The sequence below is a fragment of the Priapulus caudatus genome, unplaced genomic scaffold, assembly GCF_000485595.1.
Source record: "Priapulus caudatus unplaced genomic scaffold, Priapulus_caudatus-5.0.1 Scaffold16, whole genome shotgun sequence".
Taxonomy (NCBI): Eukaryota; Metazoa; Priapulida; class Priapulimorpha; order Priapulimorphida; family Priapulidae; genus Priapulus; species Priapulus caudatus.
The window spans coordinates 753,801-825,889 of NW_014577077.1; the positions used below are offsets into that span (position 1 = coordinate 753,801).

Genomic DNA, 72,089 nt, shown 5'->3' on the forward strand with positions numbered 1-72,089 from the left:
TCGCTCGAACACAATGCTGTCGACCCAGTCATTTCATACGATTTTACAATTTTCTGTTATTGAGGCGTTGCGGAAATTTTGCTAAGAATTCGTAAAATTTTCCTTGCTGTAGTACGCTGAAAAATTGATTTATGCGTGGGAATAAATGATAGCGTATGACGTCAAGCTAACATTTCTCGTCAATACTTTTTAGAAAGAGCCGCTGCTGCTAGAGATATGTACTTCGCTAGTAAACGTACACAAGCATCAAAGAACTACTAAAACATGTGTTCCATAGATTTTCAACGACGTTTGTTGTGGGGGTTTACATACTATAAAATATAAATTATGTCTAAAATATCCCCCCTGCCCAGCCGATGCACACGAACGCGGGAAATCGACACAGTGTCACGTGGTAATGTGGCGCTAAAGAAAGGGAACCACGTGGGCCGGGTTGAAATATGAGAAGCATTTCGGTCACTCGCGGGTTCGCAAGACGGTTGCGGTTCTAAATTTCTCTAGTCCGGACAGTATAGATTATATCCAACTCATTGCCCTCCCCGGCTCATTTCATATCCAAGCTCTACCTCGTCTGCGAACACGGGCTACGCATTCTTGACGGCATGCAGAAGCTTTACATTGGAAATTTAGGTCAGGATATTGACGAGCAGACACTTCGCGACCTGTTCGAAGAGCACGGCATCGAAGGTGAAAGTTTTCTCGTCAAGAAAGGAGGATACGCGTTCATAGATTGCCCAGACCAGGTGAACGCTGACAAAGCCATTGACAAACTGAACGGTAAGTGAACCGGTGTGTCTAATTATTTTTACGGGGTAGGTAATACACGAGGGCGAACCCACCGTGGGATCCGACTTTGTTATATTTGCAAAGCTCAAAAAAACATGGCGGCGGCCAGCAAACATCACATGGCCTGCACGCACTGCATAGTTCGCGCCTTGGGCGAATGGGTATCGTTGAAACTCGCATATATATTCTTCGGCACAAAGCACTTGTATTGATTCCTATTATTTTTTGTCATTTAAACACAAGTTGTCGTTGTCATGTAGCTTCACTTTGTCGCAAAACTTGTGCTGCTATTCTAAGAATGGATTTTCTATAACTGAACATTCACTTGAAGTTGAAGATGTGTGTCATGCTACTACTAGTAGTAGTAGTAGTAGTAATAAACTGTAATATAACGTAGCTATAGTTATGTATTAAAAGAATTATGTATCCAAGTGCTACTGCAAAAAGTATCGTAAGATAGCTGTAAAATGTATAAGTTATTCACAGTGGCTATATGCCCGGCAGCCGGCGTATATCTGACGGCTGCCGGGCACGGTCTTCGATTTCCTAAATGCCCGGCAGTTTTTAATTTTTAGCGTTATCTCAAGTAAACAAGGGTTAGGGTTAGAGTTAGGATTAGGGTTAGGTTTAGGGCTAGAGTTAGGGTTTTTGTTAGGTTTAGGGTTAGAGTTAGGGTTAAGAACTGCCAGGCATTTAGGAATACGAAGACCGTGCCCGGCTGCCGGGCATATAGCCACAGCGTAATTTATTAATGTGTCATGGGCGGCAGGAGCAACTTGCCTAGAATTTATGAAGACCAAAAGACTGGGTAGGAACTGGACACATTGTTATAAGTAAAGTAACGCTCAGAAGTATCATAGGCCTACATTATACAGCTTATACTATTACATAAATTAATATATTTGTAAAAGCTTTCTTGTGTGTGAAGTTTAGGCAAGCAACCTATATAGTAATAGTATAATATGGTGTGGAATATGAAAAAACATAAAATTAGTGTCGGTTTCATCAGTTTAGTTTTACAAAGACAGTTACGATGTATGTTGAAATATTTAAATACTTGATGTAATTGACATTATACAGGTTATGATAATGCTCTGCGGTGACGAAAGTCTGTTCTTGTAAGAGTCGGGTGCTGCTCCTAGAGTAACTCCTGCCAAAGAAGCCAGCACGTAGTTTGTCCAAACTATAGGTACTAGACTCGCAACAAGCGGAATGAAGCATTCTGTTTCCATATTTTCGAAAGGTGGTAGTATTTGTGTTCTGAGGCCAAGGTACGAGACCTGCCCATGACCCCAGGAAATTTTTTTCTATCTAAATCCATTTTTGACTTAACTAAATATGATAAATCTTATTCTTAAGTAGGATTTTTGTAAAAAAAAAAAATTAAAGGGTGTAAGATGTGTAGAGAGTAGTAGTCTGCCCCACCATTAGCAAAACTCTGAAGCTGTTGTAGTAGTGTAACTTGTAGTATTCTTTGTGCGCATGTCTTGCTTGGAAATGACATCTCAAGTTGTAGAGTGAGGTACTTATACTTGTTCCAGAGTATCTTTCCTCTATATGTGAAAATAGGGCAATTATAATTTGTTTATGGCCAACCTTGTAGAAAACACAGCCGAGTCTGCAATTTTTCTGGCATCTCAAAGAGTGCAAAGTTCAGGCTCCAGGAGGGTTGTTAATATTTTTTGCTCTACCCTGTCTTAATTGTCTGAGATTATTACACAAATCCTCTTAATTTAATGATATAAGGGTTGGGTGATTATTGATGAATCCATGCTGAACCAACACTTGGCACTTTGCTAACGAAAAATATGCATGTAAAGCCTCTGTGTTGCCTATAATCCTAGCCTCCACAGCGTTTATTACCTTTAGTATTTGTCTCACAAAGAATTAGGCGCTCTGAGTAGTTTCCTTAGGGCGCGCTGATAACATGCCATTTTTATTGATTTGCCCTACATTTCTCCTAGCCGCTCATAGCGTGCCCTATATTCTCGAAGGGATGCATATATTCACAGTCCTGATATGATGCATAAATGCAAATTAAATATTTTCAAATTGTTTGATAATTTAACTCGTTCCTAATTTTGTGGTTATTAGTGACTTCGTGCAAATTATGGTTACTCATCAATCTGATGATACATTAGATGATGTTTACTGTAGTTTTCACATACTGTTTCGGTTTTTAAAATATTTTGTGTACATAGGTACGTCTGCAAATTATATGTACATGTATGTAATATGGTGTATTTAAAATAGCTGTTCAAAGTGATGAGTACAGTTTTAAATGTGGTGTTGCATGAGTTACCTGGGAATATTATTTGTAAAAACTCATTGAGGTACTAACGTGTAAGTACCCTCATTTAAGGAAGTAATCAGTATCTGTTCCCAAAAAAATACATGCGTAAAGAATTATGCAATTAAACATTGTCAGAGACCTATATTGATTATTCAAGGAGGTAACGCAGCAACATAATAATACTGGGAGGGAAGGGGGCTCAGCATAAGAAATAATTTCCTGTATTGGGAGTACATTGGGCACAGCACACGAATTGCAGGAACATGCACATTCCGAATCTGTACACACTGCTTTTGGGTGATTGCATGTCAGTGATTTCTCCGAGGGCAGTAAACTGCATAACAAGCTAGCAACACATTTTTAAAATTTTTGATTTATTGGAAGCTGGCTGCTCATTATTGCATTAATTATGTTATCATATTTATATATAACGAAAAATATATTTGTTTATATATATATATATATATATATATATATATATATAAATATATCAAAGATTTAAATCGGTTCTACTTTTCATGTTGGTCAATGCTCAATTATAAATAGGAACTGAGCTCATTGAGAGGTATCAATTCCTTCCATTAATAAATATCAATGAGACTATCGAGAGACTATCAGTGACTGTTTCCATAACTATTGAAGGGATTTTGAAATATCATTTCACTGAAGTGGAACTTTTAAGAATTAAAGTCAAGCCGGTAATAAGCAGTGAATGAATGTGTTTGGTGGGAAAGACTTCATCATTCACCTGAAATTTATATTGTTTCATTTTATAGCCAGTTTCTGTAGCAGAAGCTTTAGCACAGTCGGTGGTAGCAGGTGGCGGTGGGTATGACCGCAGCAGAATAGAGTTGTGCCCTGATGATGAGCAACTGATGTCTTTTCTCAATACACTCTCACTAGTTTCAGTGAATCACTTGGATGTGTTGAGTGTAATGACAATAGGCAGACTTCTAACGAAACTTGATACAAAGTAAACCGGAGACTAGACCGGTAAAGATCATTAATCGAGTTTATAATAACAGTGCGCAAAATTAGCGCTATTTTCCCGGGCCGGCGGCCGCCGGTTCAACCCGCCATATAATCAGTCCATTTGGCCTATTATTAAAAAAATTTCTATCTTGCTTTTATAAGTTTGTATCAACAATATTTACCAATTTCCTGACTAGTTTTTACTTCAGTCGCTAAGACTCTACTCTACTTCTTTTATACAAACTGTGCAAATAAGTAAGTACTGTGAGTATGCCTAATAAATACAAAGCTAATACTTCTATTAATAATGGAATAAATTTAACAAAATTAAGAGCCTGTTCAAACTTGTAAGGGCCTGTCCAATTTGTACACTCTTTCACTAGTTTCAGTGAATCACTTGGATGTGTCGAGTGTAATGACAATAAGCAGACTTCTAATGAAACTTGATACAAAGTAAACCGGAGACTAGACAGGTAAAGATAATTAATCGAGTTTATAATTTAGCAGTGCGCGAAATTAGCGCTATTTTGCCGGTGGCCGCCGGTTCAACCCGCCATATAATCAGTCCATTTGGCCTATTCAAAACGTTTCCTGTCTTGCTTTTATAACTTTATATCAACATTACAATATTTACCAATTTCCTGACTAGTTTTTACTTCACTAAGTCTTTTATACAAACTGTGCAAATAAATAAGTACTATGAGTATGCCTAATAAATACAAAGCTAATACTTTGATTAATAATGGAATAAATTTAACAAAATTAAGAGCCTGTTCAAACATGTAAGGGCCTGTCCAATTTGTCTAAGGGTCTGTTAAAAATTTTGGGTGGGCCTGTTCACATTTTGGCTAATTTCATGCCTTGTAATAGTCCTTAGTCTAATAGTGCATTTAAATAATGTGAAACGAGCATTTCAATTTGTGTTGTAGTGTTAGGTAAATTAATATAAACTGGGCAGTGATAAATTATAGTACATCTCTTTTTAAATAAAATGAAGATTGGCATAGTCAGGGTTCTCCAAGCTTTATCATTATAGCATGGCAGGTGCTGCCTTTACGGTCCTAGTTGCAAATCGCCTAAGGCGGTTTGCGTGCTAGGGGGGTCCGGGGGCTATGATATTTAGCATGTCGGCTATGATATTTAGAGTGGCGGGTGCATTTTAGGATGGCGGGGCTCGACAATAGCCTGACGGGCCGCCAGCCTATAACTAGTATAACAGTATAAGTGCTCTTGGAGAACCCTGATAGTATAATAATAAGATAAATAATATCATCACTTTATGTATCTTTTCATCTGTTCAGTTTTCGTTCAACCTGAATAATTGTCAAATGCAGCTGATCATATGCATGTTGGCATGTCTCTATAGAAACGTTTGAATATTGGCTTTGTCTTAAAAGCTCAAGTAATCTATATAAAGTTGTTCAGCCGAATTTGTGTGTTCGCGCATAACTAGAGAACTCTGCAGCCTAGAGGAAAACTAAATATATTTTCAGAATCAGCACGTCTGGGAGGGTCTCAGCACATATATTGCGAAATTTCAAAAAAGTTAAAAATTTATAAAAATTCTATTCATCAATAGATGGCGTACAGATTAACATCATCACGTATGTGTGAATCCATGGTGTATTTAACCATAACGGCCCAGTAGCCGAATGCATAAACAGTGCTCGAAATAAGAAAAAAAATGTGGTTGTCCTGCGGACAACCCCGGCATCAAATCGGGTTGTCCGCAACAATTTCTGGTTGTCCCAAAAAATATCCCCAAATCTCCTATTTTCAATCACATAATAATATGATCAGAAAACACCCAAAAACAGTGGCGTAGCCAGGATTTTTTAACAAGGGGGACGAAAAACAGCGAACTGCCCAAAATAGTGGATGACTTAATATTTTACTGGCTCCTCCGCCTCCCTCTCCACACCCTACGGCTCCTCTACCTCTCAGCTCTGCAATCCATGCGAAAAGGCAACATTTTTGTTCATTGTTCTCTGCTCCCAAGATATGTAATTGTTCAGTGGCGGGTTTAGGATTCCAAGGAGGGAGGGGTGAAAAACAGGCATAGGGAGGGGGGTATGGGGGTCCTCCCCCAGAAAATTTTAGAAACTTACTGGTTTGCTGGTTCCAAATCGAGTTCATCTCTCATAAATCAGAAAACCTGACATATACCAGTGTTGGAAATAGCAGCTGGTCCCATATTTTTATATTATTCACGATTTAATTCACGACTTTAAGATTTCTTGATGAGCTAGAAAACACTCGGATTTGAAGTATGAAACTGAACATTATTGTGCCAGCTAGCCTACACCAGTTGGTTGGGATTGATTGTCAGTTCAGATGCAAAATATTGAAAGCAAAAGGTTATACACCATAGATTAATTGGGTACTATACTACTATAACACGCGTATATATAAGATAGCCGAGACGGTTTAGAGTCAGTGTTAGGGTTAGGGATAGTGTTTCTTGGTTGTCCACCGGACAATGTCTCAGACTGGTTAGGTTGTCCGGCGCAAATTCTGGTTGTCTCGGACAACCGGACAACGCTTATTTCGAGCACTGCATAAAGCATCGGACTCCTAAACCATTGATTCTGGGTTCGAATCCCACCTCGGGAAATGCTTTGTTTCTTTACTTTTGCACTGTTTAGTATGTACTTCTGCCATATTCACCGTTAATTTCAAAATTCAAATTTTTTTACCACATTTAAACGTTTAGTAAAAATCCAGAATAAACTATGGTAGATGGTTATTGATAATGATAGCGCAAACTGACGGGAACACTTCACGGAAGCATGTAGGTTACATATCAAATATTATTATATTTTCTATATAATTTCATTTTATTATTTATAATTTTTGACTTTTTTATTTTAATGACTTATCTTTTGATTTCTTATTATTGTTTACTGTTGTGATGGGATGGGATGGCATGCGATGAGATGGGATGGCATGGGATGGGATGCGGTGCGATGGGATGGCATGGGATGGCATGGCATGGCATGGCCTGGGATACGATGAGATGGCATGCGATGGGATAGGATTAGGATGGGGAAATGGGTTGGATGGATGGATGCATGGATAGATAGATATTTCGATTTTTTTGCGTATTTTTCTTTCAACCAAGCGGTCACCAACTGAGTAACGCCACTGATTTCTCTGGGCAACGCCGGGTATTCCGCTAGTATATATAAACCAAAATCCACTATAATATAACTTTCAATGAATTGCCAATGTCTTGAGAACGATTCATGGAGTACTATCTGTACAGTGGTAAATTTTCTACATATATATATATATATGTTTTGTCTTCCAAACGAATTATAAAGGTGATATTTTATGACATAATTGTTATCCTTGATTTGCATAATTGCGACTTGGGGTGACTGCACATTGGGAAACATGACTATTATTTATATTATATTACTGTTGCTAAAAGTAATATTGCGATAGTATTGAAATAATGTTTGCACATCATCAAACCGAGTTGGTAACTTGATATAATATGTACAGGGTTTCATATTACTGCCGTTGTCGAATTTAACATTGCCGTTGTGAAAATGGTTTCAGGGTGCCTCAAATGCAGTCTGACATTCAAATTTTTAAAATTTTGCTGGGGAGACCCCAAAACCCCCCTATCCTTCTCTCCCCTGTGTCCGCCTGCAGTGTTTGCATCCGTGCCTACGGCACGCCTTTGAATCCATCATGCACGTTTTTTTCCAAACTGGCCATTACCTCTTTTGTTTAACTTTCCCTCAGAAGAAACCCTCATGTATACAACTTCAAAAATAAATTATTGCGTATAAATGGATGTAGCAAAGTTAACACAGAAATACAATTTAACATGGAAAAAGGAAAAAGACTACGGTTTTGCATTTTTAATGGCAAACAATCTTAATAGCTATCAAAACTCGGTAGTTGCTGGCGCTATCAGCAATTGCTGTCCTTATTCTAAATTTACCATCTATTCAATATATTGATATCTAACGTTGCAATATAATAATAGTTTGATGTATTGGTACTTTCCAATTTGTTACTTAGCTTATTCTAAAAATTGCATCTTGGGAGACTGTGTTAGTGTTTGTAAATATCATGGATTTGGTACTTATTGTAATGGATATAAACTTGCTACCATCCATGGAGCTACGAAAACGTATGCTTGTGCACGTTGTGCATTTCCGATGGGTACAAGTGGGGGTTCCTATATTGCTAACGTTTTATTTATAGTAACCTGCAGATGTGAAATTTCAACTATTGAAAAGTGCGAACGTGAATTTTTAGTGCCACCGTGTATGTACGACCGTACTTTTCACAGCTGCAATTGCAGAGGTATTGTGTTGTAGTACATAATAATTTCAGAATGCATTGAGGACCTGTGGCCGGCTCACTCGGCTGCGCATGCGCTTAGCCGGATAGAAAGAGTGGTTTTTTATATGCGGGGGCTTACGTCGAGGCACAGATCTCGATAGGGAGGAATGCTTACCCGTCGCGGGCATTGTTTGTTCTGTGGTTGCACAGGGGTTCTGCTGCACGAGTAGTTACTAGTTAGCCTTGGAGGCATAGACTTACACTAACCTACAGTCTCAGATAGATCTAGGCAAAGTTCATGCGAACGGACGGGAAGCTGCTACCGTTTTTACTTGCCTTTTTGTTTGATATTTTTGGCAGCAGCTGTGCCTGTGTCACTGTGGCAGTATCCCTAGGGAGTGGGATTGCATAAATGCACACTGTACTTTCCCGATTACAGTTGCCTCTTATATCATGTTCCTGGGACACGTACATGTGGCCTCCTTGGAATATTCGACAAAGCGTTTTTTTACGAATGAAAAAATAAGTAAATTGAGGTCGTGGTACAGTAGCTGTATAGGGTTATACTTATAGCTAATTTTCAATCATTTTTCGGTGAATGGCAAAACAGAGGCATACAGGGCATTATGAGACTAATGTGGTGCAATTAATTTATTATCGGTAAATGCCTAGAAGTGCAATGGCCAAGTAAGTTCTATGTTGACAGCTGTTACTCTCTACTCATAAAACATATTTGTAGGTAATACCAATAGTGAAAACCTATGAAAAATGACTCCACAATGAGCATGCGGCGCCGTGCATCCCGTAAATGATGAAAATATTCCCACACATTTTATTAAAATTATTACTAATATATAGGAGAACTTGTGATTTATTTCCACGCATGGTGGTCTGAGTAGAACACTGAGCACGTTGTGCAACATTGACTGTGTGACTGACAAGGTCTTGATTTCACAGGTTCCATTTTCTATCCGTTGCATCTCATGAAATCCAACAACGGTTTCAGAGCAAGCTGTGTCGTAGCGATGCAGGCACATCTGATGTGTTAAAATAACTACGTGCATCTTCGGTCCCACTTATTTATATACGTATACATACAGGTCTTATAACATATATATATATGATTGATGTACAGGGTGCGAAATTAACGGAACTCCAAAGTCAAATACTCCCTGATTTACTGTCGGACTCCCTGATTTGACATATGCAGGAGTCCGTGTGACTCCCTGAAAATTCTGCCATACTAACTAGTTCGTTCCGGAGCACGGCCTCGCGGAATTACTGTATTTGTTCAGCTAATGTCCAAAGAAAATTTGGCAGATGTGCAACTGCATGAATCTTAAAAATAAGCACATGCGTTATTGTTCATATCTTTGATTTTGAACCTCAGACTGCGGACTCCCTCATTTTGCTGCGGACGCCCTCTTTTTGAGGGTAGGGAGTCCGTTGGACTCCCTTGTTCAAAAGTTCATTTCTACCCCTGATGGAGGTAATTGAGTTGTATAATTTCTGCAGAAGTATAACCCGGTGGAGTACTTTGGGGCGCCGTCATTCTGACATGTCCTCTGTAGCTACTGCTATTTGTAGTACCCGTGTAATTTTAATGAATTTTTTAGACCGATTGTGATAGAAGTAGAAAAAGTGACGAGTTTCTCCCTTCTACAAACGATGGGTTTTTCAGAAGTGTGTATGTCTACAGTCTAGCTTCTCAGCTAGGTGCTGCCAGCTGCCTTTCAGGTAGGCTGCAGACGTGATAGAAGATGGAGAAAGCGTGCACGACGTGTGTAGTAATAATAAGAATAGTTCCTAACTATTGCCTGTTGTTACCACATTATTAAACGCGCGTGCATATGTTTGCTTTTTCCAGGTTACAACCTCCAGGGATCCGTGCTGGTTGTGGAGCCCTCCGTGTCCCGAAGGGGGAGGTGAGTGTGTCACATTGCGAGTGGATTTTTTGCTAGGGCATCTTGATTTTGATTACCAAATTTATAGAAAACTTGGGTAGAAGATATTGCTGTACGCATCTTTCATTTGATAACAAATGTGCTGTAAAATAATGATTTATTGGAATGTGTAATATTTCATTTTTATTCATATAGACGGCTTTATGTACGCTTTAAATCTGCTCACCGCACTAGTAGCCAGCAAATTTGTCAAGCTATCTTAAATTTAAAAAAAAAGAAGCAATTGTTTGATTTCACGTAACCTGTGACGTAAGTGTGTATAGCAAAATTAAATGGCATTTGTAAATTTTGATCTTGAGCTCGTATGTAAATGTATATCAATTAATTTAGTGTAATTAATTACATTTTATTATCTTGATTCATTCAACCAGCTTGCAGCCCTGTACGAGTATTTAAATCCGGGCCGGCTGTTCAGGTAGTAACGACACCAGCGTTACGTTATATGTAGTGTGCATACTATCGATGAGACGTTTAGCTCCGTTTGCTTTGTGTCCACACGTGTAACTGTTGAAAGTAGAAACGGGAAAGTTGGGCAGAAATCCATTGACGTGGGAAGAGCAGTTGTTTGTGCATGTGAGTATCTATGCGTGAATTCACCGTAGTTTGGTATTTGAAGACTTATTCGGGATTCAAGTTTTATTCACTGATAAGTAAATTGCAGCAACAACAAGTTTTTTGAAGTAGTGTCATGTCATATTTAAGAAACACCTTACCTATTCAACTGCAATTTTAGCTGTTAGAATATGCTGATTTAAAGGTTAGGGTCTGAATTGATATGAATGCTAGCATCGAGTGAAAATTGTTAATATGGTTTGGTGCAAAATGTGCCAAATTGAATTTCTATCCCAAATGTTTAAACGGTCAAAATTTCTCACGAACTAGCAGATAACAAAATCCAGCAGTACCTGTATATATGTAAGTACCATGTAAATGTAATGAAGACCTGTGAATTTCGTGCCTAGGGATGTGCATTACATAAAAAAGCTGTTGGCTGCTATTTTGGTTCTGGTTATTTCAAAAATCACAGGTTATCCCGAATTTATTTATTATTAGTTGATTTTAGCGTCTGTAGCAGCACTCATTGTAAATAATTCTCGTAAATGAGCTTAGTGAATTGCATGTAGATAGTACGTACGTCAGTTGATGCTGATTGAATTATTTCTTTGTGCTTGTTGTCGTGTCTGTGCAAGCATGTGTAGGGTGTGCACATGGAGTGTCGGTGTGTATGTGCGCGTAAGAGTTGACAGTGCATGAAAAATGTGTAGATGCATCTATCAGTTGCCCATCTTGTAATTCCTCAGCATCAATTGGCATATCTTGTATTTGTGCTACCCCATTCCATAAAAATTATCTAGGGGGTTCCCTTGTAGTATGGTGATGCCCTCCAGTGGATTTTAGCAGAATTATTACTAATATTTCTAACAAATCATGTACCTTGGTTAGCGGGGGTTAGTATGTTTGCAAATGATACGTGGCAGCTATCTTGATTGATCTGAAAGCGACCTTTTTTTGTCGGACAGTCCAAACGATGGCTTTCTCCGGCACACTCGAACACAGTAGTCGATCATGTAGTTGAAACGTACTTACATTCAGGAGTTGCTTGCATCCGCCAGCCTCTAACTAAAAGAGATAATATTAAAATGCTTGTGAGAGAAGTCGGTGAAATTATCGGCTCGTGGATTCCTGATACCGTTTCTTCATTCCGTGTGGGAGAACCGAGCACCGTGCACCGTTGCTTCCTCGTCAATTATCTCCGCCAGTCTCACGTTAAAAATATAACTAGCAATGACCTCAACCAGTCATAGAAATTCGAAAATGAGAACAAATGATCGGTATTTGTCTGGCACTTGTATGAGAAGATGGACAGTTTCTGCTACGTTTGACTCTCTGCCAGGTTGTTCTTTTTGTTGTTGAATTGCTGTCCTTAAATTTATCCTTGTTTACTATCATGCAGTAGGTGTCTCCGTAGTTTAATCACTTGCTCTGTTTCTTCGTGGTTTACTTTTGTCCTCGGCGGTTTATTTCCTTGGCCTACATTGACCCACTTCATGTGGAAGAGCAAAGTTTGAAGAAGTATAGTGTCTCTGACCGAGGGTCAAGGGTGTATACGTTTATCTGGCTCTGTACTCGTGTCTGCAGTGTACATAGTATCTTTAGCTACGGCAGTGTGGTGAATGATAAACTGTTTACTTGTTGGGACCTTTGGCTGTGCGCAAAGCCGACGTACATATCTTGTCAGTATGATATGTCATATATATTATATATATATATATATATATAGGGCTTGACACTGCGGCAATATTTACAATGTTACGGCCTTCATGACTGTTTCACGTTAATCCATTAATTTTGTCACAGTTTTGGAAATGAGTAATATCTTATTGTGGCTCGAATATTCGGCCCAACTTGCCTTTGTCTGAAGCCAAAAACGTGAACTTTGTATAATGTGTCATTATTCCTTATTATATGTGTGGCAATTAATGATTTTATTATCATAGTTGGGGGATGTGAAAAGATCTAATAAGCTCATGATTAACTTATTTGTTGGTATTACGAACGTCATCTTATATACTGTATACTGAAAATATTTTCAGTTCTCTATTAATATTTATTTCGTATGGTAGTTTTATCCTTTATAATTATATAGAGGAATGATATTAAAGGCAGAATTAGGAATAAAATTTGGCAAGTGCTGTAAGATCATGAAAATCTGCCTGAACATTTGAATTTTTGCCTGCTCAAATTAATTAAACATCTACATTTCCTCTATCTCTATTAAGCTTGGACTTACCTTAACTTATGTTTACTTTTGCCGCATTATAGTAGGCCTTGTCAAAAAATATGCAGCACAGCAATAAAATGTCTGTGAATGGTAATCCGGTTGTACGAGACCATGCACCTCACATTGGTCGGACAACTCCATTATACTAAGAGCTTGTCCAGTGGACAACTGAATGAACACACGATAGTACTAGTAGTGCCCAAAGCTCTAATGCCAAGTATGTTAAGGCACGCAGTAGCTACATGGGAAAGGAACTTTTGTGTGCTGAAAAGGGTTTAAGTCAGTATAAAAAAAATTCTGAGATGCATTGATAAAGATGACGCTTGTCAGAATTTAACCATTAAGAGTATAGTTACCAAAGCCCTAAATCTTCTTTTTAAAAATAGGTTGTCAAAAATGCTTGTACTTTAAAAGAGCAATGTGTTATCATTTTAGCACTGACTGAGAACGTGATTTTAGTGTATTTATTAATATCATTTGACAATTAGTCCCAATATAATTGTTATTTGCTGCAAGCTTGTTTACATGGTTCGCACAGTCCTTGGAAAGTCCTTGAATTTAAGGGGAGTTCTTGAAAAGTACTTGAATTTAGTAAATGTTGATTTTAAAAGAAATTTTGTACCATCAATAATGTGCAAATCTCAATAAAAATTGCGTTAAATAAGCTTAAAAAGCTATAGACACGATAGACAGTTAAATGATGATCACAAATTACAGTAAGTCAGTAAAATCAGTCAGTAAATTAAGGTATGTTGTAGAAGTGACAGTGTTTAGAAGGGTTTATTAATGTGATCCAGGTAAGTTTTAGAGGTGACAGTAATTAAGAATGGGGTTATTAAATTAATCCAGGTATGTTTTGTTCTGTGTATGAATTCCGATAAAATGTCCTTGAATTTCTGATAAAATGTCCTTGAAAAGTCCATTTTTGATTTGATTTGTCCATGATACATTTACGAAAATAAAAACCCTAAACAAAAGGGCCAATCATTACACTTGAGCATGGATTCTATTCCAGTTTCCAGTGGTAATGAACCGTTTGATTATACTGAAGTATGTGTTTATAACTTTATAATAACTCGGCACTGTATTGTTTTGCCGATGTCTGAGGAAAACTGATTATATTTCATTTGGTGAGTCATGTTTTTACCACGTTTTAAAACAGGATTATTTGTTGTGATTTTATAATGTTAGATATAATACCGTGATTCATTTTCCCATGTGCTACTATTTCATATAATAGGTAAAACAAAATCATATTTACAGCGTTTTCATTTTTGAGGCTTCCTGCGCTTAAAAAGAGGAAGTATGCAGTCTCAAGATCAGTTTGAAGGAACCATTAAGTCTATATCAAATACATTTTCTTATAATATCGGCACAGCTTAAAAGTTGAAGTAACTGGTGGAGTGGCATTAAATTGTCATGTTATCTGCTGTTCATTACCGCAAAATGATTACGAAGCATTAAAAGGAACGTTGTATTCATTATTTTCGGATTTTCTGTATTCGCAGAGAGGCGTATGAAGTTAAACCTAAAAAAAGTAATAGTAGGAAGTTATTGGGGGATGAAGGTCATCAAAATACAACCTCATTCGCACATTCTTTCAGGGGAAACAAGTTCAAAATTGCATTCAATTCGGTCATTGTAATATTGATAATAGCGGTTCATAAACGATGAGCGCTCTAATTAGTGTTCTTTCACCGATTTCTTCACTGGTTGCTTTCAAACAGTTAAGTTTAGCCATAAGTTTTGTGTTTTTAGTGCATCGTCCAGCTGCAGGGGCAATCTTTAGGTAACAAACTAAAAACTGTAAACGACCGTAACGTCGTGTAAAATTAACTAAGCTAACGCATTAATATGATATCTCCTGGCCCCGTTCCTTGGAGTATTGCCTTGGATCTATTCAGTATGCGTAGTAATTTGAGAATTTATACTCGTGCAGAAAATCAAAACCTATTGTTTATTTTACATTCTTTAATTTTTCAACCAGATTTGCATATATATATATATAGTAAGTTAATATAATCCAACCACTTTCGTTTTTGTAATTACATGTTCATTCAATAAAATGCACTTGCATTTACTGCAGTGCTAATTATCCTCTTCATCGTGGATAAATCTACTACTCGGTGTCGACTAACCACTATTAAGCACAGCTATGCCGTGTACACTTTCACGCGTAAAATAATTTACGTGCATTTCGCGTTCATTTCTAATCTGTAATTTAAGGAGTTCCTATGCTTGTTACGGCTGCCACTGGTATTAATTTGCACTGGCCTAGCTGGTATTTGCTGTTATTTTTCTATCGGATCCCAATAAGAAAAGAGCAAGCAGCACATTGCCATCATTCGACTGACATGTTTGTTGCCATGGCAACAACAGCATCCACAGCGGCAGCAGCACATCTGCTGCTGGTGCCTGCTTGGTCACACAATGCTTAGTAATGATTCATTTATAATTTGTAATAGCAGGACCGTGGCCACATTGTAGGATGGGCCTCGCACAGCCTTTGTCTTTCCTCGTAGTCATTTGGTTTTTATGCGAGCTGTGCTTATTGATTCTCAGCCTGGTTGGAATAAATATGTAATGGGAATTTTGCGTAGGTATTGGCAGTTGGCGTTCGTGGAAGAAAGTATGAATACGTCCAGCACTGAACAGTGAATGCAGAAATACAGGGCCCCGGCTGTTCGTATTTGGTGATGTCATAAAATTTGGCAGATATATAATTATACGCTGTGGAGTTTTAGTGGGTTCAAAACCACACGTATTTAAGTACAATTTTAAAGTCCATCCATTTTGAATTTTTGTTGTTCAAATGTTGTAAACTTGTAATGTAAGTCTAATAATTATCCAGGTACTACCAGTCACACCATTCATAAAGGATAGAAATACTCAGTCTTCGTGTAACCTTCGCAGTCGTGTGTACCGATAGCGAAGGTCAGTAATGGACAAATTTCCTTGAAAGTTATAGTCTCGCGGCAAAATGATTAGAACACTCCAGTAGTAAATATCAGTCGGTCTTTAAACTAGTGTTAATAAGAGTTTGAGGAGATGGTGTATGAGATGCGGGAAGCGATGGAGGAGTAAGATGAGGAAGATGAAGAGAATTTCTTGCTGTACACCAACTATCTCGCTGTCATATTCGCTAGCCAAATCTTTACACGAATTACTAAATTTTCACACTATACAACTTTTTCATTTTTAGTTTAATAGTTGCTGGAAAATAAATGTACCTGCATCCTAGAAGCTTGTGTAACAGTCTCCAAAATATTACCTGCTTGCTGAACCCTTTTGCTCTTCTAACAAGTTAATTCCATAGTTTTTTGCACATAAATAATTAGCAACGGTATCTGTGGTATTCCCTTGTGTTAATACAGGAATCTGATATAATTTTATATTCTTATATGCACTGCTGTCAGTTATACAAAGTGTATAATATATAAAATTGGGCCGCCCTTATGCCGTCTATCAAATTTCATCCGTCTCATCCCCAGAATATGCCGTCCAAAAGACGGGTAGGCGGGTCTCTGGCTAACACACTGGTTACAATTGGCTGAGGCTTTTTTGTAGATAGATATATTCTTTGTGCGGCGCGCGGATACCTATCTATCGACAGAATCGAGCTATTTATAGCTCTGTAGTGTCATTTTCATTTTTATATTGAGCTAAATTGCACGTGCGCGTGCGTGCGTGCGTGCGTCGTGTGTATGTATAGATGCAAAATATAATCATTAACTGCATTTCCTAAAAGGAAGAAAACTTACGCTTGACTAGTAGTTCACTATTTTACTATGGCCATGCAGAAGATAATAAACAGACCAATACTCTTAACTCGTTGATAGCACGGACTCTGGACTGGAATTCGAGGCGGTGATTTATTATATATGTTCTTGGAGTACAATTGACAGGATGCGCACTGGTATGAATGTGATTACACGTTTATTATACGATTATCACATAGGATTAGTAAGCTAACATAATTCCAGCTTCTTGAAGCTTTAGGACACGGAAGCTTTTATACCAGTCCATCGAATCGTTCTGCTAACACCACTCGAAAATGCACGTGTATAGTTGTTTTGAATTCGTGTTTGAAAGTCCCGTGGTACGCCAGCGTGGTGTTATCGTGCGGCGAATCTACAAAAGACGCGCATAAAAAAACGGTTACGCAACCACTTCCCTACAATTCGTCACCTGGATTATTCCTGCCAGTTCTTTTCTCTCGATTCTGGGTCAGGGTCGTGGAGAGATGTGAGACTCCTGTCAATCATTCCTTGTGATCGTGTAGTGGGAGAACTAACAGTAGTGAGTGCACACATGCACGCGCGCACACGCGCGCACGCACGCACGCACACACACCATTATGCACTGTACACAGGTCCGTAGAAATGAGCCAATTTACCCCTCTAGTTTTTTTCTACTAACTTTATTTTTAACAGACCCATAATACGAAGCGATGTGTGTATCTTTCTTTGCTAATAATTGTTTTGGAAGCATAGTTTCCATGTAAAAGCAACGAATTTAAAAATAAATAGCATCATAAAACCATTGATTTGTGCGTAAAACATGTGAGTACTGATTCAAGAAAGAAAGAGTGGTAACAAAAGGCAGGCCTGTATGCATCATTTGAAATTTTTAAATTTAAAAGTAATGTGGCGCCGACTGGTGGGGTACTCGGGAGAGTCATATCGACGGCGTGATCTATACCATATTAAGGACGACGTCGGCCCGTGATTGGACAGGGTCCGTTTGCTATATGGTTCTGCCTTAGAACATCGTCGCAGCCCACGCGCGAGCGTGGGTGGGCTCACGATGCGCTGACTTTCACCGTCTGACTAGTCGAGTTCGATGATTGCTGGGAACTGGGCCGGCGATCTGTAGATAGGTTTTATGCTTGCTGGTTCTTGATCCCTCGTCTCCCGCGCTCTCCGCCTCTCTCTCTCTCTCACTCTCGGCTGCAGAGTCAATGTGAACTTTATCTAACCCCGCGGGAAATCGGAAACAGAGAGCTGCATATACCTTACTAGCATTTTCAAGGTAACCTCCCACCACGTACATAAGCATTGACGAGCGCACGCACGCACGCACGCACGCACGCAGGAACACGCACGCACACACGCATACCCCCGCACGCACACACGCATACCCACGCACGCACACACGCATACCCACGCACACACACGCGCGCGCGGCTGGCCAGCCATCTATTCGTTTTAATAACTGGAATAACAGGTTTTCATCCGCTCAGCATCTAAAGTGGCCGTGGGACTGTGGTGTTCTAGGTTGTGGCCTTGCCGGCGTGGTTATTAGAGAATATTTAGATGGGAGCCCGAACCTGTTTAATTTTGGTATGGCCGGCGAGGGAGCAGGCAGGATCGAGCAGTGGTACCATGGGTCACGGGCGGTGTCAAATGGTGTGGGGGTAGTATCCCTCTGTAGCGGCGGGCTGTAATCTATACCAGTGTATACCTTGTGTCTTAATTGTCAGTTCTCACTACAGCGACATCGTGTTTGAAAAATGGCTGCGAATCAGCAGGTTGGTTTCACGCCAATGCTGTATATCTACGCAAAGGCATGATGGAAGCTCAGGTGGCCAACAGAGATAGTGTCATCGGAAAAGAAATAAATAAAATATATACATAATTTATTAGCCAATCCAGTTGAAAACATGAACTCAGTTATGATAATTTTCTCTGAAAATGATGAGCTTTAACGTTAACAGTTAATGTGTGTGTGTGTGTGTGCGTGCGTGCGTGCGTGCGTGCGCGCGCGCGTTTGTGTCTGTCTGGCAGTATGTATCTGATAAAGTAGATCTTCAGTCTTTCTTTCCTGATTAAGGTATCTCTAACGTCCTTAACAATGCGAAATGTGTCACAGGTACATTCACCTCATGGAAAGTGTAGGTCAGTATAGCTCAGGTAGGGATAGACGCCGCACTCCATTCCATGCACGGAGATTTGTGATGAGAATGCTTGTTAGAAGTACGAGATTTGTTTCTGTATAACCTGGTATAAGATTTGCCTCAGGTTGCTCTGCACGCTGCAGTTTTCTACTGACACTCGGCTATAAGCAAAATGTTTACCGAATCGTATTGATCACATTTAGAATTAATAGAATTTGTTTACCTGCATCTTACGTATAAGATTGCTTCAAATGTCTTCATTATTGCTCGTGACTACTTGTCAAATTTGCATCTAAAGCTTTGCCTCGTGATGTCGTGAAGGCCCTGATGTGTCGATTCTGGAAGCAACATCTCAAGTTTTCACTTCACACGTGTTAAGCAATGCTAAATCTACTGGAAATTCTTTAGTCGCCCATCCGCGTGTATTTTCAATTGCGCTTTACGTAACATACCGGCAGTTCCGTTCAGGTGAATTCACAGCGTTTTGGCAATTACGAGTGACGGAAGGCATATTATTGTGTGCGTAAAGCGTTGTGTGCCATTCATGCAAAATACTACAAGAGAAATCGTGTTGAGCCGATTCAGTGGGAAATTGATTTCGTTGAAACGTGGAGTGCTTTGTAAAACTGCGTCGAGTACAAGGGTGTACGCATTTCAGTTTAGTTGGTGAGGGGAAGCATGCCGATGAAGGATGATAGGCTTCCTTTAGGTATGCGGGCTTTCCCGAATAGCAGATATTCTTCACCATTAATTATACAGGCGTGTTGGCTGTATGTGCGCGCGTGCGTGCGTGCGCCCTGGTTGTACTCCCGTACTTGTTACGTAACCTTGATAGTTCAGGTGTAAACATGCGGCCTACTACACGCGTGCGAACATTGCGCGTGCGTGCGTGTGTGTGTGTGTGTGCGTGCGTGCCCGCGCGCTCGTGCATGTGCGTGTGTGTGTGGCTTCTGCGAGTTTATATGCGTGTGAGGGTTAGTGAATGAGTGAGTGAGTGAGAGCGAGTGAGTGCTCTCGCATAGAGCAGAGAGAGAACTAGCATACTTATTAGCAAGTGTATCTGCATCTCGCCTGGCTGCCATAGCAGCTTGGCGGAATTGTGGCTTCCCAACCCCCCAGCCCGGTCTGACGCATACGGCTCGTCGTGGCAGCCCTTCCCGGCCGCCTGCCCGCCCGCTGCCTGTACTGCCTCCCCCTGCCCTGCTCCGGCGTGCTGCCGTCGTATCACATGACCGTAACGCTATCCAACGTTGCACACGCTATCACTGATCATCTGTGTGGAGGCCAGTTCTTGTAGGAGCTCCACCAGTCAACTAGTATATATATATACAGCGCGGAGTTTACTGTGTGTCTTACTGACCACAGTCTGGGTCTTTCCGGTGACCATTGGACCACATGCTTATGTGTGTGTGCGCGAGCCACCAGTGACGTGTGCGCTGTATCGTAGTGAACCTACCAAAACCCGGTATCTACTGTTTGTGATTAGAGGGAGCGAGTGCGCGCGCGTGTGCATCTCTGTGAATACGCTCGGCTGTATATTTGCCGGTGATTTGTACATAAAGATATATATATATATATATACGTACATACACACACACATAGCTGTGATATGGAGGAATACGACGAGACAGCCGGCGCTGCCGGAATCCTGTCAGAGGAGGATAGCTCTGGGTAAGTTGCGTTAGGTGTCGTTGCCTCTGTGCGAACTGTAGAGTCGCGTGTAGCCCTGGCCACACCTACCGATTTTCAACACACTGTTTGTGGCCGCCGCGAGCGAATGGAATTCGCGTTTATATTTTTTTGGGGATGGTCCGATTGATGCGCGTGCATGACAAGCATTGAGCGGTGCCGGTTAGTAGTCATTGAGATGTGTCCGATCCCAGCCTGAGATCAGTAAAATCGGTACAGGCTATACATACAGGAAGGAGATCGGGGGGCAGATCGCGAGTTGTGAGCATTTCGACACGTGTTCTACACGTAACGCGCGTCAAAAGCGTATCGCTACCTCGGAGAATGAAAGCGTGGTTCGTTATCGCGCCGCCCCCACCGGAGTAGTCAATACGACCAAAACCCAGCACTAACGTGTACCGCTCTCGCCACAACCGTTGAGCGTAGCTAGTGGCCACCACGCCGCAGCACACTGTACGTCAGCGCTGACGCTATGGCATGGGCCTGACCACGTTCGGCATGTGGATATGTTGATAGAGCATCTACTGTTCACAGAGACCGAAGGCCGCCGGCGCCGCGTATTCTTTGCCCGGCGCAAAAAAAAACCGTGCGCCGGTGACGTGTAGGATCCGAGGGGGCAAGGCGGGGGTGACCGACGCCTTGCGCACAAAGATACGCGCGCAGCTGCTTGTCTCGCGCTACCATTTTTGGCTCACGCCGGTGAGAGCTCCTCGTGGGATGCGCGGGAACTCGGAGCCGCGATCGGCGCGCTGAGCTGCTGCATCATGCGCTCGACAAAAGCCGGCGTCCACCTGCTGACATCGTTCGGCCGCGCTGGCTGGTTCCCCACGGCACCCGTGCTTCCCCCGCGCGTGCGAGGCTGAGGCTGGGGGAAGAAATAATGGCGCATTATCGGCGTGACCTATCACCCCCCTATCCATCTCTCCCTACGACTGCTTAATATGGTTGTCAACACTTGCAGTTATGCGCGCAATACAGTTGGTTAGAAACAGCAGTATTGCAGTAACTAGTGGGACTGCATTTGCAACTGCCGTAAGGCTAAGCAGTGGCAAATTCTACCACAGAAACTGAGTGTTACTGCTGATTTACCAATGGTGAACTGAGAATCACTGCCTGTTTAATTTAAAACGTTGGAGTCCAGTACCACCCTTAATTCACACAGTACTGTTGCACGTCTATCTCAGCTATCTCTGCACATGCTTGTTGTTGTACAGTACACCACTATTAATCTACTCACACTGTTGGAATCTGTTACACTCAACCATGCTACTCATGATACGTGTATCAAGAGTAGATAATAACACAAGAGTGAGACAACCGATTCCCGCATTTTTAACCGATTTTTCTCATCAAAATTTGCCACCAATAAAGAAGCAAGTGTATACGTTCCTCAGCTTATTATGACCACTAATCACTCACCTTCATGGTACTGATATTCGTTTACATATATTTGCTAGCGTATTGCTGTATATCGTAATCTTGCACGAGCTGAATTCGATAAATTTACCGCTAAAATGGCGACTTGTTGCGAGCTGTTTAGACATTATTAGAAGCTATCGGTGCGCCAATATTTAGCAACGGACGGTTTCCAAATCATGCGTGCCTCGATAGGGGTTTAATGTACTTGATTACCTGCGCGTGCGTAATGTGATACTTACTGCAAACTACTACAGAGAATATTGTTATTATTGTATTATTACTTATGTAAGATAGTATGTCAATTTCTTGTGTTGCGATCACAATAACTGAGCGCATCTCGCAGGTTCTTCACGAGATCAAAATTCGAAATTTAGATTGTCTCTCAACCCTATCGGGGCACGAATGATTTGGAAACCGTCCGTTGCTAAATATTAGCGCCCCGATAGCTTCTAAATAATGGCTAAACAGGTCACAACAACAGCGGTAAATCGTGCGAATTCAGCTCGTGCAAGATTACGATTTACAGCAATACGCTAGCAAACATATGTAAACGAATATCAGTACCATGAAGGTGAGTGATTAGTGGTCATAATAAGCTGAGGAACGTATACACTTGCTTCTTTATTGGTGGCAAATTTTGATGAGAAAAATCGGTTAAAAATGCGGGAATCGGTTGTCTCACTCTTGTGTTATTATCTACTCTTGACGTGTATGTAAATCGGTTTCTTTACTTGCACACGCGATCGCTCTAACATACTTTTGTGGTGCGTGTTTTGATTATTGGTTTCATACTTGAAATCCTGGAAATTTATGGGCTGTGGTATTAAAAAATCCCAGAAAAATTTAACATGTCTGCCTTTTTTGAGAGGTACTAAATTTGGTTTAATGCCAGAGTTTGTTTACTAATCTTTAATTGGATGATACAAAGCATAAGGATTGTATTTGTCTAAAGTCTTTCATTCGTGGAAAATTAAGGTTTTAAGTCCCGGAAATCTCCAGGAAAACTGCTATGGGTATTACCATGCACCCATAGTGCATGCCGAGATTAACTACTGTAGCCCCTGCGTGGCATCGAATCGTCTTGGCTATGTTATGTTCGTCTTCTGTTTTTGTGTGCAGTTACGTTGTGCAGTCTGTCGGCATCGGTATAAGGTTACATCGCCTTTTAGCTGGTCTTCAGTTCGTGAAACAAAGAGAGTGGAATGATAATAGTAACATGAGGTCTGTCATCGGTGCAGAACCCATGATTTGCAATATATCGGACTGGAAATTGCTCGGACTTTATTCTCATTTGGAGTAAATGATCACAGTGAAAAGGTTTACGCCGAGATCGTATTGGCGTTCCTAAGTCCATGGGTACAAGGGCGCGGGTTGGTTATTTTTCGTGTAGTCTGATAGGACCTTTGGAAAACTTGCTCTTGGATCCACATTATCACGTTCCCTGCATGTTAAAATTTAAATCTGCTTTGTCATCTCTTCAAATGGGTTACATGAACATTGTGATAGTGACTGCTGTTCTGTTTGGAGATGTTTCGTTTGTTATTGTCCAAAAAACTAAAAATGAAGCAAAAAATTAGAACTTTATTCTTTTATTGAAATTTATGCCTTTTGATTATAGTAATAAAAATTTGATATTCAAATTGTAATGCATAAATGGCTCCACGAGAAGAATTATCACAAGGCTGAGGTAGGGTTTATGTTAAAGCAGTGTTAACTAACTTAGTATAGTCTTAAAGGGAAACATGACCCTAGGGTTCTTGCACAGGTTTAAATTACGCTACATAAAAAACTGAATTATTCAGTATTATATTTGAAATATTTTTTTTTTATATTTTAAAACTGGCAGCTATTGCTTACACAGGCGCTACTACAAGCGCATCCACTGACAAAAGTTGTGCAACGCAAGTTTTCGGCTGCAGGCTACAGACCCAGTGTGCTTCTTATTTACTAATTTACAAGGAGAAGGCTTGCAATATCTTATAAACTGCTCTTAGTTTCAGTTATAATATGGACGAATTTCTCCTAAAATAAAAATCGTTCAGTTAAATAGTAGTTTGGTATAAATATAATTGCACTTTTGTGATTAGCCCTCAGTCTGTAGTAACGCGCAGAAGTGCACCTTTGTCAGGGTGGCAGCACAATCACGCGATGTAATGTCAGCAGGCAAAAATATAGATTTCAAAACTCGTTGATGTTTTATGATTAATAGACATTTGTAGACCTGTATATATTTACTTATGCACTTACTATCATAGTATACTCTAAAATTCTGGGGTATAGTATCCTTTTCAGGGTTCTCCCCAGAATGAAATTGAAACAGGGGGGAGGGGAGGGGGGAAACTAGGGGGGGAGGGGAGGGGGGAAACTAGGGGGGTCCGGGGGGCGTGTATTTTTACCGTACGACTAATTAATGCGTAAAATCGCCACCACACCATAGACGGTATTTGGGGTTCTTGTATATATATAAGATAGCCGAGTCGGTGTACAGTTAGTGTTGGGTTTGGGACAGGTTAACTGTTTGTACTTGTGTATGGTCTGCAGTGCATGCGTGGTACGGTAAATATACACGCGCCGGGTGTTCTGGTCGAATGGGAATTCTTCACGATCGATTCCCGCGCTGTCAAACTTTTATTGTGGTGGAATTTAATCGGGGCGGAGGTAATTTAAACGGGGCGCAACGATTGAAACAGGGGGGTAGTTTTCCCAAACGGGACACGCGCGCGCCCCGTTTGCGCAACGTAGGGAGAACCCTGCCTTTAACTAGACATGTGTGTAATCTGCGTAACCACATTTCTCCTAACTGCTGAAAATATTCTTGTAAAGTGGGCAGTGTCGTATTCATTTCTGTGCAGTTTTAAAATTTGACTGTGATTTGACTGTAACAGATGTTCTAACATACGTACTCATTTTCGTGAAGCTTAAAAATTCATCGTTGTTTGGATACAGGTTAGGCAGTGTCACAGACATTTGATTTTGTAAGATGCACTTGGTTTCCGTGTATCAAGGAAAAATTATCCCTCCCTCCACGATTTGGCTCTGCGTTTTACCGTAGGATTTTTTTTTGGTATTTAAAATGCAGTGTCAGAGATGCCCAATTATTGTGGATTGTTTGTATTCATGAACAATTAGATTGCCTCTTCGGGAGTTCAGTTGCTGTAGCTGCATACATTTCTACCTTTTGTGATAATTGTATTCATTCCTACTATCCTTAACGTGCATAACAGCTGTATACGATGCTTCCGCATATTATATATTATATGCGATATATTATATATGGCCACTCTTCTTAAATATACTGTTATAGAGCCAAACAGGTATGTTGTTGAGATTCATGGTTTCCTGCACATTGCAAAGTGCTTCAGTCAACAATATATTTCCTTGGTCCCTTGCTAGCGTAGATTGCTCGAGGTTTAAGGTCGAGCCTGGAATGTGAAGCCGTACAGGTAACGCAGAGGTATGACTGATCCGTATCTATTGCTACAGAGCACCCAGCTGGGTTTTCGCAGATATGCAAATACGACTTAATCCTACTTGGCTATTCCATGCACAGCCTGAAGGAAATCGGTTTTCATTGTTATGCGTGTAAATGGTGCACTATAATGCGCTCGTTTTTGTTAGGGGCACGGGATGGGTGGTTGGTTGGGCAGTTTTGTTGTATATTATTATTGTTGTTGTGACAGTTGCTTTTAAACATCACTGTGGTTGTGTTTTCAATACCTGTGGTGTATTTTCGAGCTATAGTTATATGAATCTTTAATATGTATGCAATTTGCGTAGTATTAAGTGAGAACATGAACTGCAGAATAGCATTTTTATCAAATCTATTGTGTGGGTAGGCATGTGTGTAGGTTGCAAAAGTGATGTGGGTTCGAGCGACTACAAGTTTAAAATGTGCTTTGTAAAATAACGAGCTTATGTAATACATGCTTACAGTTCCACACGAGCGTAGTAAGATGCTATAATAATGTGACATGTTTGGACTGGAAAGCCCCTGATTGTTTCACAGAATCTCACTGCCAAGACTGGCTGGTATAGTGGTCAGGTGACCTCGCTCTACGTATGCTCTGTGCATAGCTAGATAGCATATTTAATATGTTTTTGTTTTGTTTTTGTAGTTTAAAACTATATAGGGGGGGGGGGGCTATATGGTGATTTTTCCTGAATTCATGATGGCTTGTTTTACGAGTCGATCGTCACCCGATCGTGATGAACTGAACTATACGCATTTCTGTAGGCTTGCTTTGTTGAAATGTCGAGTATATCCTGCAGGCCCTAGCGGGTGCTCTGGCACTTGTTACTGGTGAACTATAGTGACAGAACAACACGGTTCAGCAAAAGTTCTGAAAGCATTTTCGAGAAGCAATGTACATAGTGTACATGACGAGACTATATACGCTGAACTAGTCTAATCTAGTCTTGAATGAAAAAACAGTGCATCGGCGGTTTTTGCAGCAGCTCTGACATACCATTCTTTGGATCCACCCACCCTAGTGTCTGTCCAGCTTTCTCCTCTTTATGGCCAGTTGGTCATCGCTGCTATGCGTACAATTGTGAACCAATCCATCGTGGTCGTAGACCAGGTCTCATTTCTCAAGTACGTCCTCGAAACGGTTGTATCGCGTCGCCGAGCGAGTAGAATACAGGCTTCTTAATCCAAGCTGTTTCAATCAGACTCATTAACTTAAGTGAGCTAGGAATTCGCCTTGATGGGAATTATGAAGCTCTACCTACGCAGTTCTCTCGTGTGAATTTCATCTCTTGTACCCGCTTTATGTTGTCGAATCTGTAATCGTCTTGCTCGGTATAGAGATGTACATGCGTACAGAACCGTACACGTGTTGCTTGAGGACACACCCGATTCAATTTGCTGTTGCACATCAAAGTATCCTCTATTCAATTACACGTCTGAATCTATCTATTAGCTCTTTCCCACATTCATTGTATATCGAAATAAACTATCAAGGAACAGCTACTTTGTTAAATAAAAACCATTACCTAATTATACCTCACAACGAGATGAATCGAACAACCTTTTTTATTACCATACGTTCGTGATGCTTGCACTGTACATTCATTTTCGTACATAAAAACAGTGCTAGCAACGTGGGCGGCTGGATAATTTCATATCTTTGATTGAGTGAAATTCTCAACATTGTACCTAGAACGTGTTTTAATAAAAACCTAACCAAATAGCAATAGCTAATAATACTATTAGCTCTTGATGTTATCTTGGCCAGGTTTGAATCTAGGCGATGTCTGCCCTGATGGATCCAACTGCTTGTAGCCGCAATGTCCCACGTACGCTTGCAGGGGTCAAAATTAATGCTAGGCTGGAGACAAATACTTTATCATATTGTTGGGACTTTGAAGGATCTACGCAGAATTCTGTGTGACTCTGCTTTCGCACTTCTGCTTCTGCTGTGCGTGTGACACTGCTTTCGTGAAACCACATTCTGTGGAAATTTATGTCTTTCCAGGGATTTAAATTTACCCGGAATTGTGAATGTTATCTTATCTTTAGTTGTGCAGCCGAGCGAGCCTTACTCCGTCGCTGATGTGATGTTTACTAATTTTCGTTGAGGACAGGTATAATTTGTCGATGAAAAATTCATTATTCCCACTGCTGCGAGTATAGCAAGAATAACTCATGCAGTGTGTGAACTGAGTTTTGAAATTCTACCGACAGTCGGTGTTACTCCTATGTTATGTCGATATCTAATTTTAAAATGCATTGGACATAGCCTGTAGTACTCGGATTGTGCTATGTAGTAGCTATCGCGCGGGAAGATAATGCGTGCACACATTCACGCATGACTGTTGACATGGGGATACTTATCGCATGTACCGCACATAGGTATGCGCGTACGCATGTACCCACACTCGCACAACAGGCGCGCACATGCACACACTGCACACACGGTCACACGTAGTCATGCACACTCTCTGTATATAAGGCCGGGAGATTCATAATGTGCCAAATAGAATGAAATAGGGTGATGACTAAAAGTGTGTATACCCTATAGAAGGAGTAGATAATAGGGAAGGAGTGTGACTTCAATAAACAAGGGAAATTCGTCATTTACTAGCCTTAGAATACCTACGATTTACTACGCGTAACTCAACCAACTAGCTCAAATCGTACACAGTACATTCGCCTAGCATCGTGCAAAATCGTTTCCTCGTATACCAGTGAAAAAAATACACGGGGGCTCGGGGCGATTTAGTCCCCGAAATGCCAAAAAGAGCCCCGGAAATGCCAAAAAGAGCCCCCGTAAATTTGCATAGAGTTCAATGCAAGCAAAATTTTAGAGTGCTATTTTCATGCACGCGAGCTTGAAAAGTAGCCCCCGAAAAATAAATTTAGATACAGACTAAAACGTACGACACGATTATCCATTCTTTGGCCATCAATCCGAACGTAATGTCCGCCGAACTTGAAACAAAAGGCAGCTACTAACGCACTCTTGCTCACTCGGCGAGGCGGTGTGGCTCGCTGGGAGATTGGAAATCCACGCAACACTCGGCGAGATAACCTTTGACTCGGCATACAGGTACATACCGGCATACCGGCATACAGCTGGTATGCCCCCCACGCACGCACGCCCACCGCAATCAGCAGCAGCTCCAGCTCCAATCTCCCAGTGAGCCACACCGCCTCGCCGAGTGAGCAAGAGTGCGTTAGTAGCTGCCTTTTGTTTCAATTTAGGCGGACAATACGTTCGGATTGATGGCCAAGGAATGGATAATCGTGTCTTACGTTTTAGTCTGTATCTCCGGATTGCGGGTGTATACGAGGAAAAGATTTCGCACGAAGCGTCGATGCTAGGCGAATGTACTATGTACGATTTGAGCTCAAGTTGGTTGAGTTACGCGTAGTAAATCGTAGGTATTCTAAGGCTAGTAAATGACGAATTTCCCTTGTTTATTGAAGTCACACTCCTTCCCTATTATCTACTCCTGCCTGTAGCTAAGGTGTCAAAAGTATCCGATTTTTTTCGAACCCATGTATTTAATTTTCAATTTTAAAAAGAAATTGAACTATTTAGAAAAGAAACGGGGATCCGAATTGAATTTCCACTATTTGTGATTATTAACCCACAGCGTATGCGCATGCGTGTGCACATTTGTGTTTGGAAGTGAGTGAAGTGGGGTGGGGTGAGGTGCGTGCGTGCGTGTGTGCCTGTGTTATATGCTAGCATCCGCATGCACGCACCGCAGGCTCTAAGCTGTGATTCATGCCGATGAAATTGTGTGCTTCACAATTTAAGAGTGCGTAAAACACACCAGGTAGGTTCATTGACCATTATTGCGTGAGTGAGCCGCGCTGCGAGCGAAGGCGCAAGCCAGCGAGAGAGCGTGCACTGCTGTTACGCGCTGCGTGCTGAGTTTCTCGTGCCGGCCACCAGGTGGTGCCGCGCGTCAGTGTGGAACGATCGCAGAAGCTGCGCGCGTCGGCTCACTGCCTGCCAGCAACAACATGGTGGCCGGCAGCGGGTGAAGAGCAGATTCCCTGCGTGCAGTGCGTCTCAAAATAGCCGCCGTCCGGGTAAGGAGAGAGTGCTGGGTTGCCGTAGAAGACGTCGCCGAGTGTATGAGCCTCGCCTGTCAGGTGATGATAACATGTGCCGCCCATTGTGTCGTCCTGCCGCCGTGTGTAACAAGAGCGCGAGCTGTGTACGTGTGCATGTCCGTATGTGAGTGAGTGAGTGAGTGTGTGTACGTGTGCGTGCGCGTGGTGCGAGCGGGCAGGCTCCGCCGATCCTCTGCATTCTTGCTGCGCGCTGTGCAAGATGGATGAGCGCTGCGTGCTGGACGGATGGAGAGCGCGCGAGTGAGGAGGAAGAGGAGCAGGAGCAGGACGATCGCGTAGCTGCTGTATGTAGCTGGGCGTTCTCCGGCGCGCACCGGGATAGAGTGGGGGGGGGGAGGAGGGTACTCCGGTGAGATTCGAGCAGGAGTTGCTCTTCTTCTCGCCGTGTGCTTGTTTGCGTCGTCTGTGCGGAATCGCAACGTGCCATATGGGTCCGCTGTCTGTCTACGCTCACGCCGGCGAGTCGTGCATGAAACATTTAGTATGTGTGCGAGGGCGGCTGCTGTGTGTGCTCGAATCCGCGTAGTTTCGGTTTCTTGGCGAATATGTGTGCGCGTCACTGTGTAACACGGCGGGTATCTGCAGTCTACGTTTGCATTGACTGTATATATGTGTGTTGAGACTCCACACGATGTGTCGTAGCTGCAACCACCGGGGTGGGGGTAACGTGATGCTGTTGCTGTCAGAATCTCGGCGAAATTTTTATTGATTTATACTTATAGTCAGAAATATCGCGCGATGGTTTTCTGTTAAAGTTACGGGAAATATTAATGCTAGGTGTCGTGGCAACTCTGCTCGGAGGTTCTATTTAGCGACAGTTTATTTCACTGATAATATTCCGCTGATAGCAATGATCACGTAATAGTGGATTGGTCACATCGCGGTTTAATCATTCAGTGTGGCACGAGTTCCCGTTGGCGATGATGTGTAGTGTGTACGTGGCGTATGTGTTGCCTGTAGTGTATGTACTTTATTGTCATTTGTGCTTCTGTTCTATCTATATGGTTCTTATTATTATTTGTGAGGTGTCGTCTTTGCAGGGATTTAGTGCTCGTCTAGATCGGTTCACACATAGCGATGCACGTCGTAAATGCATTTTATCAATTCAACTGCACGTTATGATATTTTAATATGTGATGTGATTTCTATCCCAGTTTAATGTGAACGTCCGACCTGTACATATGGGTGACTCAAGAGGAACCCCAGTGTTCTCTATAGAGTGTTCGTTCCAGGTGGTTTAATTGTATAACTGCCACTTTAAGAGAAAGTGGCCCTTTATAGACAGTTGCCCATTACACGACTCCCTCTGGATGTTTTAAAGTTTTAGCCAAGACTTGAGCCACCAATGAAAAACTATACTAGCCACAGTTCACTTTATCGTATGTGCTAATAATAATAAGCAAGGCATAAACATGTGATGGGTATGGGAAAATAGGTGTATGAAAACATTTTATGACACAATAATGAAATTTGTCCATTTCATTATTCAAACGTAATTTTGTGAGTAGTTAAACTATTCGCCATTTGTATTGGCAACTTAGTGTGGTAAAATCGCGACTGTTATTTATTATCATATTTTGCGAAGGTGGTGAACGCCAGCGGTAGCACTGTGTTAGATAGTGGTACCTGCTAACACAAGTTGGGTTTTTGACTATAACCATTCTTACGCAAGATCCATGTGTGTGGGCGCGTCCGTGTAATGGGAATGTACTAATGTCAGTAATAACGAAAGGAGTAGCTACCACTGGGCAATATGAGTAAATGCAAGAGTGATGTAATTTTTACAGTCCTTACATTTTCTGTACCTGGAGCAACATGATGAAACGTTTAGGAGGGTTATGGTTATGTTTCGGTTTATGTAATACATTGATTTAAGCCTATTTCCCTTCATTACGCTGTTTTCAAGATGCTCTCATATCAGCTTGGCAAAGATGTGTGTAGCTGTGCGTTTGTACAGGTGTGTGCAGTCTATATGGTTTGGTTTACTGTATATATGACCATTCTATAGATTAAATTTCTCTTATATAACTGCTATTCAGGAGAATACCATGTGTCCTATATAAACAGTATCCGTCTATAGAGTTGATTTTACTGAATAACTGCCACTCGTGAGAAACGCCAAAAGTGCGTTTATAGACGGGAATCATTTTATAGAGATGACGGCTGATAAGGTTTAATGCAGGCTTTTTAGTAGCGCAGCCATGCATGTGTGTATACATGTACCGGAAATGCAGACTATCCTGTCCTTGTGAGAGAGCAAGTAATAGAAATTCCCTTCACGAATAGGTAATCACGGGCATTAGCCAAGGATGGGTTTCTCGCGCGTTAGGAGGTGATATGTTTGAGCCCTTGGTCGGAAATGGGCGTGTTTAGCTAAGGCCTGGGTTGACTGCAACTGCAACCCACCCTCTAAGCAAGAGTGCATCGTATTTTGTTGAATTGAAAGTTATAAAGCTTTCCATGACACTGATTTACGCACGATGGGTGGGAGGTTTGTGAGTGGATAGGCGTGTAACACCCGGTTGAGCCGAAATGCAATCGCAATCGAAATGCAAATGCAATTGAAATGCAGTAATTTCTCTTATCCGGTCACCTTGGGCTTATCTACTACTCATACTAGTAGTAGTACTACTATCTCCCCTCTACCGCAACACCACCACCAACACAGTGTTCGAAATAAGGGAAAAATTGTGCTTGTCCTACGGACAAGCTTCACGATATTTTGGCTTGGCCTGATTAATAACATAGAAATATAGTAAATGTGTAATACATTTTTAATCAAATTAAATTTTAGACCAAATATCTTACTTTGTAATTTTAATGCAGTTCATTATAACAGTTCAAATTAGGCACCAAACTTGAAAGAACGTAAAGAAGCACAATTATTTATTTTACGTTATTACTTGTCTTAACAAAGTTGAAGCTTCAAAGTTTTATAATAACAATACATGGTCAGTCCTGAGTCTGACTTTCTGACCAGCGATGGTAGAAAATGATGAAAACTTGCTCTGAAACGTTGCTCTAAAAAGCTGCTTGTCCAGCAGACAAGCTACTGGACAGGTCTACGAGTCCTCTGTGGAAATGGACAAGTGAGGACAAACGGATAGCCCTTATTTCGAACACTGCAACAGCTCCAACACCACGGCCAACATCAAGCACAACAACCCTAGCACTACCACTACCAGCAGAACCACCACCAGCACCAGTACAGCACCAACAACAACAACAACAACAACAACAACAACAACAACAACAACAACAACAACCCTACCACTACCACCATCACAACTTCTACTACTATTGAGTACTACTAATAGTACTATACTAGTGTGGACTGTATGCAACGTAGCACGTGCATGTCCCAGATTTCACAGACTCATTTTTATGCGATGTACTCTGGTTGTCTTGTGAAAATGAATTGAATATACCAACATAAATATTTGCTATTCTGAAATCATCGATAAGGCTGAGTGCCTGTCTATACACGATTATTGCATGTATATATAGCGTATATTTAATTGAAGTCTACAAAGTCATTGCAAGGTCAGAAAAATGTTACGATGTACGTGTACTATTGTTTTCGATACTCAGCCTTACAGTTTTTGTCCTCACTCCAAGCTGTTCTGAAACATACGTGCATAAATGCAATGTGTATCTAACAAAAGTGATAATAATAATACTAATAATACTATTATTATTTTTATTATTATTATTAACAACCGTAATAATATCACTCCGGTGTTAATGTCCTTTACTATCACTCTACATGTAGCTCTCTGTACATCTGTGCGTTATGATTTCGTTCAACGTTGCTCTGCTTTGATTTGCAGGAAAAGCACAAAAGTGCAGGTACGGAACGTGCCCACACACGTCATCTGGGAAGACCTGGAACGGCTTATTGCCAACTACGGAACCGTACAGCGCTGCGAACAGCCCAAAGGTCAGTGCGAAATTTCTTCTAGCTAGATAAATCGTGCCTATTGATTAATTGGTCCCTACTGTAGACGAGAGAGGCCGGATTTAGGCTAGGGACAGGCCAAAGGTTGCAAAGAGAGTGCGGCGTGTATTTATAGAACCAGCAGCTCTGGTGGAGGCTTGCTTAACCCCCCTCTCCATCCCTATGTACGTACTAGTGTACTGCTGGTATATCATTCATATCCTGGGCAAGTGGTGCATGTAGGCAAGAGGTGTGACCAGCAGTTGGTGAAGGTAAGGCATGTTACATACACATTGTAGACCTGATGTCGCATCTGAACATTTGTGAAGTGTGTGTGCTTGCGTGCGTATGCGATTGTTTTTCCTACATGCGTGTGCATGGTGTGCGTCCGTGTGTGATGGAGGTTGAGAGCAAGCAGTATTGAGGGAAGTATATACCACTCAATTACCCCCCCCCCCCACACACACACACAACCACCGTGTAACAGGAGGCTGCCATAACCTAGCGTTTTAACTATGGCTCTCACTTCAATGATAGACTGCTGTTAAACTAACTGGAGTAAAATTGCTCTCCAATGCGGCATCCTAAAGGCGTCGTGGTCACACGTTATCAAACGTTGAGAATGCCATTTCTACGTGCTGTTACAGCACACCATAGTCGTCTAAGCTGTGATTTACCAATTGAATTTAGGATTGCACCGATCCATTTTAACGTTTAAGTGACTGGGCAGAAAGAAAGTGTTGTTTTTTGACTTTTGATTTTGAAAAGTGCCTAATTAGAATATTATTAGTATCCATTAATTAGTCAAATTTTGGAAATATATTCCAGACCTGTCTTGTGGCTAAATGTTGGACTTTATGCAATGAGAGTGCTGTGTATACTCAAACCTATGCATAAGTGTAACTAAAAGCAAACCCAAAAGGTGGCCTTTCTAGATAAATGTCTATTCTACAGATATGGTTTCACTTTAAATAACAATCACTCGAGGGAAACGCGTGGGGTCAGCTTTATAGACAGCCAAGAAGACAGGTGTAAAATCGATAAGAGGTGCCGGCTAACACAGGTTTGACATGTCATCTACACAGTCACGCTGTACACATGCCTGGACGCATCGTCGTCATGGTCTCCCCCACATTTATGGTCTTGTAAGGTCATCCCATATGCGTTTTCTGGGCTTGCCTCACTTCGTCTGCGCTTATCTTAACGTCTCCGCTGGGTATACATCATCCCAGCTTGTCTTACATTGTCTGCGCTTGCTTTGCGTCGTCTACGCTTTCCTAACACCGGCGGTGCTCGTTTTGCCTCGTCTGCGCTTGGAATACATCGTCTGTGCTTGCCTTACGTCGTCCGCGTGGATCTGGCATCTTCTTTGTGTGCCTTACATCTTCTTTGTGGGCCTTCCGCGTCTTCTGTGTGTGCCTTACATCATCTCTGTGGGCCTCACATCTTTTTTGTGGGCCTTGGGTCGTCTGTGCTTTCGTGCCATCGGCTGCGTGTGCCTTACAATGCATCGCAGCTTCGCGTACATCGCCCGTGAGAGAGCCAACACAGCAATGAGCCGCGCAGACAGTGTAGCTAGCGTGCGTGCACACGCTGGTCGATAGGTCCCCCCTTGTATATATAATATAGCTGCTGTCGCTGATGCTGGTCGCAACAACTCGCCCAGCACACACTGCTCTCTCCTGCGCATACGCACTGGTAATTATAGCGCATTGCGTGTGTGCTGAGGCAACCTAAAATATGCCCAGCCATTGAACCCGGACTGCAGCCCGCATTCTGGCTCGTGTTCGAGTTTTTGGATGCGTTCTTCGCGCGGGAAATTGAAGTAAATTAGCTAGCGCTCGTACGCCTCCGTAGTTTTGCCTTACATACGCGCTGCTTGTTAAGGCAAGCGGATGCATATGCATAACGCGGCGAGGTAAGAGGTGGAAGTAAGGAAGGGCTAGAGGGAAATGAGGAAGCAGTGGAGGTCCCATGGCAAGGAGGTGTGATATGAGGTAGGTAAATAGCAGAGAATTTGTGAGATCTATGTAGAACACAGAAAGATAGCAAGGTTGGCTCAATGGGAAAACATTCGTGTCGGTGTTGTCCACAGATGATACCGTCGTGTACAGCTGTCACCATTATTTACAGCTGCCGCCCCTTGGTAGGTGTTCAGCGGCTATATTTCTGCAGGAGACAGTGTCACTGTTGACACACCTACTAGATGAGCCGGCGCTGGCTGTAACTACTCGAGGGTAACAGTTGGTGGTGTGGTGCTATTGAACATGTATGGCAGCCAGGTTGAGCTGCAGTTCATTGAAATGGATCAATACGTGGCCTCGCTGCCGCCGCCACCGCTGCACCTGTATGCAAAAGACATCGGCGTGCAGCGCCATCTGTCGACGCTGAGTAATCAGAATTGAGAACAGTTTCGCGTAACACCATTTTAGCTCGTGTAATTTGTAAACGTTTACTGGTGACAAAACCTGTGCAACCTTAAGGCTTGTACTGTATACTATGTATACCAACGCCTCAACCGGGTCTAGGCAGAATGGGAACCTTTGCATGCGTTGGGATAGCATGTGTGTGTGGGGGGGCTGCATTAAATTGCAAGCTACATCTATAGCGGGGTACCAGATTGTTATGTAAACTCACACCTGGCAAAAATGAGAGCCAATTTATTATGTTGTCCTATGTACTGTTACATCAGTGTGGACAAATCGGGGAGAGCAGGGAGCCAGTAGAATGCTCCTGTGCAGGTAGGCATTTGTAGCCACGCTTGCTCGGCTATACAGACCCGTGGTTCGCACAGCTGTGCTGGTTGTGCTGCGCTCCTGTGCCTGTGTGTGTTTTTTGTGCACGGTGGTGTTTTGTACTACTACTACTACTTTGTTTGTTTGTTATTTTTCAAACTTGTTAAAAATAACGACCACACGAGAGTAACCCCAATACAGGGTTCTCCCTACGTTGCGCAAACGTTGGGAAAACTCCCCCCTGTTTGAATCGTTGCGCCCCGTTTAAATTACCTCCGCCCCGTTTAAATTACCTCCGCCCCGTTTAAATTCCACCACAATAAAAGTTTGCCAGCGCAGGGATCGATCGTCAAGAATTGCCGTTCGACCAGGACATCCGACGCGTGTATTTTTACCGTACCACACATGCACTGCAGACAGTACACAAGTTAACCTGTCACTAACTGTACAGTGTACACCGACTCGGCTATCTTATATATACAAGAACCCCAAATACCGTCTATGGTGTGGTGGCGATTTTACGCATTAATTAGTCGTACGGTAAAAATACACGCCTCCCGGACCCCCCTAGTTTCCCCCCTCCCCCCCTCCCCCTACCCCTCCCTTCCCCCTATTTGAATTTCATCCTGGGGAGAACCCTGCAATAGTGTTCTTATAGACAGGTGATTTGTTTTATTGGTGAGGTGGGTTAACAGTATAACGGACACTCGAGGAAATGCCAGAAGTGTCTACACACTGTGCTTACACATATTTGGCCGTACGTGTCCCAGGCTTACGTTGGTGTTCGCTCTTCTACTTTCAGCTACCGATGATGATACCCCAAGTTCAGTGATAGTGACTTACGAGACACCGGAGCAGGCCCAACGGTAAATTGCTACATTTCTTCTACTTCTGCAGGTGGTGTGGTTTGCCTAGAGTGCTTTTTTCTCTTTTTTTTATCTGATAATAAATCAGTGACGGTGTGGAATAACAATTCGATGTGGTATATTAGTGTTGTAACAAGTGCTCATTCATAGTTGTTTGTGTATTGGCAATGGTTGCTAGGACCTTGCCTCGGCCATATAGCTAGGCAATCTGAATTGAAATGTCTAATTTCAGTGAGTATAGGAGAATTTTACGATTACCATCACCACAGTAACAGCACCAGCAACTGTAGCAAGTTGTCTTGTAGATTGAACAGTGTTGCAGTTTGTTTTTTGTTTTTTTGTTTAGATTTCTTTTTTAATACGGTTGATTGTGAACCGTAGGCTGATAATTTAGTCTTCTTTATATAAAACACCTTACTCATAATTGGATTAAATGATAAATGTGGTGCAAATTCATCAAGTCCAATGTTGGCAGCACCTACTATAGGATTCATTCTGAATTGGCCAATCCTACTATTTTTTTCCCATGATCCTGGTACAAACATTGAAGCACCATTTTTATTACCTTTTCAGACTTACTATATCAGTTTTTGAAAGGAAAGTAGTCTTTGCATAAGATTTTTGTTGTTTGATATTATCTGGACATATTTTTTGTATTTTTCTAAGGAATTGATTTCAGATAGTAAGTGCCTAAAATAAATATAGAATATTAGCACTTAAAACCCCTATCTTTGCAGAATCTAGAATTGTATGGAGAAGGTATCTAAACATGGCAGGTAGCTTACCTCCACAATTAAATAGTAAAAAAACATGTGTGTGAATGTGTTAACAGTGCTGTCAGTGAGCTGAACGACTACCAGTACGAGGGATCGACCCTCAAAGCTGAGCTGCTGGAACGAACAAACAGCAACGGCAACGGCGGGGGCGGTGTCAACGGTGGCAGCAAGGCCGGCAACAATCGTAGAGCTTTCCGTTCAAACCAGTTCTCAGGGATGGCAAACAACCAGCGAAACATGGAGTATCCACTTAGGTACATTTGTAATTTCTCACGGGTTACATGGTACCTGCGTAGGTGTGCCTGTTAAACCACCTGTTGTACCTAACAGGGGTAACTCATGTCTGGTCACCTGTTACATGTGCCAAGGGGTGCCGACTTCTAGATGGCGCAAACCTCACTGGGTTCTATCAAGACTTCCCCGTTGGCATGTTCGTGGCACGAACTGTCAGCCTCGTGGGAGAAAACCTTGGACAAGCTATCAGATGACCAGCTCCACGTTATAATATATCATCAGTTCTTCAATTTGAATGTCTTTCAGGATTTTGGTTCCCAGTGACATGGTAGGGGCCATCATCGGGAAGGGAGGTGCCACTATACGTAATATCACCCAACAGACAAGAGCACGGTAGGTGAAGATAAGAAATGCAGGCATATTTTCTCTTCTGTAGCTTTGAGAATCTTTTCATGTCGTGTTTGTGTGTGTCATATTACTAGGTTTTACTAGCTAGAGTGGTTTTGAGTTGTTGGTGAGTTTGTCAGCATATCGAACGAATTAAAGAATCTATAAAAGACCACTGATGAGGTGTAACTATCCTGAGTTTAAATAGGGATGAGTTTCTGATTATTATTTTTTAATTCGTTCCAGGGTTGATGTTCACAGAAAAGAGAATTCCGGAACGTTAGAAAAGGTGCGTATAGTTTGTGTGACTCGTCATTAACGTTTTGTGTGTTGGTGGTGTTGCCAGCAGCTGCTGGGTTTGCTTATTCCTTGTAGCAAAAAAAAAACATTTTCTTTGTTGTATAGAAGAGTATACCCTTTAACATAGTTAGGTTATTCGTGACATGTAGATGTCCTAGTTCATTTCTGTTGGCATGTACTGAAAAGTACTGGTGACGATGTGCTCAAGTTTCCCTAATAAGCACACGGCAAGCTGTGTCCATGTTTGCTTGTCTGCAAATGTCACAGGGATAGAGTAAAGCGCATGCTTAAAACTCACTGCAGAAGTCATTGTTTCTCGCATTGAATCCTGTCGCATGCAACACGCTAATTTTATGAAAACGAATGCTTACTCAATAATTTTTCCAATTTAAAACTATCATTACATTTTAATACTGTCAAATATTTGTGATCGTACCATCAAGTAACCGATAGCATCGATCGGTTTGCACACTCTTAATGAGTAAATGTAAGTACATGGTCATTTTGTCACCAGTTTTAACTTACAAACTTGTTCTAACCAAGTGTTCAATTTGGTGATGATGTGCCATGTTATTTCAGATGAATTATGATTAATTGGAATTGGAATTAAGAGAAACACCAAACCCACTTTAGCGAGATCCTTAATTCATTTTTGCAACTAATGATTGTTGATATTGTTATCTAATTGTATATAGATGGCTAACACTAGTATGTGTAGAACTGTTCTACTTGTAAAATGTAGCAGTGCATGTCTGTGCCATTTAATTGTGTCTTATCAGTATCTTCTTATTCCTCATGCTCTCGCTCTACTACTGTAGGTATGTAGCTTTAGGCTGTCTTCTTTCATCTTCAAACATACTAAAATTACGCATTAATGCTTAGGCAATGTTTCAGGCCATTACCATATTTGGCAATCCAGAAAATTGCACACAGGCTTGTAAGAAGATAATGGAAGTAATGGAACAAGAAGCACAGAACACTGGAAAAGGGTGAGTCTGTAGTTTGTTAAAACGTCTCATGCTCAGGCACGTTTAGAAAACTCACCTTATTGAAAGTTCCAGCCCCCTTATTGTAGCCAGGCTTGTGGACCTGGAAGTAACAACTCCACAAAGAGCAGGATTGTTCAGTGATTACCGTCTGTTAATCGCTCTCCTAATTGGCAAAAAACTCTGGTTAAAGTATGCACAAGTTTCCCTAATAAGCAGAAGGCAAGCTATGTCCATGTTTGCTTGTTTGCAAATGTCACAGGGATAGAGTAAAGTGCGTGCTTAAAACTCACTGCAGAAGTCGTCATTTCTTGCATTGAATCCTGTCGCAGGCAACAATATTGTGTGCTAATGCACTGATGGATGAACCCGTAACGTACGCTTGATGGAGGTGTTGCTGAGCACATGCAATCTTCTCACAGAATATAGAATCCAACTGAAATCATGCGATTTCATAATCATAATCATAATCTAAACACTTTGGATATTTTTCTCCATTTATTGTATTAAAGTGTTTAGATTATGATTAAGATTACGATAGAAGTTAAAAGCTAAACTCAAGATTGCAACATACAAAAAGCAACAATGGCTGCCAGTACAAATTCTAGTGTTTACTAGTGGTGTTCTTATAGAATAAATTTCGTCTAGCATTTCACATTTAGCCTCCTGAATTAACCATTTTTCATTTGAAAAATTTCTAGATTCAGTTTTACTCGATTTTACTTCCACTGAGGAATGCGGCGTAACACCATGAAATTGGAAATTCTTTGGAATGATAGAGACATCAGTAGTGGACAATTGTCCAAACAAATTGTAATTCGGTTTTTAGCACATCTGACGTAGTCAGGTGCAGCTTGTAGAATCGCAATGAATTGTTCAGTCCGTCGTCCCGTCCCGTCCGTCGTCCGTCCGTCCGTCCGTCAACAGTTGGGCACAAATCTTAACCTCGTGATAGTAGGTGTATTTAGCGATCATGGTAGGGGAAAAGCCATCACTATGCCGAAAATGAGATCACAGGTCGAAAGGTCATATGGGGCACAGGGCAGATTTTTAGACATTTTCTGAGGACATGGTCTGACGGAGCGATTGCAAAACCTTTTTTGGCTTTTCCAGCAGTGACCTATGCATTTTTTATGGCTATTATTGAAGCGACCATGAAATGTACTTTCCTGCTGACGATGCGAAGCCCGTAAGTGTCGGATAACCTTTTGAGCCTCTCGAAGAGGAGGGTTAAACATGGATTTGTTTACTGTTTGATAAGAATTTGACTGCGGCTGTTTTGCTAGAGAATCTTATACATGCCTGGATGATAAAAGGCTACAATGTCAACAGTAAAATTTCAAAAGCTAAATTTTGGTTGAGAAGGTTTGCTATTGCTCTTAAATCGTATATATTTCTATGGCATCTCGATACTGTCAGTGTGGTATACAATGTAATCTTATTGGGCCACTGCCAGTGCTATGTGGTGTGATAGTACTGTGTAGTTTATTCGCCGTGCGTTAATTAGTTTACAGGTGGCAGCTCTCATTAAATCTTCGCCTGTGCTTGCGTAGGTAAGATGAGTGCTTACGCTATTCTGTTCTTGGAAGGTAGTGTGTTGCCTACTAGCTACGATCGGCGAGCTTCCATCTTTAATCTTAAACACTTAAATCTACGGCGCCCATCTCGTGCGGCAACTGTTCATAACGATCCACAAAACATTCCTTTGAGAAGGTTTCTGATACCATCCCTGTTGCCTTCCACTGTTTCGGCGCTGTATGTGTAACACATTTGAGACTAACAGGGTTACTAGAATCCCACCACTTCCACCACAGAGTCACCGCAGTAGACGTTAGATGAGCGCTGTCGCTCCGCGGCTACTTGTTTAGCTCAGTTGCGAAGTCGGCATGCAGAGCTTGTAGAATCGGATGATTGTCCGTACCGTCCGTTGCGGTTCCGTCAACAGGTTGGGCACAATCTGACCGCTCGATGACCGGTCTTGATATTCGGGCGACGGCGGCCGGGATTTGCGCAAAAGGACTCGGTACTGTCTATATTTGGCGGGTCAAGGGTCAAAGGTCGAGGATCTGGGTCAATGGAGAGGATATTTCCCAACTTAAGGTATAGGAGGAAATACGGAATTGCGGCACAAATCTCAACGGCTCGACCTACGCTCTTAATATTCGGTGTATAGTGTGATGGGGAGGAAACCCATCACCATTGCGAAATTGGAGGACACAGGTCAAAAGGCAGTGGGGAAAGGTCAGATATCAGACATTTTCTGAGGACATGGTCTAACGGACCGAGTGCAAAACTTTTTGATTTCCGCGCTGACCTACCATTTTTATCACTTTATTGAAAGGATCATGAAATCTACTTTCCGCTGACGTGCGAAGAGTAAGTGTCTGATAACTTTTTGACCCTTTGAATCCGGAGTCAAATACTCCCTGATTTACTGTCGTACTCCCTGATTTGACATATGCAGGAGTCCGTGTGACTCCCTGAAAATTCTGTTATACAAGTTAGTAGTAGTTCGTTCCAGAGGAAGGCCTCGCAGAATTACCCTATTTTTTCAGCAAATGTCTAAAGAAAATTTGGCAGACGTGCATGGCAATAATCTTCAAAACAAGCACATGTGTTATTGCTGATATATGCTTTAGTTTTAAACTTCAGACTGTGTACTCTCTGATTTAGCTACGGACTCCCTCTTTTTGAGGGCAGGAAGGGAGTCCGTTGGACTCCCTTGAACATTCAAAAGTCAATTTCTACCCCTGTATGTCTTTATTACTGTACTACCGGTATAGCAAAGCCTATCAACGCGGTGGCACTTGATTCGGTTGCCAGTGAGTTTATCAGGAGAATACCCGGCTACAGTACACGTCAGTTGAGCGCTGTCGCTCTGCGGCACTTGTTTATTGAGCTTTCTATTAGTAACCAGCATACTTATACATTTCACAAGCAGTTATAGCATTCATCAGCAGTGCGGATTAGATAGCAATTGGTATTTTAATCGATCAGTTTGTGCAACCAACAGTAATTCAGACTGAATCTACATAGTTTACTATGCCTAAACGCGTTAGGTTTAAACGCGGGTTCGTACAGGTACCTGAAGGGTAGGTGGCGTATTGTATTGTTATTTTCTAGGTCTATGGTCCTGGAAAATGTGCTATTATTATTTTTAGCCCTGGAAGTTCTTTGAAATTTATCCTGTCTATCGTGTCTGAGAAGCAATAAATCTTGCTTCATGCAAAAGATTGTAGGTGCCCCCTAGATTTTGGAGCCAATTTAAAATATAAGCTTAGCCAATAATCGTAAATAACCCTAACGTGATTTTTTTGGTCACTTATCCGTGAAATCCTTGTCTCAGACCCACCCCTACCACATTATGGACGTTGATCAAGAGCTGCACCCGTCACTTTTAAGTCACACAGTTGATTCATGACATTTGGCCCCACTCCAGAAACTTGCTCTGGCTACGGCCTTGCACAGTCATCGAAAACTACTGTTAAAGTGTTAAAAAACACGTGCGGAAAAATGCGTTTTCCTTGCATGCATGAGCCCTATGTTGCCGTCACTACATAGCCTAATTCCGCCTAAGCGTGTCGGGTGCGTGACGACGGCTGCGTCGATGTGTTTCAGCGAGGTGCCGCTGAAGATGCTTGCTCACAACAATCTCGTCGGCCGCATCATCGGCAAGGGCGGCGCGCAGATCAAGAAGATAATGCAGGACTCGGACACGAAGATCACCGTGTCGAGCATTCACGACGTGAGCAGCTACAACATGGAGCGCATCATCACGATCAAGGGCGCCGTCGAGAGCATGTCGCACGCTGAGGCGATGATCAGCTCCAAGCTGCGGCAGAGCTTCGAGAACGACATGGCGGTGAGCGGGCGGGGGTAGAGCGGGCGCAATAAGGAGGGGGGGAGGGCGTAGTGGAGCGGGCGCAATAAGGAGGGGGGAGGGCGGGGTGGAGCTGGCGCAATAAGGAGGGGGGAGGGCGGGGTGGAGAGGGCGTAGTAAGGAGGGGAGGGCGGGGCGTAGCGGGCACAATAAGGAGGGGGGTGGAGCAGGCGCAATAAGGAGGCGGAGGGTGGAGTGGAGCGGGCACAATAAGGAGGGGGGAGGGTGGAAGTCGCGGTGAGCGGGCGAGGTTGGGCAGGCGCAATCAGGAGAGAGGGTAGGAGTCGTGGTGAGCGGGCGGGGTGGAGCGGGCACGATAAGGAATGGGGAGAGTGGGAGTCGTGGTGAGCGGGCGTGCTTATATAACCAGTATAGTCTTCTCTGCCTGACACAGGCACCTGACTCTTGTGTTGTTTAGGGTTTTGGAGTGTGGAGGGTTGGCAAATGTGTGGAACTCTGCTTGTGGCCTGCCTGGAATTCATTATGACTATATAGAAAATCTGTAGAACATAGAATATAGCAGTAATTTAATACGAACTAGACAGAGGGCACTCACGGAGAGTGTATACCTCCGCCAGCATGTAACATGTATGTGTTACGAGCTGGCTCGCCGCTCGCTGCTGGCTGCTGCTGACTCGCCGCTCGCTGGTGGCGGCTGCTGACTCACTCGCCTGCTGCTGACTTGCCGCTCGCTGACTCGACGCGCTATCGATCGCGCCGCCCGCTCGCTGACTCGACGCGCTATCGATCGCGCCGCGCGGACTGGACACACACACACACGAACACACACACGAGACCAATTACATTACCTCCTTGGCGGAGGTAACAACAACTGCGAAATGACATCGCCATCTGATCGTTGTTTTCTGTGTTTAGCCGCAAAGCATGATGTTTGGCGGCCCGGGTATGCACCAGATGGCGATGATGGGAGGAGCACCGATCGGCTACCCAGGAGGACCCGGCGGCCCACGGGGCAGCCCTGGCTACCCAGCTTACGTAGGTTGACGCTCGGATTTGCGTAACAGCTTCCCTTGTTGCCCATGATTGCTTACACGTCACACGAGTTGTGGTGTGTGGTGTATCTATGGTGGGCACAGCGATAATAATTACTGTTTTGTGGTTTACCTCCTTCGTATGTGACTGGCAATGGTGAAACTACGTCAGTGTTATTTATGGACCGTCCCAAACCGCACTGGCATGTGCTGGCTGTGCATTCGTCCTGCGCACGTAAATTTAATTCTTCTCTCCAGCATTGCATAATAACTTTAGCAGTGCACTTAAGGCGTGTTTTGCCGTCTGTGAAATCAGTCGACCGGTTAGAAATATAAAAATATAACATAAAAAATTTTAAAGTAGATTTCAGTGGTCAAGTATGCTGATTGTTGTAAGGTGCTACTTACATGCGCAGAATGTAATTCTCACCCGAAAACTAGGACAGATTTGTCTCGTGTATGGTTGTGAACGATCATTACTGGATTAGTGCACAGAAATGTAATCGGCCTAATTTTTATTGGCAGGAACCTGCAGCAGCAGTAAGTACCAAATTGTGTGCAGTTTAGCGTGTAGCTCTTTCTTGGCTGTGGTTAGTGATGTTTCTCTAATGGTGGGAGGGCTCACTGTGATGTCTTCCTGTCACCGTGAGCATGTGTGCGTGCTTGTGATTGCATGTTTGGTTATGTGCGTGCGTGTTGCTTGCGTGTCTGGGTATGCGTGCACGTGTACGTGGTGTTGGGTGTCTGTGTGCGTGCGTGCGCATGTGCGTCTGTGATTGTGTGAGTGGGTGCATGCATGTGTGCATTGTTATTTGTGCGTGTGTGCGTGTGTGTGCGTGTGTGCGTGTGCGTGTGCGTGTGTGCGTGTATGGTTTTGTGCGTGTGTCTGGGTATGAGTGCCTGCGTGCGTGCATGTGTATGGGCACGTGTGAGGATTTTGCCATTCTTTCTCACATATTTTCATTCTTGCTCTTCTACATAGTTTTTAAAGCAGGTTGTTAGTGTTTGCATCTTTTGATCTGCACAGTGGGCTTCTTGGAGTACTCACAGCATCTTAGCACGTGGTGGAAGTATTCAGTGTATTCCTCAGTACTGTCAGGAACTTTCACATGTAGTATGGTGTGTTGTAGCACTTGCACTCATAGTGGCCGTAATATAACCATGCACATTGAGGATTATTTTTTATTTTTGCACGACAATTGACTTGTCAAATAAATATATTGTTTTTTGATTATTTATGTTGCTATGTTGCTGTTGACAGTTGTGGCTGTGATCATGCCATTGTCATATATATAAGATATATTTACAGGTGCCAGCTCCATTCAACTTAATATAATGTTGTATGTTCACGTGACAAAGCAATGTTGCAAACTCATTAGTAGCTGCTTATTGAATGACACGACAAATATTAAATGTCTAGACGATGGTCAGTCGACGCTTCGCACCATTCTCGCGCTGCTGGTTTTTCGTAGAACTAGACTAATTGATTTTGTTAGGACCCTTACCTGTTACAGGGTGCCGGTGCGCTGATGCCGGGCATGTTCCCGGGTGGGATGAGCAGCAGCGGGGGCGGCGGCGGTGGCGGCGGACCCGCGCACATGGCTCAGCAGGTTGAGACGGCGCTGCTCTACATCCCGAACGCGTGCGTCGGCGCGGTGATCGGCAGCAAGGGAGCGCACATCAAGAACATCATCCGTCTCTCGGGAGCCAGCATCAAGGTACAACGCGCGCCGGGGGGCACGCGAGTCAGCACCCCCTCGTGCTCGCGAGAGGGTGGGAGGGGGAGACGTGGAAATCGGTCGTGGGCACGGGACGGTCGGCTTGCAGTGAGCGGGGCACCCGTCAGAATTGGAAACGGTAGAGACATTTGCAGCATAATACATTTTCAGTGTGAGATTCATGGCGAAAAATCTGCCGTGTTGCGAAATGGGATTGGGTCCACAGAAAAAAATGGGATTGGATGGATGCATGGGAAAGCCATGAAAGTGTTTATGTATGGTCTTGACTCGGTTTCTAAGTCGGGAGCGGGTTACTGTCCCTCCTGTGGCTTCGATACTGCAATTCGGCCGTCCGCAGCAAGGTGAATGTTGGCTCGGTGTCTGCCTGCGACAAGTGCTTCCACATAGCAGCATGGGCATGTGTGTGCCATCATCGTTAGATGTTGTCATTGCTTGCACAGCGTTTTTTTGTGTTTTTGTTGACGTCCGCATCTTGTTATTGTATCCTGTGCAAGCAACTGCGGGAGTGTGAGCACTTCTATTGTGATGCACACAATCAATCATTGGAGATCTATCCTTCCATGAAATCTGTCGCAAATTTGTGCAGGAATTGCTTAGAGGCCTAGTCATATGCACAATGAGATTGAAACCACATGCCATGCAAAATGTCATAAATTGTTGAATATCATTGTTTACCGTTGCCATTGAAAAATTAAAAAAAATAAAATAAAATCATTTGCGTTGAATTGTAAGATACAGCATGCATACAGTATGTATATTGTAAGATACAGAAATTCATTGCATGGCAAAATAATAAAATAAAAATTCTGAAGATAAGTGAATCTTCTTTACTAATGAAATGCACAGATTGTATGAAAGGAGATCTTCTAATAGTTGTTTCCAATTACACATCCTGCTAGTGCTTGGTGGTGCATTCTTCATGCAGTTATATGTATTTGTTGTACGTATACCGCCATGAAAATTTAAATGTATTGTTTTGCAATGAGGAGGTGAAATGGAATCAGGGAGTGGTTGAGTGTTTTCTGGTGCTACTCTGCTAATGTGGCTGTTGTTAGACACAGATTAACCAAGTGGCTATGTACTAATTGTCTCCACAGTGAGTAGAGGGTGGGCGTATGTAGGTCCACCACCTACTGTAGCAGAAGAATGCATTCATTTTTCTCGCCAAGGCATAAGAGAGCAAATTAAAGTGCAAGCTGCTGAGCTATTTTCATGCAGCTGAGCACGCCAGCCACTGGCATAACGTAACATGACTCCAAGCTTGCCGCTTGCCACTCTCCTGCCACGCCGCTGTTGCTTATCTCTGTCCTTTCCACCTCCTTGGCGGTTAATATCATCGGTGTAGGGCTTGTTTTTTCTATTTGCATTTGCATGGGTCGACTTGGTGATGCTGCTTTGGTAACTCTGCATGTTTTGTTGACTGCTTTTTTCAGATTGTCACTGACAAAGACAGGGATAGGGTCAGGGTAGGTGTGCTTACAGCTTTTTATTCCCTCGCTATCGGCGGAAAGCATTTTGAGCGGCTTGGGTGGGTGTCTCTCTTTGGTTTGATTTTTTGTCAAGCACGGACTGTAGTGAATGTGGTGTGCACGACTCGTTCCTGCAATTTGTTTCATATTCTGTTCTATATGCACGCTCATGTAAACGAGAAAAAATAATTTTTATTGAAGAACTGTTACACCTACAGTCTGTTCTTAAAAATTCTGCAGTGTACATTAAAGAAGTGTAGCCATATAATCTTTAATGAAGCTAAGTGATGTTCGTAAACAGCCTAGACGGTTCAAGTTCTGGCTTAGTCTGATTTTTAAAATCTCGGTGGTTATCATTAACATACCTGAACAGTCCGTGTTTAACATCTAGCATGGCCTTCATAAGCCGCTTCAGAATACTTTTCTGCGATCATTCTATTGCTTAGTTGTCCATGTGTACCTTTGACTGCCTGCATTTCTAAAACTAGTGCTGTTATACACGCGTGTGAGTGTGTATGTGTTGCGGCTAAATGCCAAGCCGATTAAATCTGATCGGGGAGAAACGAGTGGTCAGTGATTTTTGAATGATTGCTTGTTCATCATGTTTGGCAGGTACAGGTATTTGTATTACTGTTTGGTCTGGTTATTACTCATGCGGTTTGATTGATCGTTTTTCATAGGTAAAGGTATTTCTATTGACATTATTATTATCTGTGTGTGAGTGTGCGTATTTGTGTTTGGGAGCAGGAATTTTGCTTGATATAGTACGTTCCATGATTTATATATCAGTGCTGCTATCTGAGGGTTCATACTGGGGCAGGATTGTTTTGAACTGCTGAGTTTAATCATACAGTACCATTGACCAAAGATGTGCTGCTATGTTCATAGTAAAACACAGTGCTATGTGCCTGTAGCTGTGAGACCATTCCTATACTTTGTTTCTGTGGTGACGTGCCTGATGCGATGCTATGCATTTCCGTGGTGCACGTGACACGGGAGGTGTGGTGACGCGAGGCGTTTCCATGTGCATATATGCTTGCTGCAGCACTTTTTACCATGCCCCGTGTTCATCGTTGCACAGATTGCGTCGGAGGAGGCTCCTGACAGGAGTGGCGAGCGACAGGTGACAATCACAGGTACGCCCGAGTCACAGTGGAAGGCGCAGTACTACATCTTCGACAAGGTGCGAACAGAAGGCTACTTTGGCACTGAAGATGTGCGCCTCAGAGTGGAGATCATGGTGCCGACGCTCATGGTCGGACGCATCATCGGCAAGGGAGGTCAAAACGTGAGTGTGAGCCTGCTCTCAGGCCTCCTCAAAATGGAAGCTTTGCTATCTGACTATCTATCTAATATGAAGCTATGATGCATACGATTATATTATCGCAGTTATCGTATGCCGCGTGACCCTGTCGTCTCCTCACACTTGACACGTGTGTGTTTTCTGCAGGTTCGTGAGATCCAACGCGTATCCGGTGCCATAGTAAAGCTGCCAGAAGAGACGCAAGCGCCGCAGGGTGATGAGGTACCTGTGCGCATCATTGGAAATTTCTTTGCCAATCAGGTACGGACGAGTCCTGCATGGGTGGCACGTATCACCTGGTCGCTCCTAGGCTGCCACAAAATTGCAGCACGCGTAGTGATTCGAGTTGGATAGCAGAAATAGTTGAAAAAGTTTACAACCACACTGTTTATGAGTGTGGTGAGCTAGTATTTCCAGTTATTTGAATTGTTGTCATGGCTTATTGCCCAACACGAAAGCGGCATTATCAGGGAAAATTTATTTTGCGCTCCTACTAAAAAGTGCTTTTGTTATTCTGACAGACCTGCTGTGACGATTCCTCAGTGTTTACCAGTTTGTTGTCATCCGCTTTCAGTCTGCCCAGCGGCGTATCCGCGGAGTGCTGCAGAATGCCTTGCAACAGGGGGCGGTGCGGCGAGGCGGGGGTGGAGGCGACCGGCGCGAGCGTGGACCCAACCAGTACCAGAACAATGGCCCATAACAACAACAGCAAGCAAGCACAGTACTCGGACGTGAATACCTCGATACGAGAAGCCTGGCTGTGTAAAACCAAAGAGAATGACATCAGATCGAAGGATTCGACTACACCCTTCTTCCCCATTAGCATGGACTTTTAAACGACGAAGCTGTTCTCCGGTTGCCGGCACGAGTGACATTCGTGGTCGTTGCCCTGGCAACGGCGACTACACGCAGATAGCGGCTGCCACCGTAACTGCTGGAAGTCGTCGCAAAATCTACTGTCGGCTGGCGCTGTCGTCCTGCTCTTTGCTTTTGAAGAGCTTATCAGCGATCCAGTTTTAAATTGGGAAAAAAACAAAAAATCAATGGCGTATAAATTTATATTTTTACGAGGTGATTTTATAATGGCACGTTTTGCTCAAAATTTTATTTCCGTAGATTTTGTCGACCTCGAAAGTCGGCCTACCGGAGGGCAGCTTCAACTTTTTCCATCGCACCAAGGCATCAAAAGACCAGAGTGGAATATCAAATAGTGGCGCCCCACAGTGGGGGGGCGATTACTTATTTTATATATACAGCAGCTGTTGATATTGTGTTGGTATTAATTATTGAGGATGAAAAAAGGAAAATCGAGGGCCAATGTTTACAAAAAATTTTAATGGTCCTCATTTTGTAATGGAATTATACAAAAAAAATTTATTTTTGATACTGTTTGTGAGAGAATTTTTTGTTACAATTTTTATTGAGGTAAAATCGATATCGATGCAGCGATTTCGAGTGCAAGCTGAGAGCAACAAGAACTTGTGAGATTTCTCTCAGTCAGGCATGTTAGAAGTCCATTGGCTTTCAGTGTGTTAAGCTGGCGCTACACTCCGCTGTTGTTGGTGTTCCTACAAAAACGACGTTCTTTTGTTTTGAAACAGGCTGCTGATAATTATTCTGTTGTTGTGGGTTGCCGTAGCGATTCCCAAGCTTCCACTTAATCCGTGTGCATGGAAGGAGCCAAGCACAATTGCCATGCTTTATTGTGGACCTGGGTGAAATTTGATGCCTTTTTGCACTGATGTACATTAATGATCGATCGAAGATATCGCTGTGACTTGTGACTACGAGTCGTCACAGCTGACACTGGCAGACACCAGTCACAGCGAGTGTAGTCACACACTAGCCTATTTCAGGCAGATGGCCTCGTGAAAGTTTAACGCAGACTTGCCTAATGGACTTTACCCAAGAGTCTTAGCTTCGGATGTTGTCGGACGAGTCCTCTTCAGTATAAAGCAGCAGCAGCAGCAGCCGCAAACGTCTAGAGGTTCTGGTTCCCCGATTCTGATTTGTCGTAGAGTTTATAGCCCGTAACAACGGCGATAGATGCATGTAACAGCCAGCACGGCCAACCTCTATCTCGCGTTCAACGTTCGGGAAAGGCCACCCGTCTTGATATGTCCTGTTACGCTACAGTTAACAACTAGCTGTACAGCATAGAATCGAGAATGGTTCTACACAGCCCATGTATCACACAGGCCGGATTAGACAGACCAGTATAGTGCATATTGGAAGGTGGTCATGCTGGTTGTTGCTCAGTAATACATGTTCAGGGGCCTATCAGCATGGCCCTTACCAGCGATTATGAGTGCCTCGTGGCATGATGGAACCTTTAGGAGCATTTTGGAAAAACCGATTGCACTATCCACTACTTGTACATGGATAAGGATTGAAAGGCTTACTGAACTTGACGATACACAAGTTCGCAAAATGCTCGGAAGGTTTGAATCCTACTACCTCATAATAAGTACCACGTTACGTTTTGTTCTGTTTGAACGATTCCTCTGCCACATTCAGAAGTGTGAACATGTGCATTCTACAGGCAGACGAAACCAGTGGAGTTGCAATCGCTGATGCTTGATTTATTGCTCCGCCGTGCCGTGGCGCCCTCGTGTGAGGCCGCGTGCATGGTGTGTGCAAACCAGCCCTGCCAGACGCTCGCCGTTGGCCAGTCACTTCATCGCGGGCGCCTTGCAGTGCCGCCTGGGGGCGGCGCTGCCGGCGCATGCGACGGCAGGGCTCAGCGGAGCATTGGAGAGTGCAGGACAGAGACGACACCAGCATGTGACGGCACCGTCTCTGTAGCTGCGCTCTTCTGCGCTCCACACAGCTTATAAATAAATATTCACCTCTGCACCTCTCTCGGCAGACTGCGTTCGTGCGATCGCCCTTTACACTAGCGTGTGGTGTGCCCCAACACCACGGGCTATAGCAGCCTGTCTGTGACCGTCTGCACCTGACATGCGGGCCGCACAAGTTTGCAGCATGTGTCGCCACCTAGTGGTAGTATGTCAGCCAAGAGGGTGCAGCAGGGGAAATTTTTGTGTCAATAATCCTGTATACATTGCTGTGTTTTCAAACACACGTTGGTTTCTTATTATTTGCTGGAGACAGTTTCATAAGACCACCAGCACGAATTCAGTGGTTGTTAAACGTTGAGATGGAATTTTTTTGACCTGAAACAGTGGCGATCGAAAGTCTATCGTTTATCTGGTTTTCAGATGGGCTTCTTTATATGGCCAGAGGCGGTCGTGATATTCACCCGCTTTCTTTAGGTGCAGTTGTCAGTGGCAACAAATGGGGCCGGTTATTTGGATAGGCCCAGCCAAACATTGTTTATCAACACGAGTCTTATGAAACTGTTGAAGCCACAGTCATCTATAGTTAAAATAGTACCAGTTTGTAATAGTGGAATTATGATCATTGTTGCACCAGGATTGCTGCCGTAACTCGGTATACGTCGTGTTCTGTTCCGTGGGTCAGGGGTCAAGCTGGAACACTTGCATGATGACCACGCCTCCCCTGTGTGAGGGAGACCATTGCGTGCAGGCGCATGCTTGTTTTTTCGGTTGCATGTAACGTCCCAGTGCAGGCTGCCGCCAGGGCCAGCTCTTGTCCGTTGCACCCCCTCCCCCCGTGAAACTTGTGTAGGTACTTGAATATTGTAAGAGCTTATACAACTATTTAGGGCAAGAGTTGCATGTCACTGTTTTCATTAACCATTGTTGAAAATTACATTTTTGCTCTAAGTCGTGTAAATGGTAATTATATTGCACCCTAGAATCTTTTTAGGAACTGTAGTGTTTAAACGTTAGTATCAAACTATGTTTTTGAGTTTTAGATTGCCAAAGTAATTTACGGACGTCTGAATTTGGTGTGTAATATTGTGATTGTTAGACAACTGTGGTCATGTGCTTCCCTTTCACGTGGTAATGTTTGATGGATTATTTGCTCCAAAATGGCTGACATTTTATCTGTTGTTAGTGAGACTAGTTATATTGAATGAATTGACAATGAAAGGAAACTACCTGACTGCAACCAACTTGACCCTTTGACCCCGAACAGTGTTTCTGTCATTCATCTTTGCTGAGTAATGTACAAGTAGTTTAAACGTTGCTACTAGATTTAATGATTTTGTTTCTGTATTAATGATAATCCATAGCGTGACATTTTCCTGTTGCATGTATGAAACAGTCTGTAGTAAGATGAACCTGTGAGGCAAGACCTTTGACCTACCGACCTGCAGGGGACCTCCGTAGTACCTGCCTGTACCTCGTGTCACTTTGACACAATAATTCTGCACTCTGTATCTGAATTCTACTGAACAAGTACAATACCTAATCATTGCAGCAAACCATGTACCTCAGCTAATGGGATGTTTGCACTCTCCACCATCAGGTGCCGCTTTGTATGGGCCAGTAGCTTATTTCTGCACCGTTACTGGAGCGAAATGCTCGAGTGCTTTTTGAGAGGCATGTCCGACCATTCATGTTTGAGACGCCACCTGGTGTGCGTTTTTGCGTTGCAAGAAGCACAAGGCGGTAGTGTGCGATAGTGTGGAAAGCTGCGAGCAAGCCCTGACAGTTGTAAACCCTCCTCAGGTGTCCCTGAACCTCACAGTTATAGCGAAAAATGGTAGTTTTAAGATGGAGAGGGCTCAGTATGTGTTTTTTCAGTACACCACCATTGCTGCCACCACAAGTCTGGTGGTTCACCATACCCCAGTGCTTGTACTGAAGCCAAGGGAGCCTACCCAGGAACTCCCTTGGCTTAAACTGAACCAGCATGGCTACACTACTAGCAGCAGCAGCAGCAGCAGCCAGCCAGCCAGCCTATCCTAGCCAGCCTTCTGTGGCATATGCGAGACGCGGCATTCTCCAATTTTCTACCATGAGAATAAATTATTATATTATTCTACTTGTCTTGTCTTCATATTTTTCGTATTTGAAGGTTTTAACCATTCTATTTTAAAGTCTGTTTAAATGTCTAGAAAACACTAATCACCACACTATCACAGTCACTATCTTATCTAAACACTATTTACACCTCTGGGATTGGGATTCTGGAACGTCTGTCAGGAACATGTCGCACAAGGTTGGACCCACAAAGATCATCTCGGGGAAAGGAAATCTTCTAATTTTATAAATTCCTTCCATTTGCATTGTTTAACAAATTAACCAAGCAAACTAAACAGGAGGGGGACACCCCCCTGAAGGAGGAAACATCTGATAGATGTCCAAAATTGATTGCATTTAAATTGCAACTTTTTAACAATTCCACACAGTGGGAGGGGGACATCCACTCCAACATACTGATCCCCCTGGCACGTCATGCCTTTCAGCTCCCATGATTCCCCCCCACCAGAATTCACTTCTGGATCTGCCACTGGACGATCGGCAGCGTAGTGGCACACTAACACAACAACGCTGCACTCATTGAATAGAAATTTTAACAGGTTTACTATATAGCGTAATTGTGGGGCAATTGCTGAATTGAGCAGTTCTGGCGATTGCACGACGGGTTTGACTACCCACGTAGCTAGAGATTTCCTAGAAATGGTAATTCTTGGTTCGCTACTTGGCGCGCTTGGTTTGCTGTAAAACCCCCAGTTGAACTGAGGTTGGTTTAATTGAGACCCCCACATCAGTGTAGTACATATGGCGTGCCATAGATGGCGCAATGAGGCTATATGCATAGCACTCTTCCTGCAGCCGCCTCGGCCGGCTATAACCTAGACTGGTACCCGGTCAACAGTTCCACACGCTACACTAACTAACTTCAGTGTAGCAAAGTATACTTGCCGGAGTGAAGGTGGCGAACGGGTACCAGTCTAGAAAGCCAACTGGAAAGAGAAACTGAAATGGGAACTAGCCTATCTGCACAGCATGAGCAGCATCATAACGTTACTGTGAGTGGTATATATGTAACATTTCATTATAGCCTTCTGTTCATCGAGTCCATATTGCACAAAGCTGAGAAATGGTGTTCATTCGTTGTAATTCATGTTCTGTTTGCAGCTAGCTGTAACTCTATACAACATTGACAATATTTGTGTGGTACTTGACATCTGCCTTGACGGACCATTTTGCGGGTGCTGAAGTATGCGGTTAGTGAATGATGAAGTATTGGGTATTCTTCCGTATGCATTATTTCTGTGTCCTAATTTTCCTGGTGGCAGGTGGGGCATGTCGTCGCGCAATGTCTGACAATTGAACGACCATGCAATGTAAAGCATATAACAGCATATATTGCGATGTATTTGTAACCATTCATTCCATTTACCTCACCAGCCTTATAAGCAGTAAAGAAATACCGCTGTTCACCCGTGTTCTTCATGGTTCGATGGTTTCTTTGTGTGTTATACTTGTAACTGCCTCAGCAGACTTTGACTTTGCCGGCTCATGTACAGCTGGCTGTACAGTTATACATTCTCCGGCGGTCATATATGCGCCGTTCCGCAATATAAGTTTAACTACACGTGACAAATGTCATCCAAATCGATCATATTGACGAAGTTAGCCATTGTGTGCAGAACATCACGTTACATGAAGAACTTCAGGCTGTCGACAGTTCCCTTCAACATGACGTAGGTACTGCTGTCAGAACGTTCTGTAGCAGCACAGAGCTGAGCAATACCGTACGCAGAGGAATCAGTTCGATGTTACGAATAGCCACATAATGCGCATACTCTCTCATACAGCATCGTCATCCATTTCTTCATGCAATCATGGTGCGATCTCTCTGATGTTCACATATGAAGTGTTACATAGGACATGCGTCATGGGGCGCTGTACAACTTATAGTGAAAACGCCTAAGACCACACGGAAATGGAACCACCGCGAAATCAAAACCTTCGCTCGCGGCCCCCCCCCCACCTAAGTCGCGAGTTCCTCCCACGTCCCAAATCTCTGCCCTCTGTCCCCCCTAAGATTCTGGACTGTTCGCTGGCAGCTATGGATCCATAGCTGCCAGCGCTGCATACTGTCGTAGGACGTTCCCGCGGTCGCGTGCGCCTTGCCACGGAACTGCGCGCAAGATCCGCGCTCAGCGGTTAGGATCAACACCGCCTTCGGCAACACTTCTCTGGTATCCTGTCTCATCTGGTTGTGTGTGGTGGGGGGGGGGTGTTATTAAACCTCTGGGATCCAAAGAAAAAAATAACCCTAGAATTCACAAATATTTCACTTACCTACAATTTCAATTTTTTTCAATTCCCCAAAAACAGCCATCTTGAAGGTTCTAAATTCCAAAATCCAAGAGCTTCCGGGGGCTCCGCCCCTAGACCCCGGGCAAGGGCTCCGCACCTGCACCCCGCCAGGGGCTCTAGGCTGGGTCTATGGACCCCACCCGTTAAGGAGGGGGGTAAGGGGGGGGGGGTACTGTTCACAGTTCACAGTGAAAATAATGCTCTTTTCACAGATTACGGGGATAATCCAGTTTACAGCTAAAATTTTAGACTCATAAGATAAGGTCATAGAAGTAGGCCCTATACAAGTGTATTTCTTGACTAACAACACTTCTGAAAATCAAAAATATGCTTGCGCAGTAGTCATGCTTATACATGTGTGTGTGTGTGTGCGTGCGTGCCTGCGTGTGTGTGTGTGTATATATATATATATAGTTTCCATATGTTCTTCTGCAGCTAGGGGGGTCTGGGGGAATTTTAAAAAAATTAGGCTATATTTGGTGCATTCTGGTGAAATTTGAGGCCTGTGACCGGTTTCTGGAAACCGGTGCAAACCGGCCTAAATCCGCGCCTGACATGCATAGATTCACGAGGAAAGAGACCTCTTATTCACAGTTCACAGACAAAATAAATTGCAATTCACAGTTCACGAGGTATAAAAACGGCCGATTACGTTTCACGAAAATACCCTTACCCACCCTCGTTAAGGACTTCGCGCCAAGGCACTGACGGTGTGTGCTAGGCATACACACTTCGCATACTTTGCGATGGAAGTAACAGTGAAATCATCCCCCCCCACAACTGAGGACCTGTGTACGCCACTGGCCCAGACCTTCTCGTAACTTTAATATGAAGATATAAGATGGAAATGTCATTTTTCATCAAATATTATTTATTTGTGTTACCCATCATGATAGGCATAAATTACTGTGATGTAAAAGTTTCATCATTCTCGTCCAATCAGCAGCCTTGTGACATCAAATTATGAAGTTCCTGTTATCGTGAGTTTTCTCATAGCTGCGATACGTTTCTGTCAACGCTACTCTCGTAACATTAACATTAGTCGTAAGCAGGGGCGTGTACAGGGGGGGGGGGGTCCAGGGGGTCCGGAACCCCCCTGCTCGTGCAGAAAACGCATCTAAGGGGGTCTAATTTCATTCGTGCTCGCAATTTTGGGTTATGGTTAGACCCCCCCTGGTACAAATCCTGTACATGCCCCTGGTAAGTGTTATCTTACCATTAACATTAGCATTAACTTTACGATGTTTCTGACAATGGCCACCTGGGCTCTCGCAATGTTAAGAGGATATTTGCGAGGGCTTTTCATTCTCGTAACTTTGCGATGTTTGTGTCAACAGTTTACGAGTGGAAGTTAATGCCAAGACTGATGTTGACTAATTTTGTTTCTGACATCGGGCCCCAGGAAGCTATATCAGTTGAGATGGACATGATATTTAGAATTCATCTGTAATATAAACAACTGATGATTAAACCATTTGTACAGAGGTCGCATTTGATTCGTGTAGGACCGTAGGTAATATTATGCGATTTTTCTCGACCCCGGCTATCACGAATGAGTTATGCGACAGGGTTAGCGTTAACAAAACAAATGCATGAATACCCACGTGTTAAGGCCAAATAAGCAGATATATGGATATGGCAGCAGTTTATGTTACGATTTCACACTGTGTAGCATAGGGCCTCTGCAACTGAGTTGCTTTGGTTTCTGTAAGACATTTTGTTCAGTGAAGCTACTCACTCTACTCACTCGCCCAACTATGTTCATGAAGTGGTTAGCCTTACACCGGTGCGGAGCAGGTTTCATCAGATGTAAATCGGGGTATAGACGTTCAGCCTGAATTCTAGTGTTCGAAATACTATATCACCATTGCCCTCCAAAATTGAATGAAATTATTAATTGTAAAAAAACTTTGAAATCACCATATTTAACGGGAACCTTTAAACACTTCAGATTTTTGCTATTTAAAAAAAATTCATTGTCACAGATACCTTTTTTACAATATATCTAGAAACAAATTTCGTAAATGTCCACTATTTGACCTTTGATCCTGCGAACTTAATATTTATTTTGTCAGTATAATAAATAAAAGCTGTGCCCCATCTTTAAACTGCAAGTAATGTATGCCACTTGAGCAGTTTAGTCCTTCTGTCAAGATCGTTGAGACCAACAAGCTACCCATCACTAGCTAGGAGCTAACCACTGTTCTGTAAAAAACTGATTATTTCAAACACTGACTGTAATGTGTCGTTTTGCATGACGTCAACTTACAGCAGACCACTCACAATACCAGTGAGACTTTTAGCAGCAATGCAATGCAGTCAGATGTATTACATAATTCACTACAGCTCATACGATTGTCTATTACCGCCTTCACAATTACTTCTGTCTTCTGTCTTCAACTCTTCTGTCTTCAATAACCTTATGAAACAAATAGCTGCTATTAGTTTCAACAAAGGCAACACATTGCCGAAGCATGTCTCTTTTTTATGTCACGCACACGAGGTCAAGTTTCTAACAGTCAACCCATGGTTAAAGCTGGTCGGCTATGGTCCCACTACACATGCAGCCGAATGCAACTCATGCCCTCTGAATTTTTGCAGACTTTGGTTCGTCTCTACATGGAACACTGCCCCACAGCACTGACCAAAGTTTCAGTAGATGATCTTACATTGTCTCCGCCTGTTTTTCGATCAGAGATACGACTTTTTCCTTCGCTCTCGTGCCTCTGCTTCTACTTTCTACTTCTCTGTTGGTCTTGCCTCCAGGTGCAAACAAGCTGCCCAGGAGTGAGACCGTCAGCCGTTTGACCAATTTCATTGCTTTCACTTCACTACATCTTCACCCACCACTGGCTGCTCTTAGACCTTTTGAAAAAGCAAAACAGACGTTACTGAGGGAAATGCAACGAAAGCAACTGTATTTATTTTCGCACTCTGTATCGATTTGTGCTCAACAAACACACATCAGAGATGACCATGTGGAGACTCGCTTTAATCTAACACGTTCCACGTCTTGACCAAATACTCTACCAGCGGTTCCAGGAATAAGCATAAAGTTCACGTCACATATTGGCGTGAAAACTGCATCACTACACTGAGGCAAACGACGGTCGAATCAGCATCAGGCTGGTCCACATTTATAAACGGCACTGCGGAAAGTGTAAATGTGTCTGGAAGCTTTTACATCGTAAAAGTTCAAGCTATTTAAAATTCATATGAAAGAAAACCGTAGCCACATGATATGAAAGAAACCCGTAGCCACAGCACCAGCATTCATGGCAGCAACAAACATGCAGTCAGAGAGTTGTCGCAGTGTTAATGCACAGCTCGCTACACACAGAACTTTATATTAGTTCAACAAATATTATCACTAGTTTCATCTCCACATACACATGACACAAGTCTTATTCGAACCAATATTAAGAGCATTTGCTACACATACATGTGTGTGTGTGCGAGCATGGTGTGTGTGTGCGAGCATGTGCACACATGGGTGTGAACACGTGTGTTCATTCGCTAATAGCACAAACAGACAAGCTCACATAAGCATCATTTCCATGGAACCATGCAGAGCCTAGTGAAAACAGCTGACTAGCAAGACTTTAGTTTACTGCTCACTTACATCCTACAGCCTACAACAGGTCTTTTCCCTTCCTCTCTCCTCTGCTCTTCCTTTAGAGTTAATACTAACAATCATATTTGCTACACATAACGCGTATGCTACCACCTAGACCACTGACGATACACAAATCAATTACTATATCAACATATAATCTTAACTAGTCATAAGAAAGCTTAGGTAGAATCAATGTGACATTTATGAACTGAATAACTGTAGGAATGTCTATGACTTCTCCAGTCGGTTATGTGAATATATTCTATACCTCTTAATGAAAAATTATACATTCCTTTGGGGGGAACTACAGTACACACCCCTTAAAACTAATTATTTCTGACAAAAAAAAAAGATGTACATGGATCTCCTAGTCCATCTCCATATACTGTTACTTATTCACTCTAGAGTACAGGAATGCCTCTTAGATGAGCGGTTAGGCAGACGTCTATACTCCCAACAAAAGCCACCACACAGCCGTGTGCACAGCACCACACACTTAACTCTGCTACACATCAGTAGCGGCCTGTAAATGTGGAACAATACAAACCAACATTAGTACTACCATACACACTTCAACCTTTATAGGTGATGAATATATTATTGTATAGATTCCTACACATTGTGTGTGTGCGTGTGTGCGCGTGCGTGTGCGTAGGTGCATGTGTGCGTGTCTGTGGTTGTGTGTTTAGCATCTATATAAGTTAATCAACTGCAAATTAAATAAATAATTAAAATGCATCACTAGAGCAGACACATAACATAATCTTGTTTTGCCAAAATTGAACTATGTGCTATATTCCTTGGAAAGTCAAAACACCACTCTACCAGATCAGCTGGCATGTGCACAGAATTTTTTAAACTCGTCAACACAACTCACGTGGTGAGTATGACCTGGACCTTGAACGCGAGTAGCCACGCCTTCGGTAGGAGGGTGAAGGGCTCCGCCTGTAGGGTATAAAATGAAACGTAAAATGAAACAAATAAAAATTTTTATAACCAAAGTAAACATGGATTGTGAACAAGAGGAAATCCCGAATTTGAGAACTGTGGCAGCATACACGCATGCATGCACGCACCCAAGCACGCACACACACACACTAAAGCATCCATTCTCAGGATTCTGAGTAGAAAGAAATAATCACAAGCTCTGTACCTGGTGTGACGATTTGACTGACCCATGTAGACGCCAGGAGTGGGCGTGTGAGCCCGCTGAGTGATGGAATAGTCAACACGGATTCGGCGTCCATCAACTTCGATTCCAGAACACTTTTCCTTTGCCTGCAATACGTTCAGCACACCTAACATTTGGGTCTATAGACTAACTGCGTCGACCAATTATACTATAACGCAGTGACAACTAGTGGTGAACAAGCATGGTAATGCAGTGTGACAACCGAAAACATTGACATGACTTTCAAACAGGAGTGTAGCTAGATGAAACATACTAAAACGAATGCAAATTTTAGGCAAATTTTCCACATCTTATTTTTGTTAGTAATATAAATGCAATATGATATTATTACTAGTACCTCTTCTGCATCTTCAACGTCTCTGAATGTGATGAATGCAAACCCACGTGACCTGCCCGACTGGAATCAAAAGACATATATATGATAATATACATACACAAATATGAACTCAAGAAATATTTTGCAGATCAGCACACAAATATACTTGATAATCGCATGCAGGGCTCCTAAATTGAAACAGACGTTTGCGAGAACGACACTGGTTAATGAGGAACATACAGACTTTTACCACGTTTGAGGTACAATGAAATCAAACTCATGCATCGATGCATTTTCTACACATAGATACTCACTCCATGATCATAGATGATATTGCAGTCGTCCATGGGTCCGTAGCGACTAAATATATCCCTCAAGTCACGCTCTTCTGTGTACAGAGACAGGCCGAACACACCAAGGCAACGGCTCGCAGAGGGATTGTCCTGTTTGTTGATTGTGACATGTTATAGCATTAGTTTGATCCAGGAGATTGCCACATCGCAACAACCTTCACAGACAAGCAACCCACATCTCAGCAAAACATAAGTGAACTGTACCCAGGGTTCACACACATAAGGGAAAGCATATTTCCAGGTGTATCAAGACTTAAAAAAATCATTGTAGCAATTTTATCAGAATCCAATCTTTGTGTCTTGTATCGTAGCGATTTGTGAGAAAACTCCAACACGAAGCAGATTTTATTGCTTCTCAGACAAGATAGACATGAGCCAAATTTCAAAAACCTTCCAGGACTACCCACACTAATAGTCTGTTTTCAAATACTTTCTGATAAATGTAAAATTCATTTACAGATCTGGGCAATCGCAATTTTACAGGTGAAAATATTATACACACCTCTGCTCTCCATCAAATCGATCACAACCTAGATGACACAGACTTTATGTTTACATGCACCCACGCCCTCTTACCTAGGAATAAAACTGAGCAGAAGTACACTGGCTAAGACCAAGGCTCTGCATACGTACCCTGCTGCCCATGTGCCTGCGCCTATTTGACATTGGAGACCGACTACGGCTACGATGGCGTCGCGAGTAGGGAGAGCGAGAACAGCTGCAATAACAGAGAGCATCGTTAGATCACATGTCCGGCATACACACACGTGCACTAGAGGTGTAACGATACACTATGGTCACGATAAGATACGTATCTCGATACGTAGGTCACGATACAATACTTAGTTATAGCGATACACAGATAGAAAGGTAATATATACATATATAATTATTATATGTATTCCAATACTTTATAACACAAACGTATTAAGCAGGGCTCAATTTTAACAGTCGTCCGGTCGTCCGTGACGACTGGATTTTCTCTCGGGCAACTACAAATTGCTTCCGTGGTTGTCCGGTGTCCAACCTCTATAAAATTTTATATTCATAATAGGCGCGTTCACACTGGCGCGAATAAGCGGGATGCAAATCCCGGTTTTTGCATCGCGATCGAAATACCGAGATTATTACAAGTGTGAACGGCCAAATACCACTAATAATCGAATCAGCATCGCGCTCCAAATCGCACTTTTGACTGCGATTATTTGGAAATTAGCAGTGTTATTGCGCGTGTGTGAACGCTCGCGCAAATAATCCCGGTATTTTCTATCCATCATTCCAAGCGAGTGAGCATGAGCATGCGCAGTGAGCATCATTCGGCAGTGGTATGCGCAGTTCGATAATAGAATTATCCGCTCGGCGATTAGCGCGATTATTCGCCTGTGTGAACAACGATACAATTATCTCGGTATTCATCGCGATTAGCATCGCGGTTTTTCTTGTATGTGAACACGCCTAATGTGCGCGTTCATTTTAATACGGCCAGGGTTGCACAATCCGCTGAAAAACGTACATGTCTAGACGCATTGTCTGGTTTGCTTGATACAAAGTATAACATCACGCGTTTAACAACAATGTTTCGTGTTAATTTTCAATTTTTACTCATCTGTGACTTGACACAGTGTTAGTAATAGGCGCGTTCACACTGGCGCGAATAAGCGGGATGCAAATCCCGGTTTTTGCATCGCGATCGAAATACCGAGATTATTACAAGTGAAACGCAATAATACTCACTAATAATCGCGATCAGCATCGCGCTCCAAATCGCATTTTTGACTGGCGATTATTTGGAATTAGCGCGGATTATTATGCGTGTGTGAACGCTCGCGCAAATAATCCCGGTATTTCTATCCCATCATTCCAAGCGAGTGAGCAGTGAGCATGCGCAGTGAGCATCATTCCGGCAGTGAGCATGCGCAGTTCGATTAATAGAATTATCCCGCTCGGCGATTAGCGAGATATTTCCACCTGTGTGAACACGACACAATTATCTCGGTATTTCATCGCGATTAGCATCGCGGTTTTTCTTGTGTGTGAACGCGCCTAATATTTGTAGTGTTAGTTAACTTAATGTAATGTTATGAAATAAATTTCATGCAACTTTTAATTACTATTATTATATCGTCATTGATCCAGCATCATTTACCAATTACCAATATTTTATTCTCTTCATATAATGAGTGAAAATGCGAATGCCATGTCTGCTGTCACTGCAATACGTACAAAATGTACATGATTAGGCTATTTCCATGCGGACAACCAAAACCTTGAGGGACACCCATATGCTACTCTCTTGTGTGTCCTCCGACAACCAAAAAAACTTTAAAATGAGCACTGTTAAGTGTATGTCAAAGCCATAAAAATATATAGTAAGCAATCAGTTACGTATATATCAGAGATGAGAACAGCAAGAAGGAAAAAGAGGAAAAGATAACGAAGGACAAGTACGAGGCGGCATAGCGCCAAGGTGGGAGGTGCGGGAGGGGTGCCCCCTCCCCAAGGGATCCCCAGAATTTTTTTGAGAAAAATGGACTCTGTAACGGATCTTTAGGCCATGTGGAGATACATACTAGCACAATTTAGGTATTTGCAAAAGCCATATAATATTATTTTAACAACAGATTTGAGGCTTCCCATGACCTTTTTGTTGCTAATGGCCCTGTCACACATTGACGATTTAGACCTCGTATGCCGACGTATCAAAATTCTCTAAAACGCTGGCATACGCTGAACTATCGATGTTTTTTTTCAATTTTGGGCGTATACATAGCGTATTCATAACGAGTTGGACGTATACTTAACGTATTAGTAACGTATATAGAACGTTTCGATAACTTATAAGATAACTTATACCAACGAATGCTTAGCGTGTTGCCGGCGTTCACAGCTTATGCCCAACGATAGTCTAACTTGTGCATAGCGCGCGGCAGCGTATCGCCGACGATCACGTGTCGTAGCTTATAAAAAGGCTGCCGCTCGACGTTCAAATCATAACCGCACTACATCACAGTATCAACATCACCGTCGCAGTATCAACATGCCAATACTATTTTTATATACGCAATTCCTTAAACGCTGGCAATACGCCATATACGGTAGCTGTACGTTAGAAACACGTTCAGTAAGTTCTGGGTCGTCCGGAACACGTCAAATACGTCTACATACGTCAATATGCGTTGGAGATAAGTTACACATAGGTTCAAAGCACGTTACTCATAAGTTAGAAATAAGTTTTGGGTACGCTAGACATTATTTCTATTCGTATTTCGACTTATAGTAAACTTACAAGTAACGTGTGTGAACGTGTGTCAAGATCTCATAACTTACCTACAATTATGGCCCACGTATGCGGGACGTATGGGCATACGCTGGCATACGTCGGAAAATTTTGAGCATGCTCAAATTTTTAGACAACCTCGCCGTACTACGACGTATACCAGCGTGCTTCAGCGTGCTTCAGCGTGCTCTTAACTTATACAAAGCTTACCCATAACTTATTCGACGTAGCCAGCTGTATTCACACCAAATTTTTGATACGTCCGGCATACGCTGGCTAAATCGTCAATGTGTGACAGGGCCATAATCTAGCAACTGTACATAATGGCTAACAATATACATTAAACTGGTAGAAAACAAGTATAACATTTCTTTCAAGCATGAATAATAAAAATATAAAATTGTCATGCGATGTAAAAATTTACTCAAACCATGTTAAAAGTTCACAGGCAGTACACTAATGTTTACCTGTCTAGCAGTTTAACAAATGAAACATACAACTGGCAGAATTGGTTGGTGCTGAAGTCAAAACAAATATTAATGATATTATATTGGATTGATTGGAATAGCCATTTGAAACAGAAATAGTCATCAACCCCAGGGGAAAAAAAATATTCCCCTTTTTTCTTTTTCTTTTTTTCCCCACCGGATTTGCACGATTCACGCGGCTGTCAAATCGGCAGAATTCCTCCGATCGGCGGACAATTCTCATCCCTGATATATATATATTTCTATGGCTGAAACACACCGAGACGTTCTTAGTGTGTTCTAGACTGACCTGTAATTGACAGCTCCACTCACATGCGCGCCATACACAGTGCTACAGTACGTGCACAGTAACGACACTCACCAGTCAATCAGCACTCTTTGTTTCGCGGTAACAATCTTGACAGCAATACAAGCGCACCACGTATATTTACCCAGATTTCTACGACAGCCGAGGATATTTTTGTGATACTGAGAAAGAGTTCATAAAGTAAAAGAGCGAAATTCAATTTAAAAGTAATTACATGTGCTTTATTAAATAGTTTAGCTTGCCTTATTCAATGTTTAACATCTGTATCGTTTGTATCGCGATGCAGACGCTGTGTATCGATCATCGTATCGTGGTGCGCTGGATCGTGATTCACCAAATGTATCGGTGAATCGTCACACCCCTAATGCACGCCTTCATAATATCTGCTCCCGTGTTCAGATGCACACACGCTTGATTTTCCAAAGCCAGGGCCATAATAAAAATATTGCTTGTTTGCCCTCACCCGACCGACCCGCCAAAAAGGAGCCGACTCAAAAAATTTCATTGATTTTTCCCATTCTTTTTTTTTTACAAATTGTATCACTGTGCATTATATAAATCTGTAGGCAATACATTATATCAGGAGTAGATGAAGAGGAGTATGACTGGCTAAGAACAAGAGAAATTCAACATATTTATACTCGTATTTACCTATGATTGATTTAGTGAAATCCAATAAAAATTACATCATCACTAGCGCTGAACATCCAAAATCTCATCACACTTTACTGTGTATCGATACCTCTTCTTATTATGTAGTTATAGCTTCGAACGTCAGACGTGGTTTCAGTCATAAATACCACTAAGCGACTATCGTTTACAGCCGATATAAAACAATAGCCAGCTTGCTCTCGTTGGCGGGGTTCGCCGGGGATTTGCAACTCAGTACTGTAGCTCGTAGACTGGTACTCGTTCGCCACCTTCACTCCGGCATGCGTCTATCCTTCCCTACACTGACGTTAGTGTAGCGTGTTGAAATGTCGACCGGGACCAGTCTATGTAGCTCGTAGCCCGGCGCCTTTGTATATGTACCATACCAGCCGTGCCGCGGGTTAGATCCAGTTCGGAGCTGCTTGCGAGTTGCAAATCCCCGGCGAACCCCGCCAACGAGAGCAAGCTGGCTATTGTTTTATATCGGCTGTAAACGATAGTCGCTTAGTGGTATTTATGACTGAAACCACGTATGACATTCGAAGCTATAACTACATAATAAGAAGAGGTATCGATACACAGTAAAGTGTGATGAGATTTTGGATGTTCAGCGCTAGTGATGATGTAATTTTTATTGGATTTCACTAAATCAATCATAGGTAGAATACGAGTATAAATATGTTGAATTTCTCTTGTTCTTAGCCAGTCATACTCCTCTTCATCTACTCCTGATTATATGTACCCAAGCAAAACAAAACTCAACATAAAGGTATCTCCACACAAGCACACCCTAGCTGTAGACACCATGCTGATTTTTGTAAAAAGACCCGCCTAAAAAAGAAGCCTACCTACCTAACAAACTTTTCAGCTGGGTCGGGTGAGGGCAAACAAAGATTTTTAATTGTGGCCCAGCCACACGGGCAGATTTAATGTAAGACACAGCTACGCATGTTTGGGCAAGAACACTTACCGATCCTCGAATAGCTCCTTCCTTCTGGAATATGCGCTGTGAATCATATCGTCTGTCATCTGATCTTGACCGTGATCTGCCCTAGCAACAAGAACCAATGCTATTTATGCAGTGTTCTACCAGGTAGCATAACATTTGGATTTTTTTAGCCAAATTAATTTTCTTTGACAAAATGTATGTCTTGGAAATACTACGTAAAGGTGGTATATCCTCCTTCGCACTTAATTTAGCGGATCGACTATACCACGTGCATATGCCTTAGTAATAGTATACAGTATAGTCAGTCATATGTGCCTATTATACTAGGATCGTGGCAGATCCGTAGAGTATGTGATTTACCAATTCCAAAAAGCTAAAGAGAAATTCCCCTTTTTAATATATGAAATGTTGAAGAGAATAACAACCGTATTATATAGCTTAGCAGTGTTCGAAATAGGCTATCCGTTTGTTCTCACTTGTCCATTTCCATAGAGGACAATAGATCTGTCCAGTAGCTTGTCCGCTGGACAAGCAGCTTTTATAGTACTTTTTAGAGCAACTTTTCCATTCAATCATTTTCTACAATCGCTTCAAGGCGGTTCACTCGGCGAGGCGGTGGCTCGCTGGCGAGATTTGGACATCGACTCAACACCTTGCGAGATAACCTTGATCCGGCACACAGCCAGAGCACATAAATCACCGAGCACGGTCTACTTCGACATTCCATTGGTCAGCCCATTTTGAATTGAATGCTACGCCACGTAGTGGCCGTCGTCTGTCGTTGATGCTGCAATGGAGATTGTTAGAAACCATGTGATTACTCTGCTTTTAATTGCAATATTCGTCGCCATAAATACACGGACTAAGTTTTTTAGTTCCAGAAAGTACCCAAAAAGGTTATTAGTAAATTTATTACATAAGTGATATAAAATATTACGTATATACTGTTTTTTTACTATTAGTATTATGCACTGGTGAGTTGTTTGCAACACAGAACAGCTGAACATTACAGATGTATATCTGCCTTTCTCTATGGCAGGGAAGCTTATTTGTACAATGTACATGTACAAGCCATAATCGTGTATATTAATTACTATATAACTATATGTATATACTATATATAAAATATACTTGTATACTGTTTTTATTACTATGTGACTGGCGAGTTGTTTGTCAACACAGAACAGCTGTTAGTGTTAGTGTTAGGCTGCCTTTCCTATTCAAGCGAAGCTTATTTGAAAAACCATGATATAAATTATAATTAAACAAGTGCAATAGGCACAAGGATTCTAATTGCCTTCCTTGTTACCAGGCAGATAGTCAAACAGTTCTAGACATCATGTTATACTTTCTATGGTACTGGTACTGACTACTGGTAGACATAATTTCCTTTACAAAATTAATCATGTAATCTTCTTAAGGTTTTTGGGACTATTGTGGCAAACCAGCCTATGTTGCAAGTTAAGGCGCATGTCACCTGGGACCTAGGGTATTCTTCAGGCGTGAAACTGTATGCGGGAAATTGTCATGCCACTGCTTTGTTTATGTACAGCCTGTAATCAGAACGGCAAAATTGGGCTTGTTCTAACAATCACGGAATAATGCAATGTAAATCCACCCAGTGACCAATCAGGAGTAACTGGTGTACTCGATATAAGAGAGCTTTCGCGGTTTTTTCACCATCTTGGCTTTCTGTTCATGTGTTACTCATTCCTACCGCTGCCTTAAGCGCGCTCCTATACTGGTACTACGTTCTTATTGTGTACGAATCTACATATCTCATGAGACCGATCCTGCGCGTATTCGTAGTGTATTAAAGTTTCATGTATTTGATGATTAAACACATTGGTTGAATTTGTATTTGTCTGTCTTCCTCGTTCACACCACATCATGCGACGAATCAGTCGAGTTCACAATCCAGCGATCGAATCTTAGACCAGTGGTAATAGCCGGAGGAGTTGACGGCGACACCTCACAAGGGGGATCACGCAAGGGAAAATGCAATGGAGAAGGAACGTTACACTATCGAAATGACAAAACATCATTTTGATAACTAGTTTCTGAGAAATGCTTTATTATACATTGATTATGGGAACAATATATAGAAGATGTTTACGTCATCATTATCAATGGCGTGTATGCAAGTATAACGCGGAGCTCGTATTAGGCACGTGATCGTATAAGCTATTACGGGTTCGTTACAGTCAGATACGTGTGCAAAGCCCTGAAGCCAAATGAACGTTGTAGCCACACAATACAATAACCAGAGACTACACAACACTGCATAGCTATCAACTCAAGCAAACACCAGGTACAAGCAATGCATATCTTACAACAGTGTAGTGCCCAGGAGCAGCTAGGTAGCAGCAGAAGTAACACAAGTGACTCGCGCGTTGACAGGAGTGATGTAGGATGTGCTGTCGTCTGCGGCACATTCCTATGGATGGATGATCGCTCGTGAAGTGTGGGAATCTGTGGTTGTCCTCCAATGTGGTCATTAGTATCAACAGCGAACGTATTCATTTCATGTTTATATACTCATTTCACATTCCATATTTCATACTCATATATACATGATATATATATATATATATTTATTTATATTTTATAATACAAGCTCATTGAAAATATATGTATAACTTTTGAATCTCCACCGTCATACTAACTACTACAACTCGTGTACAATGTGATTAATTAATCCAAGGCAATGCTTGGGTGAAATGTAATGCTACGTCACAATAAAAATTACTAAATAGGTAATTGAAAAGAAAACGTTTGTGCACATTGTTAGAAAGCAAAATGGGATAGGAAATAAGAAAGCGTTTTTCTTCTTTTTTTGTTTGTTTACAACATTATCGTTAACCGATATTGCATCCCGGATGGAGATACTCAACACCTCGAGCTGTTAATAGTAATCATGCCCATGAGTCACATTTGGTGTCATCGTCTGCAAATGCGAATATGACGGGAGGTGGCGAAGGTGGCAGGCCGCCTCCGGGAACGTATCCGATGGCTGGCCGCGGTTCCTTGCAAGTTGGGCCAACTCCCAAACAGAGCTTCAAGAGCTATTCGTCATACTCGGCGATGTCGGGGAAAGAGGTTGTTTTAGCTGGGAAAAAAAATTTGTTCTGAATTAACACACTTTTATCATAAAGCTGATACCTATACCTGAGATACCGTCTGCATTATTATTTCAAGTTTGAAACACGAGAACTTCTGCAAGAGAAAGCCAAATGCAATAGGAAGGCTCAGGCAGTATTGCATGAATATATAACTAGCAGATGGGTGTCATTTCATGAGAGCCAGACAATTTAGCTAGTAATACATAGTAGGTTATGGTAGGGTATTTGCGGCGAACAACCAAGAGTCAACAGTTAGATGTAAAACGATTTTAAACACGAAATACTGCATGGTCGGCGACAGGGTATCGAGTGTGGCAGCCGAGTTGAGACGTTTACAAACGTCACCGAATCATGCATCCTACACCGGTGCGCTGACTTTTAAATAATACACATGATCTATTGAAGTGTTGTTACAGAAGGTACAGAATCTGACGATTGACAATGGTGAAAATTATGATCAGCTTTTGATCATTAGTTATGGTCACTATTTTGTTGGTCTCTTCTTGAATGTTTAGTTTATATTAAGTATAATTAGATTAGATTTTGAATTATTAAGCCTTGTATTTCAAATATCACATAGTTACATACGTCACAACACAAGCAATGCTCGTAGGGTCTATGTTTGACCTGGCTCGTTTAGCTATTTCTGACTAACCCTAACGCTATATTATATACTTATAAAAGAGATTAGCAAAGCAGAGTTATAACGTCTGCATTTGCGGACTAAGTACACAGTAGTCAGTACTTAGTTAGGCTCAAGGGGTCGTTGTCGTATGAGGTACTACAGAAGTGTACCCTACCCTAACAATAACCCTAACCCTAAACATACCTCATATAAAAATATAAACAATACTAAACAACCTAAAAGTAAAACTACCTCGGGTACATATCTGTAGTACCTGATAGTGATACGACAACGACCCCATCTGCTACACTTAAGCTGAGAGGGTCTATGTCCCCCGGGGTACTGCCGGAACGTACCCTGGTACTATCTAATATGCCAGACCGTACTCGTGCCTACTCCACTAACGAGTCTAGGGAGTCGCCTACTCCTAACCTAATCCTAATCCTAACCATATCAAATAGTGACCAGGGTACGTTCCGGCAGTACCCTGGGGGACATAGTCACATAGACCCTATGAGTATGAGTATGAGTATGAGCTACACTTAGAGCCTACCTTAGCTATCACTGTATCAGTCTATCCATCACATCAGTATACAGCAACTGCCGTACACTATAGTCACTACAACTACAAGTACAACTTCCCGTCACTATATCATAGTATTACTATTAGTAATGTAAATAACCCGA

The 72,089-nt window shown here is 42.5% G+C and overlaps 2 protein-coding genes across 7 annotated transcripts in view; one reads left to right on the plus strand and one right to left on the minus strand.

The window, feature by feature from the left end:
• Positions 1–432: 432 nt before the first annotated feature.
• LOC106810127 (insulin-like growth factor 2 mRNA-binding protein 2) lies at positions 433–54,215 on the plus strand. 6 transcript variants are annotated; one of them, XM_014813408.1, is made up of 16 exons: positions 433–777; positions 10,221–10,278; positions 33,525–33,634; positions 37,169–37,232; positions 38,065–38,262; positions 38,549–38,635; positions 38,876–38,918; positions 39,812–39,918; positions 43,534–43,777; positions 44,672–44,791; positions 45,313–45,327; positions 46,284–46,505; positions 47,960–47,992; positions 49,077–49,283; positions 49,446–49,559; positions 49,873–54,215. In XM_014813408.1, the coding sequence occupies exons 1-16, from the start codon at positions 603–605 to the stop codon at positions 49,996–49,998; spliced, it is 1,923 nt and encodes a 640-aa protein (XP_014668894.1). In that variant the 5' UTR covers positions 433–602; the 3' UTR covers positions 49,999–54,215. The 6 variants fall into 6 exon arrangements, with proteins under 6 accessions (XP_014668894.1, XP_014668908.1, XP_014668914.1 ...); XM_014813422.1 differs by having other exon boundaries at positions 46,302–46,505; XM_014813414.1 differs by having other exon boundaries at positions 434–777; positions 39,824–39,918.
• A 5,179-nt stretch (positions 54,216–59,394) lies between these two features.
• The window catches only part of LOC106810414 (transformer-2 protein homolog alpha-like), a 27,885-nt gene continuing 15,190 nt past the window's right edge, over positions 59,395–72,089 (minus strand). Inside the window, exons 4-9 of the mRNA XM_014813770.1 lie at positions 62,617–62,701; positions 61,945–62,073; positions 61,652–61,711; positions 61,276–61,400; positions 61,000–61,067; positions 59,395–60,645 (exon numbers count right to left, since the gene is read on the minus strand). Coding sequence (XP_014669256.1) covers positions 60,635–60,645; positions 61,000–61,067; positions 61,276–61,400; positions 61,652–61,711; positions 61,945–62,073; positions 62,617–62,701 — 478 coding nt within the window. The 3' untranslated portion in view covers positions 59,395–60,634. The remainder of the gene's footprint in view (positions 60,646–60,999; positions 61,068–61,275; positions 61,401–61,651; positions 61,712–61,944; positions 62,074–62,616; positions 62,702–72,089) is intronic.

What these genes read in the sequence shown, in the direction of transcription:
- LOC106810127 (XM_014813408.1), top strand. Translation starts at nt 603, where the DNA reads ATGCAGAAGCTTTACATTGGAAATTTAGGTCAGGATATTGACGAGCAG. An exon ending in ACACCGGAGCAGGCCCAACG is followed by an intron (nt 37,233 to 38,064) that starts GTAAATTGCTAC and finishes ATGTGTTAACAG; the next exon opens with TGCTGTCAGTGAGCTGAACG. An exon ending in GCACAGAACACTGGAAAAGG is followed by an intron (nt 39,919 to 43,533) that starts GTGAGTCTGTAG and finishes GATGTGTTTCAG; the next exon opens with CGAGGTGCCGCTGAAGATGC.